Source organism: Saccopteryx leptura, chromosome X (assembly GCF_036850995.1).
Source record: "Saccopteryx leptura isolate mSacLep1 chromosome X, mSacLep1_pri_phased_curated, whole genome shotgun sequence".
In the NCBI taxonomy this organism is placed as follows: domain Eukaryota; kingdom Metazoa; phylum Chordata; class Mammalia; order Chiroptera; family Emballonuridae; genus Saccopteryx; species Saccopteryx leptura.
Genome location: NC_089516.1, coordinates 96,665,491 through 96,737,579, shown reverse-complemented (window position 1 = coordinate 96,737,579; position 72,089 = coordinate 96,665,491). Strand labels below are relative to the sequence as shown.

Here is a 72,089-nt window from a genome sequence, read left to right as displayed (position 1 = left end):
TAATAAAGAATTGTGTTTATAGGAACCTCTGTCACTATATAACTCTTTGCTGGGGCTTGTTCACAATAGCCCTGAATGCTAAAATCTGGGTTACACCTTAACACAGAGGCCCATTTATGTCTCAGTTGACATTCAGACAATTATTCCCAATAGAAATTTGTTTTCTGAAACATTGAGATTTGAGTAACACATTTCTCTCTGTGCAGCTCAGCTTCTGGGAATTCAACCTACAGTGGTGCCAGCAAGTAGGCTGAATCAGAAAAGTCACACATGTTACCATAGCAGCAATGAAATATAATATACAGAGGATAATGTGGCCTTGCTGCTGGGCTGGTTATAAGCAGCTTTGAGCCAAAAAAGAATAAAAACTTATTTGTACATAACACCTTATAGTTTAGTATTTAGTGATATGAGGGTCTAAAAAAAGCCCCAGGAGGAAGAAACACACTCAAACACATGCTCACACATTCAGTTATACTTACATATTAAATCTATAACATACACAAGCATTCTCACACATTTACTCAACACTCATATGTTGACACATTCACTTACGAACATACTTGTACATGCTCTTTCATTTTCATATTAACATGTCCACACATATGTACATAATGTTACATTGACATACAGACTCATACATTCACATTTACTCACACATGAACATGCCTGTACACATGGATATACCTGTATATTCACTAAAACAAATCTGCCAACAAACATATACACTCACAAATTACACGTGAAAAAGTTCACACATGAAAATGTTTACATATTCATAAAAATAAACATGCTTACATGTACATGCATATTAACTCAGTCATACACAAGAACATGCTCACAGAGACACAATGACATACACTTACAAACTTAGTCACTTGCACACAAGCATGCTCATGTACACTCATACTCAAGCATTCATTTACAAACATGAATATACTGATACATACCTTCTTTCACACACAAATACACTCATTAAATCACACATTCATTCACACTTACAGGTATAGACTCAATCACTCCCACATGAAAACAACCATGCATTCAATCATACATAAAAGTATATTCTCACATTCACTCACACATGAGCATTCTCATATTAACATGCTAATATACAGCGGCATGCTCAGATAGGAACTCATGCATTTAGAAACATGTACAATCACAGGACATTATCACACATTTATTTAAACTAAGACATTAACCTTTTACCCACTTGAACATGCTCATACACACAAACCTACTCCTAAATTCATTCATACACAAACATGTTCATATATTAATTCACACATAAATGTAACCACATATTCAGCCACATATATGAACATGTTTTAACATGCACATTAGTACATTTAATATGGTCAGACATGTCCATGTACACATGTAGCCATATTCACACATTTACTTAATGAACACATTCACTTTTAGCATGCTCATACATACAAAAGACTCATGAAATTACACAAAAGAAAATATTCACACAAATACATACATTCATTCATACAAAGACATGCTTGGACACTCATAAACACACTAAGACATTAACATTCTCATACAAACATATTAATATTAACTCACATGAAATTGCTCACAAATTAATTTACACATTAGGCACACATACATTTAAAACTTCACTTTAAATTGTACATTATCATGCTCACATACATGAACTTTTTTACATATTAAATTTCCCACAGGAAAAATACTCATACTTTGAAACCTTCATACATACAGACTTGCTCACATGTTAATTTATGTACATCAACATACTCACTTGCTCACACACTCAAATGTGAATGAACACATTCAAATTTATTTATACACAAATGTAGATTTTTACTCATTCTTGAATATTAACATGCTCAAAACAAACATGCTCACACTTTCACTCATATATGTTCAGGCTCACACATGATCATGCTCAAACATTTACTCCTATGTGAACATACTTAAACATTAACATTTCCAGACAAAAAAACTTTCTAACACATTATTTTACTCAAATGCATACACTCTCAGTTACATGTCAATGTATATATTCTCAAGCATTTACCCACATGTAGATATGATTACATACTCACAGACTCTTAAATCCTTGCATTTACTCATATTCACACATGGGCATGCTTTCATATTTATGAAAAAACAAGAAAATGCTCGCATACACTCATGAATCACTCATGCATGAAAAAGTTCATTCACATAAACAAGTTTATATATTTATACAGCCTACAAGCTCATTAACATACATGCATGTATATTAATACATTCACACACTCCCAAAATATTCAGAAACATGAACGTTTATACATTCATACACAGACAGTATCATATTCACTCCTACAATTTCTTTAACAAATTTATATACACATCACATTAACTCACACTAGCATATAAATACACATGGATGTGTTTACACTATCACACACAAAAGAACACATATTTAGTCACACAGAGACATGCTGACATTCTCTCACACAAATGAACATACACATTATCATGCCCACACACCTAAATATATTTGCATATTTCTTAACACACATATTTCTATATTCACTCAAACTTGTATTTTGATCATATGCACTTATATAGATAGACTTATGCATTTACTGGCAAACATTTTTTCACTTTAATTCAAAAATATTACTTAAAAACATATAGAGCTTTGGCCAGGTAGCTCAGTTGGTTAGAGCATTGTTCTTATATGCCAAGGTTGCAGTTTTGATCCCCAGTTAGGGTGTGTACAGGAAGCAACCAATAAATGTATAAATAAGTGGAGCTATATATTGATGTTTCTCTCTCTGTCTCTCTTAAATCAGTCAATAAATAATTTAAAAAGGACAAATAGCACAATTAACTCACACTTACATCTGAACACACATGAATTTGCTTATACATTTATTCAAACACATTAATATGACCACATGTATATATTCACATAATCACTATTGCACAAACATGAGCATAATGAACCTGCTCTCATATGTACTTATTACCACAGTCATGTACACAATCAACATTCACACATGGACATTGCCACATACACACATACTCATGCATTCACTCAAAGAAAGCAGTGCAGACATTAATGAGCTCACACAAATGAACATAGTTACACATTAACTCACACATGAATATGCTCACATCATGTACATTCTCACAGATTCACTGATACACATGAACATACAAATATACAAACTCACCTTAACTCAATCTTATTCAATTCATGCTCACATATATCTATATCCACATAGTTACACATTCACTCATATGAACATGACCAATGACTTACTCTAATCATAGACACACATTCATTCAAACTTACAAATATATTCAAATTAACATGCTTATGCATTGACCCACACACCCATATATGCCTCATTTACTTTGTTACTCACATATTTACTCTTGTGCATGAGCATTTTCATCCTTAAGATGTTCACACACTCACATACACATTTAATCACACACACAAACATGGTTAAAAATTTGTTTACATATTATTTATACACACTAACATATGAACATGCTAACATATACAAACATGATCACTACATGTATTTACTTACATCTGCAGTATATTGTTCACATGAACACATTAGCAAATTCACTGAGAAACAAGATATGCTTCATTTACATGAACACAAAAATTTATTGAATAACATTAAAATATATTAACTTAAACCAACATGCTCATAACTTTAATCTTACACATTTGCAATCACATGCTCATATATTTACATACACAAATATGCTTTCACATTTATTCACTCACACAAACCTACTCAGATATTCATTCACTAAAATGGAGATACCCACACATTCATACACATATTAAAGTATGCTCACATGTAAAATACTCACATAGTCACTCATATGCACACATTAACACACTCACAGACATGCTTACATATTCACTTACTGATAAATATGCTCACTTTCACCATAAAGCTTACAACTTTACTGACACATATGGATATACTCAATTACCTTCATACACACAATTCACTTATATAATATAATAACACATTAACAAAGTGCAAACAATTAAACATGCATACAAAGTCATATGAGCATGCTTATAAACTCACTTCCACAGGGACAGATGCTTCTATACACCTCCTCATTTACACATACATATTAACCTAATCAAAATAAGTAGTCTTCTCACATATATATTCACACAGACACATGCTCACACCCACCACAAGTCCAAAAGTTTACTCACATGTAAATAAACTCAAATGCACTCCCATTTATATGGTTATGGTACACACACACAAAAATTCTCATAAGTTAAGCCCATACAGATGAACGCAGTACATATTCACTGCCTCAAATGAACATACTATCATTCATGCATACACTCACAAATTTTTGACATAAATTTGAACACACAAACATTTATTTCAACATTGGAATATTGTTACACTAGTAAACTCTCACATGTTCAAGTTCACATGTTCATTTTCATTAATTGACATGTTCACAAATATGAACATATTCACTCACATTACAATTTAGTCAAAATACAGACTGACCAAATCACTTCCACACATAGCTATACTTACATTCCCAGTACACATTCACTCAGTGAAGCAAACTTGCTCACATTCCAGTCACATGAGCATTATCATGCATGCACTTATGCTTATGAACAGGATCACAGAATCACTCACAAAACAGACACACTAATAATGTTTACACACAATCACAAATTCAATAACCATGAAAATTATCACTGTCACAAATAGAAATATGATTATATATTAAATTGCACTGAAGACACACTCTTCAAGAATATCACAGATTTACTCAATGATAAAAAAACTTACTCACAAATTACCTTACTGAAATATATTCGCACACTAACAAGATCACACAATCACACATTACACATGAATATGATAACATGCATGCATGGTCTACAAAAGCCCTCATACAGATGGCCAAACACAGATACTCATTTTTTTTCTTCTTTTTCCAAGTGAGAGGAGAGGAGATAGAGAGACCAACTCCCGCATGTGCCCCAACTGGGATCCACCTGGTAACACTCATATAAGGTCAATGCTCTGCCTGTCTAGAACCATGCTCGCAACCGAACTCTTTTTTTTTTTTTTTGCACTTTTCCGAAGCTGGAAACGGGGAGGCAGTCAGACAGACTCCTGCATGCGCCCTACTGGGATCTACCCGGCATGTCCACCAGGGGGCGATGCTCTGCCCATCTGGGGGCATCGCTCTGTTGCGACCAGAGCCATTCTAGCACCTGAGGCAGAGGCCACAGAGCCATCCTCAGCGCCCAGGCCAACTTTGCTCCAATGGACCCTCGGCTGCAGGAGGGGAAGAGAGAGACAGAGCGGAAGGAGAGGGGGTGGGGTGGAGAAGCAGATGGGTGCTTCTCCTGTGTGCCCTGGCTGGGAATCGAACCTGGGACTCCCGCATGCCAGGCCGACGCTCTACCACTGAGCCAACCGGCCAGGGCCCGAACTAGTCTTAATACCTGAGGTGGAGGCTCCACAGAGCCATTTTCAGGGTCCAGGGCCAACACACTCAAATCAATTGACCCATGGTTGTAGGATGGGTAGAGAGAGGAAGAGAGAGAGAGAGAGAGAAGCAAGAGGGTGAAGTGTGGAAAAGCAGATGGTCACTTCTCCTGTGTGCCCTGATGAGAAATCAAGCCTGGGACATTTACACGCTGGAAAGATGCTCTACCACTGATTCAACTGGCCAGAGCTCACAAATGCCCATGTTAAACACAGATATTTACTCAATAAGACATTAGCGGCCACTCACAGGCTCACATATACAATGTCACACACAGAGATGCTCACCCATATACATACAATCATATTTATTCACTAATACAACATATTATCCTCACTTAAATGTGCTCACAAACTTACTCACACACAGATATATTGACATGCCCACATTGACACACTTATTCTTTCACCAAAACGTGCTCAAATATTCAATCATAATATGAAGATGCTCAAAAATTTGTTAACGTAGGGACACACATAGTGGAACAAAAGTAGATCTACAGTTGTGAGTACATAAAAAATTATTCTTGCATTATTATTTATTCATTGTTGTATTACTTTTTACATGAACAGCTGAAAACCTACTTTTGTGCCTTCCTGTATATACACTCAGATGTTCCCACTTATTCATTTACTTTCACCAACACATTAACAAAATCTCAAGATCATGCTTACATAGACACTTAAATATAGAGATGCTCACACTTATTAAGAAATTAAAACATTCATTAATGCTTAGATTGATTCAAGTACACACCCATGCAATATTTACCAATCACTAAATAATATACTTGCACATTAACAAGATCAAACAAATGAACATCATACACATTTTGTCACATGAATGTTATCATCCATGCATATATTCACATATATGCACTCATGTTCACTCATAGAAACAATTCATTCACTAAAAAACATAAATATTGACAAATTTAGTAATTAACATTGACATACAGACATTTTCACCTTTATGCACATACATTCACTCACATACAAAAACATGTGCACACCTCATTTACTCACATGAACGTTATTACCCATTTATACACACATGATCCAAGTGACAAACTAATTCCCACACAAGACACATTTATTAATGTTATTGATACATACTCACACATTCACTTACCCATGCAAATTATCAATATCATTAGTAGTAACACATTCACATAGTCACTGGCACATGAATGTGTTCTTACTCACGAGAAAGCTCGCACATTACATTCCACAGATAAAATAAGTACATCCACTCATGTACACGCACACATACTCACACACTAGCTTATTTAGGTTCACTCACACATTAACAAGTTGGCATAAAAACACATTCACTACATATGAACCTACTAAGATACATGCAAGTGCTCAAGCTCACTTATATAGACGAACACACAAATTATCTACTTTAAACATAAATTTACTACAATATAACACTATTCCCCATAAACCAACTCACACATAAGTTGTCACACAGTTTCACATGTGTACACATGCTGAAACATTCACACACTCACTAAACACATTCAAACAATCACTAAAACATGTTAACATATGTAGATGCACTCAGATATACTCATCATACACATCGTGAATCACATTCACTCAATGACATCAGCATGCTCACAGAGTCACTGACACAGGACCACAAATATATATATACCAAGATGCTTGATTCATCCCATCACTTACATGTGCACATAACATGGTCACAAACAGAAAGAAGATTCACTCAGACACCAATATACCCACACTAACCATAAAAGTTAAACTTCCCTTCACATATATATATATATATGTACACTCACATGTATTCACATTCAAATGTTCACATTCCCTTCATACAATATACTCACATATTAATGAGCTGACACAAGCATGATACATATTCACATACTTAAAGCATGGTATCACACAAACACATGCTCACAAATTCATGTGCACATATGAATACATAAATATTTACTTCAATATGCAAATATTACATTCACACACTCATACACAAATGTACATTTTCATACATATGCATATCTTCATGCATGCACTCACATTAGCACACTTATAATTCACTCACTGAAATGAGAAATTTATTTTCACATGTGGACATACTCATACGTTCACTCACTCAAACATGCACTCACACATCACTTATATAATGATATTCAGTCACATAAATGAACATGACCACAAATTCATTCACATGTGACATACTTATTACATTTATATGTGCACAATCATATCTACTTTTATCCATATCATTGTTCCTACCAGGAATTTACTTGCATTTGCATATGAAAGCAAACATATTTAGGCTTACCAAGTAGCTCTCAAATATAAAACTAAAAAATATAGCATTCACACATATTCTGCACTTTCCCTTATGCAAATTTACTCACATTCAATTATCACACAAAAATTACGTATACAATCATTACAATGAATATGCTAACATGCATGTAAATGCTCATAAATTCACTTATACAGATTTATTTACAATAAAACACTCTTAGCCTAGGACAATTAGCTCAATTTGGTGAAAATGTCATCCTGAATCACCGAGGTTGCTGGTTCAATCCCCTGTCAGGGCACATACAGGAAGCGACCAATGAGTGCACAGCTAAGTGAAACAACAAATGAATGCTTCTCTCTCTTACTCTGCCTCTTTAAAATCAATCAATAAAAAATAATAAAAAACCCCATCCTCAACCTTGAAAAAGGCTCACATTCTCAGTTACTGATAGACATGATCACATACACATTTATTTAGTAGCAAAACACTTTAATAAATTAACTCACAAGAACATGTTCATGAATTCACTCTCATACATAAACACAGACACAAGCATTTAATCATTCACTCTTTCCCCAATATAAGCTGACACATCCACTCAATCACATGACAGATTACAAATTCTGTCATGGGGAACACAAATATAGGCACTTCAATGCTCCCATTTACACATATTAACAGTCTCACATGTACCCTTGCACCCAAATATACTTATGCTCACCACAAAGCTCAAAGATCCATTAATACATAAATGAACTTGCATGCATTCAGTCACATGTTCACATTTCACTCACACAGTACATACTAACAGCAATATGCTCACAAAATGAACATAATACATTCATACAGTTACATAAACATGCTATCATCCATGCACATGATTACAAATTAATGCATACACACGAACACAAGCAAACATTTACTTTACCACTGAAATATTATTCCAGTAGCACACTCTAAGACATGTACAGATGCACATATTTACTTTCAAAATTGTATGTACTCACATATATGCACAGGCTCACAATCAACTGACTCATATTAATATGGTTATTATTTACTCACTTTAGTGAACATCGACAGATTACTCACATATATAGTCATACTCACATACATTAACACTCACCTACACATATTTCTTCACTCACACAAACATGTCCACATCTCAGTGACTTACAGGAGCATTATCAATTATATGTTCATACATCATATACATTGGTTTTATATATCCACAGTCATGCATTCCCTCATACATAATTGTCTCAAATGGAAACACGCATATATATGCACCTGTACACAAACATGCTTACAGTCACCAAGAAGCTCACAAATTTTACAACACATAGAAACACTTGTATTTGGCCCTGGCTGTTTAGCTCAGTTGGTTAGAATGTTGTCCTGGAATGACAAGGTTGGGGGTTTGATCCCCAGTCAAAGCACACATGAGAGGCAACTAATGAGTGCATGGCTGAGTAAAAAAACAAATGAATGCTTTCCTTTCCCCTCCCCTCTCTTTCCCTCTCTCTGTCTCTCTAAAAACTCAGTCAATAAATAAAATATTAAACCCTAGCCAGATAGCTCGGTTGGTTGGATTGTCATCTGGAAGTGCAGAGGTTGCCAGTTTGATACCTGGTCAGGACATATACAAGAACAGCTCAATGTTCCTATCTCTCTCTCTCTTCCTGCTCCTCTCTTAAAAGAAAGGAAACAAAAAAATGGGAATTCCCATAGACACACACACACACACACATACACACACACACTCACACATTACCTTACTCAAATATACACACACATAAACAAGATAACAAAAGAAACCTATTATACACTCACTATACATAAACACACTAAAGGGTCTGTGCATGCTCACAATTCACCCATACAATGAACACACAAAAACATTCACCAAAACACAAAATTTTGCTCACAAGTGAAAACCATAAACAAGCTTCCATATACACTGTTACACAGAGCCATACATAGACACATACACACAGTCATCACTCGAAAAACAAGTTTAAGCATTCCTGTATTGAAATATGCCCACAAAGTCACTCATATTCATGACACATATACATTCAAACACACATACTGACACATTCACATCTTCACACAAACATGATGACATTCATCCAATCATATGACCACGACCCAAATTCATTTACACAGAGACAACAAATGTATTGATTCAGATTTCAGATGCTCCCACTCACACATTCACTTACACATGCACATTTAATATTGTAAAAATCAGGAACATGCTTACATTGACACACATAGGTACTCACATCATTTATGAAGCTGAAATAATCACAGAAGAAAATACACTCACATATACTTGTACATATGTTCATATTTCACTCACAGGAATACACTCAAACCATTAACTAACTCTCAATAATAAACTGATACACATTTACTAACTCACGTGGCTATGCTGTAACGTTCATACAAATGGGCACAAATTTAGACATAGACTTGAGCACACAAACATGTCAACATATTCACAGATGTACAAATTCAAATATTCACTCTAAGGAAGATACATGCTTCCATATATGCACATGCTTACATATTCACTCACATTAGCATGCTTACAATTCACTTTGCTGATACATATACTAACAAATTTAAGTACATATGTACATGTTAACATACATTCACAGCCAAGTTATCACACGTTTCCACAATCACAAATAATTTTCCATACCTCAGAGAATTTTAAAAGCAAAAAGTAGAAACAACTCCTTACATACAAATTGTCCTCAAAAATATTTATGTCAGTTTCACAACAGAAACCATGGAGAGCAAGAGGTTGGAATGGCATATGGAAAGTGCAGAAAAAACAGACAAAACCTGTCAACTGAGACCATATACAAGGGTGGGCAAAAGTAGGTTTATAGTTAATAAGTAAGCGATAATACAAGAATAAACTTGGTGTTTGTGTACCCACAAATATAAACTTATTTTTGCCCATCTCTGTATTGAAGAAAATGGAGGGGAAGATAAAGATATTCTAAGATAAACAAAAAACTGAGAGAATACATTGCCAGTAAGCTTATCCTATGAAAAGTACTAAACAGGTTCTTTCACACTGAAATACAAGAACACTGGACACATCTTAACCAATATGAAGAAATAAACCACAACAGCAAAGGTAACTACACAGGTAAATACAAAAACCAGTATTACTATATTTTTGGTTTGTAGCTCCTGTTTGTGTTCTCATACAGGATTTAAAATAAAAAAGTATGCAGTAATAATTATAAAGTATTCTTAATGGACACAGAATATTAAGCATGCAATATTTAACAATAACTAAATAAAGAAATGTAACAAAAAAAAAGAAAAAAAAGAAATGTAGCAATGTTGTAAAGGAGACAAATTTTTAACACTATTTAACTATCTTGTTACTAAAGTGAATTTGATCATTATAAAGTTGTTAATTAAAATTCCCATGGTAATCACCAAATAAACCTAAATAAAAAATAAAAAAAACAAAAGTTATAAAGGAGTCATAATAGTATAATATAAAAATTATTTTAATCACAGAAAAAGGTAGCAATTGAGGAATTAAGTAGCAAAAAATGGATGACATGAAAAACAAATAGTAAAATGACAGAACAAAATCCTTCCTTTTACAATAACTACTACATTACCAAAGGGCATTACCAAAAGGCAGAGATTAGAAAAACAGGGATGACATCAGAGTAATGGCAGCAAGGAAGACACCCTTCATCTTTCCCCTTGAAATTTCAACAAATTGAACTCTGTTTACAATGCAGTAAAAGACTTCCAGCTGGACTAACAGGCCTGCTGAAAGATCTGTGAGTGAAATCAACTAAAGTTGGGAAGGGTTGAGAAGGGGGGCAGAAGATAAGACACACTTGCAATCGGCTTCCAAGAGGAAAGAAACCTGGATTTTCTGGGATTTTATCTGCTGGGTTTTTTTAAATAACTTTTTTCAAGACTTTATTTATTCTTTTTTTTTTTAGAGAGAGGAGAGAGAGAGAGAGAGAATGGAGAGGAGCAGGAGTCATCAACTCCTATATGTGCCTTGACTAGGCAAGCCCAGGATTTTGAACCAGTGACCTCAGCATTCCAGGTCAATGCTTTATTCACTGCGCCACCACAGGTTTTGGAGAAGAGAGAAACACAGGGTGACTGGGTCTTCTTCTGTCAGGAGGAGCAGTGATATGGAGGACCAGTGGGGGAGATACTAAACCAAAGTGATGGCAAAACAAGGGGTCATGGCCAGTGCTCCTGAGGTCTGCCAGCAGTGTACACTCTGCTCAGAGACAGAGAAAAACAAAGTACAGACGCCCCACTTCTACCCCCAGCCTCCCAGACCCTGCTTCCTTCCCCTTGGGGTATGGAGAGTGGCAGAGACTTACCACAAAGCCAGTACTCCAGAGCCACTTTCTCCCATGAAGAATAGAGATGCTCTATGTCTGGTTCCCTTGTCTGTTGAGATGAGGGGAAGAGCACCTGGAAGCCTGAAATCACCATTGCTGAAGCTGTTAACCCTCAAAACAAGCCCCACGCATCACTGCAGCTCTGCCTCCATTATTGTGACACTAACTTCTCAGCAGAGGCCAGCCTGGGAATTTCACATGGCTAAAACTTGTAATAGAGTGCCACTTACTAGAAGAAAATTATAAAATCTCTCAAAATGACCCCTTTTATTTTGAAATTCATCTTCTTTAATTTTTACATTTATATATTTATTTTCTGTGAGTGCTTTGCTTATTTTGATTATTTAAAAAATTTTGCTCTTTGTTTTTTGTTTTTATTCTTTTATTTTTCATTATTTTTATTATATTTAAATTTTTTTAGTCTTTCACTTTTTAGTTGGTTTTTTGCCAGATTTCTAAATAATACTACACTCAAATGATATCAAGAAAGATGAAAATGAATACCATGGCTTCAAAGAAAGATACATACATCATAAAGAAAATTTAAAATCTCCTGAAAGCAATCTTAATCATATGGAAACCTAGGAGTTAAATGAAAGAGAATTTAAAATTAAAGTTCTGAAAATACTCAATGAGATGTGAGACAATATTGATAAGCAATTTCATGAATCAAAACACAAATTAATGAACACAATGAGTACTTCACCAATGAGATTGAAACTTTAGAAACAGTTAGATTTTTGAGTCCAAGAAACAAATAGAATGCCAAGCTACCTCAACTCAAATAGACCTTCTCCAAGGCACATTGTAATAAAATTGTCAAAAATCAATGACAAGAAAATAATCCACAAGACAACTAAGGAAAAGAAGAACATTGGATAAAAAGGAAAGCCCATTTGGTTGTCATCAAACTTCTCAGCAGAAACTCTATAACTTAGAGACATTGTATACAAATGTTCAAATTACTAAAAGAGATGAATTACTGGGCAAGAATACTATATCCATAAAATTTATCCTTCAAATATGAGGAAAAAATTAAACTTTTCCAGACATAGAGAAGCTGAGGAAATTTATCACCAGAAAACCCCCACTATAGAAAAATATGCAAGGGGATTTTCTACCAGTTACAAAGAACAAAACAAAACAAAACTATAAGTGAAAGCTCCAACAAGGTTACAATAAAAACAAGGATAATCTGTAACAACAATAACATAAAAGAGGAGGATGGCATGCAGAAGCATGTGAAAGACAAAGGACACTTGTATATATAAAACTTTTTTCTCAATAACCAAATGTTAACAACCCATGGAAAAAGCAATACTTAAATTAAACACATGGTTTAAGAAAGAAAAAAAATGGGAATAAAGTATGGAATACCACCAAACAAAAACAATAGACTGAAAGACGAAATGGAAGAACCAAAGGAGACACAGAGCTACCAGAAAACAAAACATAAAATGTCTATAGGAAAGCCTAAGAAATCAATAATTACTCTAAATATAAATGTACTGAACTCACTAATATAGAGGACCAGAGTAGCAGATTGGATCAAAAAGCAAAACCCAACTATTTTCTGACTTCAAGAGACACATCTAAGCTGCAAGGACAAAAGTACTGAAAGTGAAAGCTTGGAAATGATTTTCCCAGCAAATAATATTCAAAAAAATCAGGTGCAGCCTGACCAGGCTACAGTGCAGTGGATAGGACAACAGACTGGGATGCAGAGGACTCAGCTTTGAAACCCCGAATTTGCTGGTTTGAGCATGGGCTCATCCAGTTCAAACAAAGGCTTACCAGCTTGAGCACAGGATTGCTAGCTTGAGAGCGGGATTATAGACATGACCCTAGTGTCTCTGGCTTGATCCCAAGGTCCCTGGCTTGAGCAAGGGGTCACTTAGTCTGCTGTTAGCCCCCGGGTCAAGGCACATATGAAAGAGCAATCAATAAACAACTAAGGTGCCACAATGAAGAACTGATGCTTCTCATCTGTCTCCCTTCCTATCTGTTCATCTCTCTCTCTCTCTCTCTCTCTCTTGCTCTCTCTCTCTCTTTCTCTGTTACACACACACAAAAAAAGAAAAGCAGCGGTAGCCATACTCATATTTGACAATGCTGACTTAAAGACAACAAAGTTAATAAGACAAAAGATGGATATTCCATAATGATAAAGGAGACACTATATCAAGAAGACATTACACTTCTTAACATATATGCACTGAATCAGGGAGCATCAAAATATATAAGACCTCTACTAATGGATCTAAAAACAGAAACAGACAAAAACATAATCATATGTGGAGATTTCAACACAACATTGACATTTTAAAATACATCATCCAAACAGAAAATCGGTAAAGGAATAGCAGCCTTAAATGATACAATGGACCAAATGGACCTATAGATACTTGCAGAACATTTTACCCCAAAACATCAGATTATACATTCATTTACAATGTACATGGAACAGTCTCAAGAAGCAAAATATAAAATGGAAAAAATATATGTTGGGCCACAAAACTAACCTCAATAAATTTAAAATGATTCAAATTATAATAAGCATATTGTATGACAATAAGGCTTTGAAATTAGAATTCATCTGCAAAAAGAAAGTAAAGAAACCAACAAAAATGTAAAAATTAAACAACATACTTCTAAAAAATGACTGTGTCAAAGAGGAAATGAAAGCAGAGAACAAAAGATTTATATAGACAAATGAGAATGACAACATCACATATCAAAACTTCTGGGGTGCAGCTAAAGCAGTAATAAGAAGGAAATTTATATCAATACAGGCTTATATCAAGAAACAGAGAGATCCCAAGAAAACAATTTAACATTACATCGTAAGAAACTAGAAAAAGAACAAAAGAACCAAGTCAGCAAAAGAAAGAAAATAATAAAATTAGAGCAGAACAAAATGAAATAAAGAAAAAAAAAAGTATACAGATATCAATCCAACAAAGACCTGGTTCTATAAAGAGATCAATAAAATTGACAACACCCTGGGTAGACTCACTAAGGAAAAAAGAGAAAGGACTCATAAAAAAATCCAAAATGAAAGAGAAGAAATGGCCACACACATCATAGATATACAATGGCTTATACTAGAATGCTATGAAAGATTATATGTCATCAAATTCAACAACCTGGAAGAAATGGTTAAGTTATTAGAACTAGACATTCTTCTTAGCCTGAGTAATGAAGAATTGGAAAACCTAAACAGACCCATAAGCAGGGAGGAAATAGAAACAACTATCAAAAACTTACCAAAAAACAAAAGTCCAGGACCAGATACTTACACTAGTTAATTCTACCAAACATTCAAAGAAGTTTTGGTACCTATCTTTCTCAAGGTCTTCCAAAAAATAGAAGAAGCAATACTCCCTAACACATTTTATGAGGCTAACAAAACCTTTATATCAAAACCTTCAAGGATAGCCCCCCAAGAAAGGAAACTATAGACCAATATCTCTAATGAATACAGATGCAAAAATCCTCAACAAAATATTAGCAAATTGAATACAGCTACAAATCAAAGAAAGAATACATCTGGTCAAGTGGGATTCATTAAAGGAACACAGGGATGGTTCAACAGGTGTAAATTGATCAACATAATACATCACATCAACAAAACAAAGGAAAAAAAATCATATGATTCTGTGAATAGATGCAGAGAAGATGTTTGATAAGATAGAACATCCATTTATCTTTAAAACATTCAATAAAATAGGTATAGAAGGAAAGTACCTCAACATAATAAAGACCTTATATGACAAACCATAAGCCAATATCATACTAAATGTTAAAAAACTGAGGGCTTTTCCTTTAAAGTCACGAACAAGACAAGAATGCCCCCTCTTTCCACTCTTATTAACATAATACTGGAAGTCTTAGCCAGAGCAATCAGGCATGAGTAAGAAATAGAGGTATCCATACCTAGAAAGAGGAAGTAATGATATCACATTTTGATGATGACATGATCCTGTATATAGAAAACCACAAAAACCTCATCAAAAAAGTTATTAGAAACAATAACCAATACAGTAAAATCGCAGGATAAAAAATCAATACATAGAAGTCTACAGTCTTCCTACATGCTAACAATGAAACTTCTGAAAATGAACAAAAAAATTCGTTTTACCATTGCAACAACAAAATACCTAGGAATAAACTTAACAAAGGATGTGAAGGACCTATATACTGAAAATTACAAAGCATTATTGTGAGAAATTGAAAAAGACACAATGAAATAGAAAAATATTCCATGTTAATGAATCAAAAGAATCAACTTGCTTAAAATGGTCATATTATCTAAAGTAATATACAAGTTTAATGCAAACTCCTTCCAAATCTGATGCCATTTTTTAAATAAATAGAACAAAAAGTCACCAGATTTGTATGGAACCATAAAAAACCATAAACAGCCAAAGTAATTCTGAGGAAAAAGAGCAAAGCCAAACATATCACAGTACCTGACTTCAAATTACTATAAAGCCACAATAATCAAAATAGTGTGGTATTGGCAGAATAACACATACAGACCAATGGAACAGTATCGAGAACCCAGAAATAAAATGACACATACATGGACAAATAATCTTCAACAAGGAAGACAAAAACACACAATGACAAAAAGAAAGTCTCTTCAATAAATGTTGCTGGGTCTGAACAGGTGATGGCACAGTGGATAGAGCATTGGACTGGGACGCAAAGGACCCAGGTTTGAAACCCTGAGGTCACTGTCTTGAGCGTGGGCTCATCTAGCTTGAGCACAGGCTTGCCAGCTTGAGTTCTGGGTCACTGGCTTGAGCGTGGGGTCATAGACATGACCGCATGGCCACTGGCTTGAGCCCAAGCTTGCTGGCTTGAGCAAGGGGTCACTCACTCTGCTGTAATCCCCTGGTCAAGGTACATATGAGAAAGCAATCATTGAACAAGTAAGGTGCCACAATGAAGAATTGATCATTCTCATCTCTCCCCCTTCCTGTCTGTCTGCTGTCTGTCCCTATCTGCCCTTCTCTCTGACTCTCTATCTCTGTCTAAATAAATAAATAAATAAATAAATAAATAAATAAATAAATATTGCTGGGAAAATTGGAAAGTTACATGTAATAGAATAAAACTTGGCTATATTTTGTCCCCCTATAAAAAATTATTCCAAAATGAATCAAAGACCTAAATACAAGATCTGAAATAATAAATTACATAGAAGAAAACATAGTTACTAAACTTATGGACCTTGGCCATGAGAAGATTTTATAAATTTGACCCTAAAGACAAAGGAAGTAAAGGCAAAAAAAAAAAAAAAAATGAATGGGACTAAATTAAGTTAAAAAGCTTTTGCACAGCTAAAGGAACCAACAACAAAACAGAAAGGCAGCCAATCAAATGCTAGATGATACTTACAAAGAACAGCTCTGAAAAGGGGTAAATCCAAAATATATAAAGATCTCACAAAGCTCAGAAACAAACAAAAATCCAATTAAAAAATGAGGAGAGGACCTGAACAGACATTTCTCCCAAAGAGGACATAGACATGACCAACAGATAAATGAAAAGATGCTCATCTTCACTAGCTATTAGAGAATTTGTAAACAAAACTACAATGAGATACCACCTCACACCTGTTAGCTTAGCTATTATCAACAAGACAAGTAACAAGTGTTAGAGGCTGTAGAGAAAAAGGAACCCTCATTTACTGTTGGTAGGAATGTAACTGGTACAGCCATTAAGGAAGAAAGTATGGTTGTTCCTCAAAACAAAAAAAAAAAAATGAAGAATATAACTACCATATTGTTGCAGCGACAATGAACTACTCAGAGGTCAGATGACATGCTCTGAGGGGTTGAGAGGAGCAGCAGCCCAGATTAGCAGACTGAAGAACTGAAGTGCCACTGCCAGTCTTACTCACATATTTATTAGTCAGTTACAAATAATTCAAGGAAGCAGACAGAAAAAGTTTTCAGGGGGCGAAGTAAAGGACAAGGAACAAGCTGACTCCTAATCTCTGTTCTGAGAACCTAAATATTTGTGTATTGCTGAAATTTATTCTATTGTTTTGCTGTTTCCAGTATGGATTAGAGAGTACCCTGGACTTCTGTCCACTCAGGGTTTTGACCCTAGGGCGTCTTGCTGTCTCTAGTTGTTTTTCTAATGCTGCATATCTTCATAGCATATTCCTACATATCCCACTTTTTTGTTTTAGTAAAGGTTAACGGAGAGATGATGGTTGAATGGTTGCAGTGGAAGGTGAAGGGCAAGCATAGATAGAAACGAGTTTTTAGGAGTTACAGGCATGCTTGTATTTTGCAGAACTTTTTCAGTACAACTGGTTAGACATTTTAAACTAAATGTCAGGTGCTCCATGAGTCCTTGGGACCATTAGATGTCCTTCTCTTTTGGGGGGTTTACTTCTGGAGGTGGATTCACTATCAACTTCTGGGTCTCTGGAACTGAGTTGCTTTCTAGGGGTGATACCACTCATGATAAAGTTTCATGTTTCAAAGAGGTCCTGTTGATGACAAAATTGCAACATACCCTCACCCCCAGGTTAGTAATTTGACTGGACTCAGGGCCAGCTAATATATCCTGATATTACATGAAAAGCTTAGGTCATTGCCCGGCTGGTATAAAATGCCTCTCAGCTGCAGTATGTCTAAATGAGGAAATGTTTAAAAATTAAAAGTAAAACGGGCCTTATAAAATTGTTCTTGTGGGGTGAGTCTCTCTCCTGTCTCCCTCTTTTTTGTGTGGTTGGAGATTAAGAAGGCTATTGGCTCTTTATTTAATGCCTGTAAGTTTGGGTGAATTTCTCAAGCTCTGAAGCCCCTAAGAATGTTCTAATGTTCCTCTTTATTTTCCTTTCACGACAATCCTTTTTCTAATGCCATTCCTTTCTTCTCCTCTTCTCACTTTTGTCGATTATCTCATTTCCTTCTCTTTTATTTTCTCTCTGTACAAACCTTCTACAACCTGCACAAACCTTCTGCAATTTACACAAACTTTCTTCACTACTCAGAAATAACCAGCTTTCAGAACAATTTGCTTTCTTCCTTTTCCTTTCAAAAGCACCTCCATACCTTATACCTTTTTACCATTAAAGCCATACAATTTCTAATTAATCAGAATTCTCAACTTCTAAAAACCTTAATGATCAGTGACAACTAAGTTAGTAATTAGAAATTATAGATTGATACTTTTATGAACACATTTCATGATCTTTAGAAAGAGGTTCTTTCATTGGCCACGAACATATTTTTAGAAGACATAACAGGAAACTTTTGTAAACCTAGGGACAACAAACATTTTTTTTGTTAAGAATTTCAAAAGATATTAATTAAATTTAAACTAGTAGTAATATAAAATGCTTTTCTAGACCACCTGGTTAAAAAATTGGCATAACTTTATATTTTATTGTATTATTAATAATTGCAGAGAAGGCAAGACTATTTATTTGTCCTTGGAAACTTTCCAGGATGACTGAAAAGAAGGGAGGGTATGGGTTACTGAGCTGATTGTATATTCAAAGTGTCCTCTTTTTTCTTTACATTGAGGTTCTGGCATGACCCCTACAATTTTTAAAGCCTACCTTGAGTTTAAAGGCACCCTGTACCCAAATATAACACACCAGCTTTTTGTTTATCAAAGAAAAGGGGTGAAGGTCTCTTCTTCTGTAGCTACTTCCTGCTGGTTAGGGTCAGTGAAGTATCTAGGGGGTGGGGCTGGTCTGAAGTTTGGACTAGGTGGTGAGAACAGTTTTTATAAGCCCTTTCCAATCCTAAGGGGTCATTTCAGATACTGTCTTGATTGCTTCAATCATCCCCTTGGTAAAAAGTGCTTTCCCAATCTTCTAAGTTTAAACTTCCCTCTTTTGGATACCAAGGTCATTGTTGTTGGATCATGAGCAAGAGGCCAATTAAATTCCAATCCAACACCCTGCAGCTCGAAGAGTTTTTGTAACTATAACTTGAGATGCTGCTGCTCAGAGGAAAGGGAATTCCTTATGATGGAGAGATGAAGGGAAAGGGAAATCCCCTGGCCTGATCCCTAAAAGTGACCTGGCAGCAAGCATTCAAGGGCTATTCCCCTACTGCTTGTGTCCTTTACCAAATGGGATGTGTAGACGTCCTTTCCTTTGCCAGGCTTTGGGTGGTCATTTCTTCTGGTTCCTCATGTGGGGAATCACTTGTCACTGAGTCAATGAACTACTCAAAGTAGTAAATCTTACATTTGGTTCTTGATCCTCACATGCGCACCACTTGTCGAGGTGACAATGAACTACTCAGAGGCCAAGTGACATGCTCTGAGGGTTTGAAGGGAGGCAACAGCCCTAGTCAGCAGATCAAAGGACTGAAGCCTCATCCCCTGCCTTACTCAGATATTTATTAGCAAGTAAAAATAAGACAAGGATGCAGATAGAAGAAGTTTTTGGGAGTAAAGTAAAGGGCAAGGAACATGCTGACTTCTAATCTGTGTTCTGAGAGTCTAAACATTTTTGTGTTGCCAAATCTTATCCTAAAGTTTTGTTTTTTCCACTATGGGTCAAAGAGGCCCCTGGACTCTCATCTGCTCAGGGCTTTTGCCTTAGGGCATCTTGCTGTCTCGAATACCTTCATAGCATATCCCTCCACCATATGACCCAGCCATGTTTCTTTCTGGGTATCTTCCCAAAAAACTAGAAAACATTGGTGCACAATGACACATGTACCTCCAAGTCCATCACAGAATTATTCACAGTGGGCAAGACATGGAAACAATCAAAGTGTCCTTCAATAGAGGACTCGATAAAGAAAATTTGGTACATATACACAATGGAATACTTCTCAGTCATAAGAAATGATGATGTATTGCCATTTACAAAAACCTGGATAGATCTTGAGAACAGTATACTGAGCGAAATAAATAAATCAGAAAATCTAAGAACTATGTGATTTCACACATAAGCGTGATCAAACATTAAGATTCATGGACATAGATAAAAGTGAAGTGGAGGAGAGAAGGTTGGGGAATAGTAAGGAGGGATGAATATACGGTGACCAAAAATGATTTGACTTTTGGTGATGGGCATACAACACAATCAACAGTTCAAATGCTATGGAGATGTTTACCTGAAACCAATGTATTCGTACTGATCAATGTCATGGTATTAAATTTAATTTTCTAAAGAAAGTTAAAAAAGAAAGAAAAGGCAAAGGCTGGCAATGGGATAATAAAAATATTACCTAACTGTATGTTTTCTACATGAGTCTTGTTTTAGATCCAAAAGCTCATAGATTGAAAGGAAAAGGATGGAAAATGGTATTCCATGGAAATATTATATCAGATACAGTGGAGTTAAGACAAATATTGTTTCATATTTCAACAAGGGCTTTATATATTTTAAAAAATGTCAGTTCATCAAGAAAATATAACAATAAAAAAATCTATGTAGACCGAACACATCTTCTCGAAATATATGAAGCAAAAACGGACAGAACTGAATGGAAAAGTAACTAAGTTCTAAATAATAGTTGTAGACTGCAGTACCTCATTTTCAATGAGGTATAAATATGTAGACAGAAGATCAATAATGAAACTGAATAACTGAACAATACCATAAACAACTAGACCTAACTGACATAAATAGAACACACAAGGAAACAAAATCACATGTTAGGAAAGCAGCATAAATGGAGACAGGAAAGGTTGCTACTGTTACTTTGGGCAGAAAAAGACACTCTTGAAAAACAACTGGTGAGTGATAATTCTTAATTCTTCCTTTGTGGATGGTCTGAAGCTATGCTTTATTTCAAGACTTTAAATGGTCAACATGGACCTGTCCCAGGCTGACTCCTTTCTGGATAATGGTCATATGATCCATTTCTAGTCACCAGGCTAGTTATCTAGCCAATTACCCAGAAAATGCAGATCAAGTGTGGAGCAGTTCAGATGTTGTGTCATTATCACTCCCAGTCAATATATTGGGAGAACAACCCCTTGTCATTTTCTCTATGGGTTTGTAAGAAATCCCCAGCTTCAGACTAGGTGTTGGAAATTTCAGAGACCACTTGCCACATATCAGTGGCAACCTACTGTACCTCATGCTAGGATATAATGTATTAATAATAGTTCTCTCCTCAGAAGAAAAAACAACAATTTAGGGCAGGAAGAGAGAGCAGAGCCCAGAGAGACAACAGAACACAGCATATGGAAAAGTACAATCCAAGCAGTGTTGGCAGTTCTATTTCAGGCAATCTACACCTTAAACTAACAGATCATTTAGATAACAAAAGAGGAATTAGTTAAAGCTGTCCAGGGATTCAGGGTTGTGCTTTGACCATTCTGTTTCTGATGTGAAATGTTCTGTTTACCTTCTTTGCCTTGCGATGGTGAAAGAGGGATCATCACCTTAAATAGTGTGAGATGAACAAGCACGTGGCACCTGCACTGGACAAATGAGGTCTACATCTCTTTTTTAGTTACATATGCTCATAGTCTAAGGGGTGAACAAGGCATGCCATGAAGGACAACATAGGAGTTGTGCTTGGAAAGTTAACCAGTAAGATCTATAGGAGGGGCCCTGGCCGGTTGGCTCAGCGGTAGAGCGTCGGCCGGGCGTGCAGGGGACCCTGGTTCGATTCCTGGCCAGGGCACACAGGAGAAGCACTCTGGCCGGGAATTTGCTTCTCCATCCCCCCCTCCTTCCTCTCTGTCTCTCTCTTCCCCTCCCGCAGCCAAGGCTCCATTGGAGCAAAGATGGCCCGGGCGCTGGGGATGGCTCCTTGGCCTCTGCCCCAGGCGCTAGAGTGGCTCTGGTCGGGCAGAGCGACACCCCGGAGGGGCAGAGCATCGCCCCCTGGTGGGCAGAGCGTCGCCCCTGGTGGGCGTGCCGGGTGGATCCCGGTCGGGCGCATGTGGGAGTCTGTCTGACTGTCTCTCCCCGTTTCCAGCTTCAGAAAAATACAAAAAAAAAAAAAGATCTATAGGAGGTAGATTTTGTAGAAACAAGATGAGACACTCCTCCTTGACAATAGAGGATATGATTTTCATATCTGAATAATTTTATAGGCTGACAAAAAGGTAAAATCTGTTGGATGGAGGAATAGGTGGGGTGCAGCTAGCTTGGTTTATAACATCTAGGTGGGGAGCTTCTCTTGCTGAAAAGGGGGCTTTCAGAGGGATAGCATGGGAAATCACAGTGAGGCATATGGGATATTATGAGACTGAAGGGTGTCAAGGTAACACTGGAAATTTTAGGTCTTATAATATAAATCAAGGTCACATGTGTCTCTAAATATACTGAAGTTAGAATACTCAGAAAGCATCTTGCAAAAAGAGAATGAACCATTATTCCACATATAAGGCAAGGTCATGCCACCTTGAAATTATTTGTAAAACCAAGGGTCACTCTATTTCACTCCATTGCTGACACTGTCAAGAAACAACTACTGAACCTCCTGGCACCTATAATGTTAAAACAAACTCAACTTTCTCGGTATAATGGATAATATCTTATTCACAAATGTTACATAAGCCCATTGACACAGATATTTGAGAATTGGCCATAATGAATGGAATCCCTTCTCAAAAACAAAACAAAACACAAAACAACAACAACAAAACAAACAAAAGAAAACAAAACAAAAAGGTTCTAAAATTCATCTAAATTGCAAAAGAGAAGACAGTTCCATTCCATTTGGCCTGCCAGAGAACCTTCACTGTATTTTCATCTTAGTAGGTACTCTATAAATGTCTGTTAAAACCAAGTTAACCTAATGTATATCTACAGCCTTTTTTTTTTCTTTTTGTCATCAGTGTTAACATTTTAAAATGCATTCTCATGTTGTAACGTGGTATTCTTTATGGAATGGCCCAAGGTGTTTTGTCACCATTATTTAAAATGAAAGTGCAGTCTGAGTCAGAATTTATCCTCATAGTGCCATTTGAAGAGCCTCAAGTTGGTTCTAATAAGTTTGTGTTGTGCTGCCAAGTCTTTCTACTGAAACGCCTTTCTGTAAAGGCCTTTCTAGGAATCTTACTGGCATTCACTTCATTAGACAAAATGCTCATAATCCAAGCTCTTCTGAGCCTTGGTCTTCTGCTGACACTACTTAGGGACAATGCGCTTCAAACTCTTAGAAGGCTTATTATTATTATTAATATTATTATTATCATTATTATCATTATTATTATTTAATTTAAGCCTCTCTGAGGCACTGACCCAGGTTTTTCTGAGGCCTCAGCATGGAAGTGTATAGTCACTCCCTTACCTTTGTCTTTATATCATAATTCCCGAGAAAATTTCTGGATTTCGCTTTTGCCTGGAAGCCTTTTCTTACTGTTAGAATCATTTGCCATCTATTTGAGACTAGGGATTTTCAAAGCAACAAGTTGTGCCTTCTTTTTGTTTATGCTAGAGTCCGTTCTTTAATTTAATTTTCTCATCTTGCATGTTGCTATAAACAGCATGAAAGAGCCAGGCATTACCTTTAGCACTCTGCTTGGAAAAGTCTCCATATCACAGCACTACATAGCAAGGGATTCTTTCCTGCAGTGTCCAATAACGTTTTCCTCACTTTCCTTTGAGTTCTCACATAAGCCTCCATTGGTCTTCTGATAGTAGTCCCTTCAAAACATCTTTGTCTTTCACTAAGACTCTTTTCAAAGTCTTTTCAACTTCTTCTGCTCCCTGAACATTTCAAAACCATTCCCACATTTTAGGTTTTGTTACCACAACATCCTACTCTCAGTGTCACCATCTTTAGTTTTCTGTTGCTGCATGACAAATGGTCACATAGGTCAGCTTGATTAAGAAGTAGGACACTAAACCAGGATACAAACATCAAGAGGCAGAGATCATTGGAGCACTCTTGTAGGCTGGCTATGCTGGACCAGTTGTGGATCATAAGACTATTCTAAACTCAGTCTAGAGAATAGTTTGGCATGGGGCCCAAACATTAGAGATTTCACTCCTACCCTACTCCCACCTTACTCTGCAAACAACCAAGAGTCCAGTGTGTGAGATCAAAAGTATTGTATATGCACATTCAGAACCTACACCACCTTCCCCTAGCCTTGTATCATTTGGTGCCCTGAATTTGGTGCCCAATTAACCCCAAACACCAGGCACCAAGAGGTCTGCATGTCTGGATCTGTGTTTCTGGGGGTTTAGTGAAAGTACCATTGTTATACTCTCAGGACTCTGAAAAGACCAATATGTGGTGGCTATATTTGGGGAACAAGTGGGCTTCAATATCCACTATATACATGTGAGATTGCTTGAGGTGAGGAGTGGTAATCAGAGTGAGTAGAAAAGAGGAGGAGGTTGGAGCCTGAGATCTAGGATGAGGATAAGTGGTTTGGGGGTGGCAGCCCTCTTCTTCCCACATAACTGGTACAGAGCTCTGAGGAACTCATCTATTGCCAGTCATTGGTGATCCAGATATTCCAGCATACATGATAAGAGGTTGCTGAAACCTTTGCAGTGAAGGACTCTCTGGTAGGTCAAATGGGACTGTCTTCTGTTTGCAATTTGGACATATTCTACACACTTTTTTTTTCTTGGAAGGGATGCAATTCTATGTAGCTAACTTTCAAATATCAGCATCAGTGGGCTTATGTAACTTTTGCAATGAGGAATTTCTCACTTTATCCATAAATGTCTAAAAAAATATGGGCTGTGTTTTAACATCTTGAGTGCAAAGAGAGTCAAGTCAAGATCATATCCTTTACAGTGTCAGCAATGAAACAACCTTTGGTATACCAAATTATTTTTTGGAATTTAACCACAATTTCACTGCTTGCCCTATGTCTGGGAGAATGGCCCATTCCCTTTTGTAAGCTCCATTGTGAGTATTTACATGTTCTGAATGGTTCAAATGTATGTTCTCATAGTAAAATGTCATTTATGTAATATTATGCCTGTGATCCTGTACAAATTTGGATGTACTTAAAATTTTGTCTGTGAAAACTGTATAATGGCAGGGCTGTTGAAGTACCCTATGTGTACCCAGGTCAATCTATTGTATCCCTTTAGAAGTGAAGGCACACTATAACTGAGAAACTGTTGAAACAGTCACTGAATGGAACATTTTAGTGAAATATATGACAGAAAAATATTTTCCAGTTACTGATTGGAAGGAGTCAGTCATTTCAATGACATTGGATAAAGGGCTTTTATGTTATTGGGTGAGAACAAGAATCGAGGTGCTAAAGCTATGGTAATCCATCCTGAGGCAACATTCATTCTTTACTATACTGCTGATAAAAATTCTGGGATATTTCAAAATGAATATGAAGTAATAAAAACAAGGATTTGATTTTTTTTGATTAAACAAGAATATCAGAAAAGCAAACAATAAGTCAAAGAAAGTTGTCCAATTACACAAATTAGATGCAAAACCAATTTTTATTTCATTGGTAAAAATGAACTATACAAAAGGCTGAAAGTACTGGAGAATCTGCACATTCCCTGATCACCTAATTTTTTCTGAGCAGTGTAGTTTAAAAATAGGCCAAATGGGAGAAAGTTAAATGGAAAAGCAGTGGTGATAATAACCCTTTCTCTGCATGGGACTTACATAATGGATTTCATTCTTTATAAGCCCTGTTTTATTTTACCATGGTCTATAATAACTGTTTTCAGTGAAGACAGTCTATCAGGACCCATTTTATCAAGCCAGTTTGTAAGTGGCAAAGACTTCATTTATTACCCAAGAAAAAAAGGGATGACATTAGAGTAATGGTGGTGGGAAAGATACTGCTCTCTCCTCTTGAAATTTCAATAAATTAAACAACTATAATGAGCCCTGACTGCTTGGCTCAGTGGTAGAGTGTTGGCCCAGCATGTGGAAGTCTCAGGTTCGATTCCCATTCAGAGAACACAGGAGAAGCAACCATCTGCTTCTCCCCCTCTCACTACCCTCTATCTCTCTTTCTTTCTTTCCCACAGCAGAAGCTCAAATGGTTCAAGCAAAGTTGGCTCTGGGTGCTGAGGATGGCTCCATGGCCATGGCCTCAGGTGCTAAAATAGTTCAGTTGCTAAGCAATGGAGCTATGGCCCAGCTGGGCCTAGTATCGCCTGGTAGGGACTAGGTGGGGACCTAGATTAGCCAGGTGGATCCCAAACAGAACAAAACAATAATGTAGTGAAGGAATGCCAGCTGGGCTTGCAGATATGCCTGAAATATTTGCACACCAAATGAACAAAGGGAAGAAGAAATAAAATACCATAGCTATACAAAATAGACAAATAATTCAGAAAAAAAATGAAAAATCTCCAGAAAGCAATCTTAATCACATGAAAACCTGGAAGCTAAACGATAGATACTTCAAAATTGAAGTTCTGAAAACACTCAATGAAATGTTAGAAAACTCATAGGCAAATTTATGAGCTCAATAAACAAATGATTGAAGAAAATGAGTACTTCACCAAAATGATTGAAATTTTAAAAACAGAGATGAAGAAGTCAATAAAAGAATTGATGATTGAGGAGGCAAGTTTAGCTAATAGAACAGGCCAGATAGAGGAGAGGATCAGTGACATTGAAGACAAGCAAATAGAGATGCTGCAGAGAGAAAAACAGATTCACAAATTTAAAAAAATGAGAAAGCCCTACAAGAATTGTCTGACTCCATCAGAAAGAGCAATATAAAAATAATGGGTATATCAGAAGAAGAGAAGGAGAAGGAAATGGAAAACCTATTCAAACAAATAATTGATGAGAATTTCCAAACCTATGGAAAAAGTTAGATCATCAAGTTCAAGGAAGAAAATAATGCCAGGTTACCTCAACCAAAACAGAGCTTCTCCAAGGCACGTCATAATAAAAATGTTAAAAATCAATGACAAAGAAAAACTCCTCAAGGCAATTAGGAAAGATAAGAACATAACATATAAAAGAAGGCCCATTAGGTTATCATTAGACTTCTCTCAGCAGAAATTCTACAAGCCAGAACAGAATGGGTTCAAGCATTCAAAGTATCTCCTGAAGGCAACATATGGTTGTATTTTGCTTTTTGATTCAATCTATATTGGTGAGTTCAGAGTATTTATACTTAGAGCAATTATTGACACAGGAAGATTTCCTATAGCCTATGTTTTTATTTTTTTTATTATTTTGGTAATTCTGTGTATCCTTTGGTTCTTTTCTTTTGCAATTCTGTCAGTTGTTTTTGTTTGGTGGTGGTATTCCATGTTTCTTTCCTGTTTTTTTAGCTATGTATAAATGGAACCAGACATAGAGCACCTCCAGGAGAGAAAGTGACTCCGAAGAGTTAACTCTGGGGTCTGTCTCTGCCACTCTCTCTACCCTGCAAGGTGAGGGAGGTGGGATCTGGGAGGCTGTGGAAATGCAGTTTGGTGTTCTCTTTGTGCCAAGTGGGGGCTGTGGGAGGACCACAAGAACACTAGCCTGACCCCTCATTCTATTGCTACTTTAATTTTGTATCTCCACCTTTGCCCCTCAATCTCTCTGTTATTCACGGTAGGAGGAGATCAAGCCTCTCTGGATTCTCCCCTTTCTGGAGCCCCTACATAAAAAACTCAAGCAGTGAGAGCTTCACTCCTATCTGGAGCCCTGGGAGAAAAAAAACCCAGTCACTTGAGGCTTCACTCCTTTCTGCAGCCCTGGCAGAGAGAAACCCAGACAGCCCAGGCTTCTCCCCTCTTTGGAACACCAATGAAAAAAAAACACCCAGAAAGTCTGGGCTTCTCTCCTCTCCAGAGCTGACCAGGAGTGCTCTTATTTTCCATCTCTCTTCTTAACCCTTCCCACCTTTAGTCCATTAGGTGTGCAGAAATTTCAGGCAAGCCTGTGAGCCCAGCTGAGGTTTCTTTGCTACATTATAGCTGCTCAACTTGTGGAAAGTTCAAGGGGATAGTTTAGGAATATCTGTCATGCTGCTATTACTCTAATGGCATCTCATTGGTTGATTATCTTATGTGATTGGGGATCTAACATGCAATCTTGGTGTATCAAGAAGATGCTCTAACGAGCTGAGCTACAAAGTCAGGGCACTTTAGCAGCATTTAAAAAGTAATATTTGGTTGTGTATCTGAATCATGTAGGCATGTTCCTTGCAAAAATTTCAACAAATATCACAGAAATATTAAAGTCCTTTTTCACCACCTGTCAACATCTTTATTCTCCCTGACACCATATGCTATTCCATTATGAAACAATGAAATATAATTAAATACTTTTATTATGTGTATTTGCATATCCTTGTGTACTTTAATAAGAATAAAATTCTTTATATATATTTGTGAGTTTTAAACAAAGGGTGCAATTTAGTACTTATTGGTTTGTAATCCCATTTTCACTTAAATTGTTTTTACATTTGTTATATTTTTATCAACCTCATTCTTTCTAATTGATAAATAATATTTCATTTTCTGGGTAGATCATAGATTTTTTTTTTATTATTTCACAATTTGATAGACATCTTTATATGTGAAGTGATATTTCTCATTATCACAGAAAATAATGCAGTAAATAACATTGTATACATCTCCTTTAGAGAACAGGATACCATGTGTGCTGAACTCCAATAAAGACTCAATAGGTGAAGAGAAAATTACACACCTGCTTCACTTAACTGGAAGCCATAATGAAGGTTTACTTTTAAAATGATAAAATGATTTTTGCCTTTTAATCTAAAACATCATTCAGTAATTAATTACAGTAATAATTACGTGGAAATTCTTGCCCATATCAGAATTAATAATAATAAGATATGGGAAATTCACAAAAAATAAATAACACCATCCTAGGCATCAAATAATCTAAGCATCAAAGAAGAAATCACATTAAAATTAGAAAATAGGAACCTGAAGATGGCAGCCCAATAGGTGGATGCACAGACTCCCAGCTCACACTGAACTGGATTACAAATTAATAAAGGAACAATCAGCATGAAAAACCAACTCAGAACCAGAAGAACAGCTCTCAAAAACCAAGGAGCAAAGAAGAAGCCACAACAAACCTGGTAGAGAGCGCCTGAATCTCCTCTTCTTACAGGAATAGAGCGGGGGTGAGATGGAGAGCCTAGAAGGGCTCTTACTCCAAGAAAAAGAGCAGAAAATACTGCTCACAGCCACTTGCCTGGCAACCAGGGAATGAGGTGTGTTGAAAGGGCTGGCTTGTCTTCCAAAAAGAAAAGGGAGAGACACAGACAGAAAGGGGCAGAGGAATGCATGGGATTACCTAAGAAGGTGACTCATCTAGTGCTGGAGGTGGGCATAGCTGCGGGAGGGGCTGATCCTTCCACAAAACAAAAGTCTAAAGTCCTTTCGGGTCACAGATCTCCAGACACCTCTCCAATCAGCGCAACAAGACATAGCTGAAAACAAGAAGTGAAAAGGAGGGGCAGTAACTCAGGTCTCCATGAAAATCTGAGATACACCTCCCCCTACTGAAGCTGAGAAAACACCCTGCCCCCAGAGAGAGTAAATGGCAGAAGAAGCCTTCAGAGTCTCAGGTTACACCCACCACATTCCTGAATACAGTTTAAAATAAGCCCCCTGCTGAAATCAGTAAACAATACTACCACCTGTTAAGAAAACAAACAAATCAAGACTTCAAAGTGGCCCAAATCTGAAAGTGGATTATAAATAATAGCTGATGCCAAACCAAGAAGACCTAGAAATAACACAATTGAAAACTGGAGGCAGACAACACCAAGCCTAGACTCAACCAGCTCTACAAACAATACATTCAAACACACAGACATAATGAGAAGACAGAGAAGTGCAATCCAAATGAAACCACAAGGGAAACCTCCAGGAACTGAACTGAGTAATATGGAAATAACCAAACTTCCGGATGTAGAGTTCAAAATAATGATTGTAAGGATGCTTAGGGATCTTAGAACAAAAAAATGGATGGTCATTACAAACACCTAAACAAAGAAATAGCAAGTATAAAAGAGGATAGGATATTGAAATATTAAAAAAGAATCATTCAGAGATGACAAATACAATATCAGAAATGAAGACCACAATGGAAGGAATTAAAAACAGCATGGATGGAGCTGAGGATTGAGTCAGTGAGTTGAAGGACAAGTAAAATGAAGACATGAAAGCAGAGAAGAAAAAAAGGAAACAGACTCAAAAAGTCTAAGGAAACACTAAGAGAGCTCTGTGACAACATGAAGAGAAATAACATTCGCATCATAGGTGCTCCTGAAGAAGAAGAGAAAGAACAAGGGTTACAGACCTTGTTAAATCATATCATAGCTGAAAACTTTCCTAAATTAATGCAGGAGAAACTCTCACAAGTTTAAGAAGCACAGAAAACTCCATTAAAGAGAAACCTACACCAAGACACATCATAATTGAAATACAAAAGCTAAGTGATAAAGAGAAAATATTAAAAGCTCCTAGAAAAAAAAAGGCTATCACCTACAAAGGAGCCCCCATAAGAATGATATCAGATTTCTCAACAGAAACACTTGAGGTCAGAAGAGAATGGCAAGAAATAGTCAAAGTAATGCAGAACAAGAACCTAAAACCAAGACTACTTTATCCAGCAAGGCTATCATTTAAAATTGAAGGGGAAATAAAAAGCTTCCCAGACAAAAAAAAAACAAAAAAACAAAAAAACAACAACAAAAACAAACAAACAAACTCAAGGAATTCATTACAACCAAACCAATGCTGCAGGAAATGTTAAGGGGCCTGTAGTAAACAGATCAAAGTGGGTAAAAAATATAACAAAAGATTAATACAGCTTTAAAGAATAAAATGACAATAAACAACTACATATCAATAATAAACTTAAAGGTAAATGTATTAAATGATCCAATCAAAAGACATAGGGTAGCTGCATGGATAAGAAAACAGGAACCATACATATGCTGTCTACAAGAGACACACCATAAAACAAAAGATGCACATAGACTGAAGGTTAAAAGATGGAAAAAAATATTTCATGCAAATAAAAATGAAAAAAAAAAAAGCTGGGGTAGGTACCAATACTTATATCACACAAAATGGACTTTGGTTAAAACAAAGACTATAGTAAGAGATAAAGAAGGCCACTACATAATGATAAAGGAAGCAATCCAACAGAGAGATATAACTATTATAAATACCTGCGCACCTAATATAGGAGCACCTAAATATATAAAGCAGACTTTAATGGATATAAAGGGTGAGATCAACAGCAATACTATAATAGTAGGGGATTTCAATACCCCACTAACATCACTGGATAGATCCTCAAGAAAGAAAATTAACAAAGAAACAGCAGATTTAAAGGACACACTAGATCAACTGGAATTAATAGATATCTGTAGAGCCTTTCACCCTAAAGCAGCAGAATATACATTCTTTTCAAGTGCTCATGGTACATTCTTTAGAATAGACCACATGTTAGGGCACAAAAGTGGTCTCAACAAATTCAAGAAGATTGAAATCATATCAAGCACTTTCTCAGATCATAATGGCATGATACTAGAAATCAACCACAACAGAAAAGCTCAAAAATTCTCAAACACATGGAAACTAAATAACAGGTTGTTAAATAACAAATGGATTAAGAATGAGATCAAAGAAGAAATAAAAAAAAAATCCTAGAAACAAATGATAACGAGCATACAACTACTCAAAATTTATGGGACACAGTGAAAGCAGTACTGAAAGGGAAGTACATAGCACTTCGGGCACATTTTAAGAAACTAGAAAAAGTTCAAATAAACAACATAACCATGCATCTAAAAGAACTATAAAAAGAACAGCAAGTAAAGCCCAAATATAGTAGAAGGAAGAAAACAATAAAGATCAAAGCAGAAATAAATGACATAGGGGCTAAAGAAACAATACAGAGGATCAACGAAACTAGGAGCTGGTTCTTTGAAAAGGTAAACAAGATCAATGAACCTTTAACCAGACTCACCAAAAAAAAAAAAAAAAAAAAGAGAGGACTCAAATAAATAAAATTAGAAATGAGAGTGGAGAAATAACAAGTAACACAACAGAAATACAAAATATTGTAAGAAAATACCATGAAGAACTGTATGCCAAAAAACTAGAAAACCTAGATGAAATGGAAAAATTCCTTGAAACATACAATCTTCTAAAAGTCAATCTGGAAGAATCAGAAAACCTAAACAGACCGATTACACCAAATGAGATCAAAACAGTTATCAAAAAAAAACTCCCAATAAAGAAAAGTCCTGGGCCTGATGGCTTCACAAGTGAATTCTACCAAATATTCAAAGAAGAACTAACTCCTATCCTACTCAAACTATTTCAAAAAATTCAAGAAGAAGAAAGACTTCCAAGCTCCTTTTAGAGGTGAGCATAATTCTGATTCCAAAACCAGGCAAAGACAACACAAAGAAAATAATTATAGGCCAATATCCCTGAAGAATTTAGATGTTAAAATCCTCAACAAAATATTAGCAAACCGGATCCAACAATATATGGAAAAAATCATATACCATGATCAAGTGAAATTTATTCTGGGAAGCAAGGCTGTTACAATATTTGCAAATCAATCAATGTGATTTACCACATAAACAAAAGAAAGGAGAAAAACCACTTGATAATTTCAATAGATGCAGAAAAAGCATTAGATAAAATCCAGTACCCATTCATGATCAAAACAATCAGCAAAGTGGCAATACAGGGAACATACCTCAATGATAAAAGCCATCTATGAGAAACCCATAGCTAACATCATACTCAATGGGCAAAAATTAAAAGCAACTCCCTTAAGATCAGGAACAAGGCAGTGGTGCCCCCTTTCACTACTTTTATTCAACATAGTCCTAGAAGTCCTAGCCAAACCAATCACCAAGAAGTAGAAATAAAAGGCATTCAAGTTGGAAAAGAAGAAGTAAAACTATCATTATTTGCAGATGATATGATATTGTATATAGAAAACCCTAAAGTCTCAATGAAAAAACTACTAGATCTAATGAATGAATTCAGCAAAGTGGCAGGCCGGATATAAAATTAATACTCAGAAATGAGAGGCATTTTTATACACTAACAATGAACTTTCAGAAAGAGAAATTAAGGAAACAATCCTCTTCATTATTACAACCAAAAAATAAAGTACCTAGGAGTAAATTTAACCATGGAGACTAAACACCTGTCCTCAGAAAATTATAAAACATTGATAAAAAAAAAGTCAAGAAAGATACAAACAAGTGGAAGCATCATGGTTAGGAAGAATAAATATCATTAAAATGCTTATATTACCCAAAGCAATTTATAAATTACATGCAATACCAATTAAAATACCAATGACATATTTTAAAGATATAGATCACATATTCCAAAAATTTATATGGAATCAATGAAGAACACGAATAGCCTCAGCAATCTTAAAAAAGAAGAATAAAGTGGGAGGTGTCACACTTCCTGATATCAAGTTATACTACAAGGCCATTGTACTCAAAACAGCCCAGTATTGGCATAAGAACAGGCATATAGATCAATGGAACAGAACAGAGAACCCAGAAATAAACCCACAGCTCTATGGAAACTGATATTTGACAAAGGCGGTAAGGGTATACAATGGAGTAAAGACAGTCTCTTTAACAAATGGTGTTGGGAAATTGGACAGCTACCTGCAAAAAATGAAACTAGACCACCAACTTACACCATTCACAAAAATAAACTTATACTGGATAAAAGACTTAAATGTAAGCCGTGAAACCATAAGAATCTTAGAAGAAAATATAGCCAGTAAGCTCTCCGAAGTCTCTCACAGTGATATATTTGCTGATTTATTTCCACAGGCAAGTGAAATAAAAGACAGGATAAACAAATGGGACTATATTAAACTAAAAAGCTTTTGCACAGGTAAAGATAATAAGGACATAATAAAAAGACAAATTATACAATGGGAGAACATATTTGACAATACGTCTGATAAGAGTTTAATAACCAAAATTCATTAAGAACTTGTAAATCTCAACACCAGGAAGACAAACAATCCGATTAAAGAATGGGAAAAAATAATGAATAGACACTTCTCCAAAGAGGACATACAGATGGCCAATAGACATATGAAAAAATGCTCAACATCACTAATCATCACAGAAATGCAAATTAAAACCACAATGAGATATCATCTCACACTAGTCAGAATGGTGTTCTTTAACAAAACAACACAGAATAAGTGCTGGAGAGGATGTGGAAAAAAGGGATCCCTCCCACACTGCTGGTGGGAATGCAGACTGGTGCAGCCTCTGCGGGAAACAGTATGGGGATTCCTCAAAAAATTGAAAATCGAACTGCCCTTTGACCCAGCTAACCCACTTTTAGGAATATACCCTAAGAACATCATAGAACTTTTCCAAAAGGAGAAATGTACCCCCATGTTTATGGCAGCATTATTCACAATAGCGAAGATCTGGAAACATCCCAAGTGTCCGTCAGTGGACAAGTGGATTAAAAAGTTTTGGTACATATATACTATGGAATACTACACAGCCATAAAAAATGATGAAATCGGATCATTTATAATAACATGGATGGACCTTGATAACATTATACGGAGTGAAATAAGTAAATCAGAAAAAACTAAGAGCTGTATGAATCCATACTTAGATGGGATATAAAAATGAGATTCAGAGACATGGACAAGAATGTGATGGTAACGAGGGAGGGGGCAAGGAAGGAGAGAGAGGTGGTGGGGGAGGGGAGGGGCACAAAGAAAACCAGATGGAAGATGATGGAAGACAGTTTGAATTTAGGTGAGGGGTATGCAACGTAATCAAATGTCAAAATAATCTTGAGATGTTTTCTCTGAACATATGTACCCTGATTTATCAATGTCACTGCATAAAAATTAATTTTAAAAATCCTTAAAAAAATTAGAAAATAGCTCTCTGAAGATGGTGATGGAGTAGGTGGACATACCAACTTCCACCTCCCAGAACCAAAGTGGATTTCAACTTAATTTTAAGAACCATTATCTAGAAAATCCAACTTTGGACTAAACTAAGAGAACTCTTTAACCAAGGAACACCGAAGAAGCCACACTAACTGGTAGGAAAAGCAGAAACGCGAAGAGGGCTGCCCAGCTACTGGGAGCAAACAGCAGCTTGGAGAGACTCGCGTGGCGGGAAGTGAGTTTAGTGGAGAGGGGAGGGTCCTGGGTCACAGGAACAAAGCCCCAGCCTGCAACCCCAGAGCCTAGAAGAAGCATATCAACAGTACTTAGCTGCGAAACAAATCAGGATACTGTTTGTAAGAAAGAGAGAGATTTCTTAGACCCAGAATTCTTCTTAAAGTGACTGCACAGAAAACCTTTTCCACAACCACTAATCCATGGCTCTGGGGGACAGGGAGAGAGGAGAGGACTGGAGTATCAGGAAGAGAGTATAATCTAGGAGGCACAGGGAGAAACACTTTGAGGGACAGCCACCCTAACCCCTGGACTGGTCACTCCCCAAATCTAAAGTGAATATTTCCCCTGGAACCAGCAATACCAACAAAGGGAAGCCAGACACCAGCCAAACAAGCTCTTCTGTGGCACTCAGAGCAGTGTCGCTTAGAAGGAGGGAGCCTTAAGGAATACAGTATTGAGTGCTAGGATCTGAGCTGAAGCGCCCCCACCCACATTGCTGAGAGCTCATGGTAAGGGAAACAGTGGCAGGATGTAGAAGTGTGGTCCTGTCGGCAGGGGCAGAAGCTGGGCCAGCCACAACTGAGGCCCAGCATAAGCTCAGTCTCACCTAGCAGGGGTGGAAGTGGTGCACAAAAGTGGCCTGGCTGGCTGCGGTCTCTCCTGCAATCCCACCCTTAGGGGAAAAGCAAAAGCCTGGGAACTGTAGAGACCAGTGGCTAAGCATAGGCATGCAGCCCAACCAGGCCCACAGAACTGGGGCTTGTGGCCGGACTCATAGTCACAGCTCCGCCCACCTGCAGGAGAAGGGCAAAAGCCGGAAATAGGCAGAGATCTGCAGCTGAGCAAAGATGCTCACACCTGGCCCTGGTGCCGAGCTTGTGGCCCTAGGCTCAGTGCCCAGACCCACCAGTGGAGACAGGGTGAAGGCCAAGCCTTATAGACTAGGGCATGTGAACACAGCCCCTCCCATGTGGAAACCACAGTGACTGCTATAGCCAGCTGGTGCTGGCAGCACCCATACCCAAACGCTTGAGGCAGCAACAGTGAGGGTAGGACCTGCAGACAGATCACACCTAGGGACACAGAAGCCACACCCATTGGACTCCAGTGGCCACACCATTCTTATACACAAGCAAAAAGAGGAGGCAGACAAATGCAACCCAAATTAATCAAGACAAATCCCCCAAAAAGGACTTGAATGAGTCAGATATAACCAAATTACTGCATGCAGAGTTTAAAATAATGATTGTTAGGATGCTCAAAGATCTTAGAACAACAACAGATGGTCATAACAAACAACTACATAAAGAGATAGCAAGAAAAAAAAGGACATTGAAATAATAAAAAAGAGTCAGAAATGACAAATACAATATCAGAAATAAAGACCACAATGGAAGGAACTAAAAGCAAGATGGGTGAAGCTGAGGATTGAATGAGTGAGTTAGAGGACAAGATAAACGAAGGCGTGGAAGCAGAGCAGCAAAAAGAAAAGAGACTCAAAAAGTCTAAGGAAACTCTAAGAGAGCTCTGTGACAACAAGAAGAGAAATAACATTCACATCATAGTAGTTCCTGAAGAAGAGAAAGAACAAGGGGTAGAGACTTTGTTCAATCAAATCATAGTTGAAAACTTCCCTAAATTAATGCAGGAAAAAGTCACACAGTTCAAGAAGCACAGAGAATTCCATAAAGACAAACACAAAGAAATCTATACCAAGATACATCATAATTAAAATACCAAAGCTAAGTGATAAAGAGAAAATATCAATATTAAAAGCTGCTAAAGAAAAAAAGGCTATCATCAACAAAGAAGCCCCCATAAGGATGATATCTGATGTCTCAACAGAAATGCTTGAGGCCAGAAGGGAATGGCAAGAAATATTCAAAGTAATGCAGAACAAGAGCCTACAACCAAGATTACCTTATCCAGAAAGGCTATCATTTAAAATTGAAAGAGAAATAAAATGCTTCCCAGACAAAAAAAAAACACACAAAAAAAAAAAACAAAACCTAAAGAAATGCATTACAACCAAATCAATGCTGTAAGAAATGTTAACGGGGCCCTGGCCGGTTGGCTCAGTGGTAGATTGTTGGCTTGGCATGCAGGAGTCCGGGGTTCAATTCCTGGCCATGGCACACAGGAGAGAGGCCCATCTGCTTCTCCAACCCTCCCCCTCTCCTTCCTCTTTGTCTCTCCCTTACCCTCCTGCAGCCAGGGCTCCACTGGAGCAAAGTTGGCCCAGGCACTGGGGATGGCTCTATGACCTCTGCCTCAGGCGCTAGAATGGCTCTGGTTGCAACAGAGCAACGCCCCAGATGGGCAGAGCATCGCCCCCTGGTAGGCATGCTGGGTGGATTCCAGTGAGGCGCATGCAGGAGTCTGTCTCCCCATTTCCAGCTTCAGAAAAAAAAAAAAGAAATTTTAATGGGCCTGCTGTAAACATATCAAAGGGGGGAAAATATAGCAAAAGAGAAATACAGCTTTAAAGAAAAAAATGGCAATAAACAACTACATATCAATAATAACCTTAAATGTAAATGGATTAAATGATCCAATCAAAAGATATAGGGTAGCTGCATGGATAAGAAAACAGAACCCGCACATATGCTGTCTATAAGAGAAATACCTCAAAACAAAAGATGTACATAGACTGAAGGTAAAAGGATGAAAAAAAAAATCATTCAAATGGAAATGAAAGAAAAAGCTGGGGTAGCAATAATTATATTAGACAAATTAGACTTTAAAACAAAGACTACAGTAAGAGATAAGGAAGGTCACTACATAATGATAAAGGGAGCAATCCAACAGGAAGATATAACCATTATAAATATCTACGCACCTAACATAGGAGCACCTAAATATATAAAGTAGACTTTGATGGATATAAAGGATGAGATCAAAGCAATACTATAATAGTAAGAGATTTCAATACTCCATAACATCACTAGATATTCAAAGTAATAGCACACTTAAAGGAGACACTAGATCAACTCTATTTAGTAGATACCTTCAGAACCTTAAACCTTAAAGCAGCAGAATATACATTCTTTTTTTTAAGTAAACAAAATTTTATTATGTAATTTTTTATAAATAAATGTGAGTGAAAAAAATTTTAATATACAATACTATTTTAATAAAAATATAATTACATACCATATAAATAGCCAAACTGTATCACAATCAATAGAAACAATATTTAATTAATAGAATGAGCTTGAAGGGGTTTTATCGCAAATAAAACAATTATTTTGTTTTACAAACAGCCTGGACACGTTTTCAGTTATCAACTGCAGCTATTGTCCATGCTACCATGCCACTTGTTTCGGCACATTTGACCACAAAAATAACAAATTGTTTGACCTTGAGTGCGCACTGGCAAAGTAAGCCTAAAAGAATGTCGGTTTCACATCGCCACTAAATGTCAAACAGTTCATAATGAGTACAGACGAGTACAAAAGTTGTAAATCTCCTTTTTTTAAATATATATATATATATATATATATATATATATATATTTATTATTATTATTAAATTTAATGCAGTGACATTTACAAGTCAGGGTACATATGTTGAGAAAAAACATCTCCAGATTATTTTGACATTTGATTATGCTGCATACCCTTCACCCAAAGTCAAATTGTCTTCCATCACCTTCTATCTGCTTTTCTTTGTTCCCCTCCCTACCCCCACTCACTCTCTCTCCTTCCTCGCCCCATCTCCCTCTCACACCCTCCCTCCCCCCGTTACCATCACACTCTTGTCCATGTCTCTGAGTCTCATACTTATGTCCCATTTATGTATGGATTCAGATAGTTTTTACTTTTTTCTGATTAACTTATTTCACTCCGTATAATGTTATCAAGTTCCATTCATGTTATTGTAAATGATCCGATGTCATCATTTCTTATGGCTGAGTAGTATTCCATAGTATGTATGTACCAAAGGTTTTTAATCCACTCGTGCTCTGATGGACACTTGGGTTGTTTCCAGATCTTTGCTATTGTGAATAATGCTGCCACAAACATGGGGGTTCATTTCTCCTTTTGGAACAGTTCTATGATGTTCTTAGGGTATATTCCTAAAAATGGGATAGCTGGGTCAAAAGGCAGTTCGATTTTCAATTTTTTGAGGAATCTCCATACTGTTTTCCACAGAGGCTGCACCAGTCTGCATTCCCACCAGCAGTATAGGAGGGTTCCCTTTTCTCCACATACTTGCCAGCACTTACTCTGTGTTGTTTTGTTGATGAGCACGATTCTGACTGGTGTGAGATGATATCTCATTGTGGTTTTAATTTGCATTTCTCTAATGATTAGTGATGTTGAGCATTTTTTTAATATGCCTATTGGCCATCTGTATGTCCTCTTTGGAGAAGTGTCTATTCATTTATTTTTCCCATTTTTTTGATTGGATTGTTTGTCTTCCTGGTGTTGAGATTTACAAGTTCTTTATAAATTTTGATTATTAACCCCTTATCAGATGTATTGTCAATATGTTCTCCCATTGTGTAGTTTGTCTTTTTATTCTATTCTTATTGTCTTTACCTGTGCAAAAGCTATTTAGTTTGATATAGAATATACATTCTTTTCAAGTGGTTATGGTACATACTCTAGGATAGACCACATGTTAGGGCACAAAAGCGGTCTCAACAAATTTCAGAAGATTGAAATCATAGCAAGCTTTTTATTTTATCACAATGGCATGAAAATAGAAATAAATCACAACAGAAAAACTGAAAAATACTCAAACTTTTGGAAACTAAATAGCATGTTATTAAATAACGACAGAGTTAACAATGAGATCAATGAAAAAATAAAAAAAATTCTTAGGAAGGAATGATAATGAGCACACAACAACTCAAAATTTATGGGACACAGCAAAAGCAGTCCTGAGAGGGAAGTTCATAGCATTACAGGCATACCTTAAGAAGCTAGAAAAAGCTCAAATAAACAACTTAACCCTGTATCTGTAAGAACTAGAAAAAGAACAGCAAGTAAAGCCCAGATGTAGTAGAAGGAAGGAAATAATAAAGATCAGAGCAGAAATAAGTGACATAGAGCAGTGGTCCCCAATTCCCGGGCCTCTGACCAGTACCAGTCCATGGGCCATTTGGTACTGGTCCACAGACAAAGAATAAATAACTTACATTATTTCTGTTTTATAGATATTTAAGCCTGAAGGATATTTTATTTTTAAAAAATGACCAGATTCCCTCTGTTAGATCCATCTAAGACTCTCTCTTGATGCTTGTCTCATAAGTTCTACAATTATATTTAAAAATATCACAGTTTTTACGCCGGTTGCATAATTTTATTTTTGTGCATTTATCTGTCCCACCCTAAAGGCAGCTTCATGAAAATATTTTCTGACATTAAACCAGTCCATGGCCCAAAAAGTTTGGGGACCACTGAAATAGAGGCTAAAGAAACAATACAGAGGATCAGTGAAAAAAGGATCAGGTTCTTTGAAAAGGTAAACAAGATCAATGAATTTTTAACCAGACTCACAAAGAAAAAAAGAGAGAGGACTCAAATAAATAAAATTAGAAATGAGAGTAAAGAAATAGCACATGACACAACAGAAATACAAAGGAAATAAGAAAATACTATGAAGAACTGTATGTCAAAAACTTAGATAACATAGATGAAATTAACAAATTCCTTGAAAGATATAATATTTTAAAAATCAATCTGGAAGAATCAGAAAACCTAAACAGACCGATTACACCAAATGAGATCAAAACAGTTATCAAAAGAACTCTCAACAAACAAAAGTCCAGGGCTCAATGGCTTCATAAGTGAATTCTACCAAATATTCAAAGAACTAACTCCTATCCTTCTCAAGCTATTTCAAAAAATCCAAGAGGAAGGAAGACTTCCAAGCTCCTTTTATGAGGCGAGCATAATTCTGATTCCCAAACCAGGCAAAGACAATACAAAAAAAAAAATTATAGGCCAATATTCCTGAATAATCTAAATGCTGAAATCCTTAACAAAATATTCTCCAACTGGATCCAGCAATATATGGAAAAAGTCAAACACCATCATCAAGTGGGATTTATTCTGAGGAGGCAAGGCTGGTACAATATTCACAAATCAATCAATGCGATTCATCACATAAACAAAAGGAAGGAGAAAAACCACTTGATAATTTCAATAGATTCAGAAAAAGCATTTGATAAAATCCAGCACCCATTCATGATCAAAACTCTCAGCAAAGTGGGAATACAGGGAACATACCTCAACATGATAAAGGCCAACTATAACAAACCCACAGCCAACATTATACTCAATGGGAAAAAATGAAAATTAATTCCCTTAAGATCAGGAACAAGGCAGGGGTGTCTCCTTTCACCATTCTATTCAATATAGTCCTGGAAGTCCTAGCCACAGCAATCAGACAAGAAGAAATAAAAAGTATTCAAATTGGAAAAGAAGTAGTAAAACTATCATTATCTGCAGATGATATGATATCGTATATAGAAAACACTAGTTTCAGTCAAAAAACTACTGGATCTGATAAATGAATTCAGCAATGTGGCAGGATATAAAATTAATACTCAGAAATCAGAGGTATTTTTATACACCAATAATGAACTATCAGAAAGAGAAATTAAGGAATCAATCCCCTTCAATATTACAACTAAAAAAATAAAGTATCTAGGAGTAAATTTAACCAAGGAGATTACAGACTTATACTCGGAAAATTATAAAACATTAATAAAAGAAATCAAGGAAGATAAAAACATGTGGAAGCATATACTGTGCTCATGGTTAGGAAGAATAAACATCATTAAAATGTCTATATTAGCCCTGGCCAGTTGGCTCAGTGGTAGAGCATTGGCCTGTTGTGCAGGATTCCCAGGTTCGATTCCTGGCCAGGGCACACAGGAGGAGTGCCCATCTGCTTCTCCATCCCTTCCCCTCTCCTTCCTCTCTGTCTCTCTCTTCCCCTCCCACAGCCGAGGCTCCATTGGAGCAAAAGTTGGCCCGGGCGCTGAGGATGGCTCTATGGCCTCTGCCTCAGGCGCTAGAATGGCTCTGATTGTGGCAGAGCAACGCCCCAGATTGGCAAAGCATCACCCCCTGGTGGGCATGCTGGGTGGATTCCAGTCGGGCGAATGTGGGAGTCTGTCTGAATGCCTCCCCATTTCCAACTTCAGAAAAATACAAAAAAAAGTTTATATTATCGAAAACAATTTATAAATTCAATGTAATACCAATTAAGATACCAATGACATACTTCAAAGATATAGAACAAAAATTCCAATAATTTATATAGAATCAAAAAAGAACACAAATGGCCTCAGCAATCTTGAAAAGGAAGAATAAAGTGGGAGGTATCACACTTCCTGATATCAAGTCATACTACAAAGCAATTGTACTCAAAACAGCTTGGTACTGGCATTAGAACTGGCATATAGATCAATGAACAGAGAACCCAGATATAAACCCACACAACATTTTTATGTAAAACTGATATTTGACAAAGGAGGTAGAAGCATAAAATGGAGTAAAGACAGCCTCTTCAACAAATGGTGTTGGGAATAATGAACAACTACCTGCAAAAAATGAAACTAGACCACCAACTTACACAATTAACAAAAATAAACTCAAAATGGATAAAACACTTAAATTTAAGCCGTGAAACCATAAGCATCTTAGAAGAAAACAGGCAGTAAGCTCTTCGACATCTCTCGCAGCAATATATTTGCTGATTTATCTCTACAGGCAAGGGAAATAAAAGACAGTATATACAAATGGAACTATATCAAACTAAAAAGCTTTGCACAGCTAAAGATAATAAGAACAGAATAAAAAGACAAACTACACAATGGGAGAACATATTTGACAATACGTCTGATAAGGAGTTAATAACCAAAATTTATAAAGATCTTGTAAAACTCAACATTAGGAAGATAAACAATCCAATCAAAAAATGGGGAAAAGAAATGAATAGACACTTCTCCAAAGAGGACATACAGATGGCCAATAGGCATATGAAAAAATGCTCAACCTCACTAATTATTAGAGAAATGCAAATTAAAACCACAATGAGATATCACCTCACACCAGTCAGAATGGCACTCATCAACAAAACAACACAGAATAAGTGCTGGCGAGGATGTGGAGAAAAGGGAACCCTCCTGCACTGCTGGTGGGAATGCAGACTGGTGCAGCCACTGTGGAAAACAGTATGGAGATTTCTCATGAAATTAAAAATCGAACTGCCTTTTGACCCAGCTATTCCACTTTTAGGAATATATCCCAAGAACACCATAGCACTGTTTCAAAAGGACAAATGCACCTCCATGTTTATGGCAGCATTGTTTACAACAGCGAAGATCTGGATACATCCCAAGTGTCCGTCAGTGGACGAGTGGATTAAGAAGAGTGGTACATATATTCAATGGAATACTATGGGGCCACGAAAAGAAGGAAATCTTACCTTTTGCGACAGCATAGATGGACATGGAAATTATTATGTTAAGTGAAATAAGCCAGCAGAAAAAGAAAAATATCATATGATCTCACTCATTTGAGGAATCCAATGAACAATGTGAACTGAGAAATGGAATTGAGACAGAGGAGGGATCAAAGGGACCAGCGGAAAAGAGGACAGAGGGAAAGGGATGATAGGATGGAATAAAGCTGAAGGGAAGTGGGGAGGGCGCTATTGGGAGTGGGGCAAGGGAGATGTTGAGGGGAACACAGGGGAGGGGGGATGCATTCGGGGCAACACTAGAATCTATGTAAACACAATAAATTAAAATCAATTAAAAATTATAAAATCCTTTGATACCAAATGAAAATGTGTGGTATGTAAATAAAGGCAAAAGTATTAAATAATGTTTGGAACTGTGAACATTTCCTCCTGGGTGGGTGAACAAGATCCTGGTGCAGTCCTGGCGCAATCCTAGTTATCCCTGGGAGGTTGGTGGCAGGCAGAGAGCACCATGAGGCCTCTGCTCTGTTCTTTGGCCTGGCTCAACCTTCTCCAAACTCCAGAGACTCACACCACTGCTGAACCATTCATCGATTCCCAAGACCTAGATTAGAGCATAGGGTTTAACATACACATGATTCTCCTTGGCTCTTTAGACATCATAGGGGAGAAGTTGTATGAGTTGGTGGAACACCTGGAAGCAGAAGTGAGAAGCCTTCTGAGCTAGCTGGAGGAGCTGGCCTAGAACCTGTCCCTTGTGCCCTTCAGCCCAACTCCAGATCTCCTGGGAGATGATCATTTTTGAGCTCTGGCGATGGAGTTGCCCAGAAGCTGGAAGTGATGCAACTGTCAAGTCAAACAGTTCTCCTCTGAGAAGAGCCTTGCATCCTGGCCTTCCTTCGTGTGCTTTGTGCAAAATAAAAGCTACTTCTTTGATCCCTTGTATTTGCTGATAGAGTGACCCTTATACCTATAAACCTTACTCCATCTACTCCCATGTCCTAAGGCTCACACTTCCCTGAAAGTTCAGACCTGGGAGCCCCCAGCCTCTTTGTGCTTTAGATCTCCTTCTTTATAGGGACAAACAAGGCAAGGTTGGTTCAGAGGTGAGGAACCTGAAGCCCAGAATCATAATATGACACGGTGGAAAGGCCTTTGATTAACCAACTCAAAGTATGGTCACAGATAAGCAGCAGCAACCTCACCTGTATGTTTGTTAGAAAGACAGAATTTGGGGCCCTAACCAAACTTCCTGTATTAGAATTTCCATTTTAATGATACCCCCAGGGAATCTGTGTGCCCATTAAAGTTTAAATTATTTTTATGTTGAGGTAAAATTCACATAACACAAAATTCAAATTTTTAACCATTAAAAAATTTTTAATTCATTCATTTTTTTAGAGAGGGGGAGAGAGAAGGGTGGGAGGAGCAGGAAGCATCAAATTCCATATGTGCCTTGACCAGGCAAGCCCAGGGTCTCGAACCTGTGACTTCAGCATTCCATGTCAATGTTTTATCCACTGCACCACCACAAGTCAGGCTTTTAACCATTTTAAACTGTACAAATTCAGTGGCTTCACAATGTTGTGCAGTCATTACCACTCTCTAATTCCAGAACACTTTGATTAACACCCCCCCTCCAAAAGAAAACTCTGCACCTATTAAGCATCACTTCTCATTTCCACTCCTACCAACCCTTGGAAACCACTAATATCTCTGTCTCTATGGACTTTCCCATTCTGGAAATTTCATAATGGAAGAACACAAGAGAAAAATAATGTAGTAAGTAACATAGAGAATAGAAAAATAATAACTAAAATTTTTTCTTTAAAAATTAAAAAAAAAACTGTTATACAAGACAACAGGTCCAAAATAAAGTCAGTTATGCTAAGCCACAAATCACCCATCTGAGGCTTATTTACCGTTTCAGTTCTCCCAGAAAATGAATCATGTTAGTCAATTAGAAATCACTTAATCAATAATAGTTACATAATCTGCCTGTAGATTCCTGTCATGTCTTAAAGCCGTGATGGCAAACCTTTTTATAAACCCACCCACTTTTGCAGTGCTGGTCAACCTGGTCCCTCCTGCCCACTAATGTGCCTTCCAACTTTTTCATGGTGGGCGGTAACAGAGCAACCAAACGGTGCTGTGATTGGCCCACCATGAAAGCTGGAATGGCTACTAGTGGGCAGGAGGGACCAGGTTGACCAGCACTACAAAAGTAGGTGGTTTTTATAAAAAGGTTCGCCATCATGGCCCTAAAGGAAAGTGACCTTGCCGTAACATATTTGCTTTTTGCTAATGTAACTTTCTTGTTCCTGTTACCGTTTGACTAGAAATGTTTTTTTATTATATACTGTTCCTCAGAGCTCTTTTCTATCCACTAAATTTGGATGCTGCCCAATTCATGTATCACTGAATATAGCCTATAATATCTTTAAAATTTGCTCAGTTGATTTTGTTTTTTAACCCTACCAATGCCACAAATTAAGAGGAATTATAAGAGGACTGTAAAAAAAGTGTATGCCAACAAATTATATTATCTGTGCAAAATGTGCAAATTACTGTCAAAATACAGAAAAACAGAGTTGACTCAAAACGGAATAGAAAATCTGAATAGACTAATATATAGTAAAAAATTGATTTACTAAGCAAAAATCTTTCCCCAAGGAAAATCCCAGGAACAGATGGCTGTACAGGTCTTCTATTTAAAAAGACTTAACATCAATCTTTTAAAAACACTTTCCAAAACAGATGAGGAAGAAATATTTCCCAACTCAAACTGTAAGGCCAGTATAACTCTGACGCTACAGCTAAAGTTAAAACAAGGAAAACTGCAGATCAAAATCTCCAACCAATATAGACCACCCAAAATTATTTTTAAAATATTGGCAATACAAATTCAGCAATTTATAATAATTATTATTTAACATTTCCCTGTGGAATTTAACCCAGGAAAAACCATCAATTAAAATATGAAAATCAGTTACTGTAATTGTTGGGAGAGGCAGTGGTGTATAGCCTGCAAACCCTATTCTGATACATAAGAGTGGGCCTTGGGCCTGGAACATTTCCTTGCTTATAGATAAAGGGCGTTGACAGCCTGTGCTAAGCTTATCATCTTTTGAGGAAATATCTTTCCTTGTTCTGAGCTTGCACTGCATGAATGGCTTTCAGTCACAGCTCCAGCTTTATATATTTCAGAAACTACAATAAAGAGGTTTCTGCCACTACAGCACGAAGTGAAACACATGCAGTTATCCTGTTTATGTGGTTGCAGAATGAATCCACTGGCCAAGGGAGGCTGCTTTATTACAAAGGCTGGATCTTATGCATACACTGTCTTACTTATTGCTGCAAGTAAGCACCATATAGCTTGCGCTCGGTGTGAATGTTATCTATTTTCAGTGACCTTGAGTCATATACTGGTTTCTTCTTTAGATGACACTTATTTGCCTTTTACTTCTAAGCCACACTCATGTTATAGTCTGCCTTGCATCATAGTCTGACCACCCAGGGAACATTAAAATATCAATACACCATATTCAGAAAGTAATAAATAAAAATCACATAATGATCACAACAGATACAGAAAAAAATATTTGGCAAAAGTCTAACAGCTTTTAACAATAAACATATTGTACAAAGTAGGATTAGAAAGGAAATTCCTTACCTGTTAAAGAGCATCTATGGAAACACCATAGTTATTATCAATAGTTATTATCATAATGGTTAAACATTGAAAGCTTTCCTCCGAAATTCAGGAATATGCAATGTTGTGCGCTCTCTATTTAACATTGTACTGGATGTTCTAGCCATGACAATTTGACAAGAAAAGGGATAAAAAAGACATGCAAATTAGAAAAGAAGAAAAATTATTTATATTTGAAGAAGGAATAATCTTATGCATAACATTTCCTAAAAAACCTACACAAAAAAATTATTAGAGCCAGTAAATTAGTTAAGCAAGTTTACAGGATAAAAGATCAATCTCTCTCCCTCTCTCTCTCTCTCTCTCTCTCTCTCTCTCTCTCTCTCTCTCACACACACACACACACACACACACAAACACACACAGTTCCTTCACATTAACAATGAATATTGCAGTGATGACATTGAGATGAACTATATGTATAACAATATAAGACCAAAATACTTAAGAATATAGTTAACAAACAAATGTCCATCAACTGATGGTTAGATTAAGAAAATGTGTTATATTTGTGTAGTGAAATATTTTTGAGCCATAAAAAAAGGAAGCACTGATAAATGCTACTGATAAATGTGTGAACTGTGGAAACATTAAGCTAAACTAAGTATTAAACACTAGTCACAAAAGACACTGTATTGTGTGTTCCAATTTATACAAAATATCTCAAGAAAGCAAATCTATCCCATGGGTCTGGGTCTGGCACTGGAATCAGGAATTGCCTGCAAATGGGTACATTGGATCTATTTGAGTTATCAGAAATGTTCAAAAATTAAATAGAATGTATATATTGTGGTGATGGTTGCATAGTTGTGTGAATTTAGTACAAAGTCATTGAATTAAACACTAAAAACAGGTTAATGTTATACCTCAATAAATATGTTAAAATGATCTCTTTAATAATGGTGTTTTTTTCATATTCTTTTTAGATAAAGCAGTCTGTACGAGTCAATTGAAGCCTGATCAGGTAGTAGGGCAGTCGACAGAGTGTCAACCTGGGATGCAGAAGACCCAGGTTTGAGACCCCGAGGTCACCTGCTTGAACAAGGGCTCATCTGGTTTGAGTGTGAGTTTACCAGCTTGAGTGCGGGGTCGCTGGCTTGGCTATAGCCCCCTGACCGAGGTGCATATAGGAAAGCAATCAATGAACAACTAAGGTGCTGCAATGAAGAATTGATGCTTCTCATCTCTCTCCCTTCTTAGGTGTCCCTATCTGTCCTTCTCCCTCTCTCTCACTAAAAAAAAAAAAAAAAAAAAAAAAAAAAAAAGGCAATTGAAGATCTTAGAAGGAAAATTTGACTTTTCTATATTAATCAGACTCTACTTCCTCATTAGAGTCATTTCAATGTTTTGATGCTAACATACTCTGTTCTTCATTTATTCATTCAGTTTTAGAATTGTGAGTCAAGTGTGACCCACTTAGCTATCTTGCAAGACCATGATATTGATGTTAAATTTAAGGTGCCATGGAAACATTGTTTTAATCTTGTATCACATTTCAGATCATCTGGAGCTATTAAGCATTTGCATTGGATTGGGGATGTATGGAATTTGGGATCCTTTCCAGTACAAGCACCTGTTATTTCATGTTTTAAGGCAGGGGTAGTCAATCTTTTTATACCTACCGCCCACTTTTGTATCTCTGTTAGTAATAAAATTTTCTAACCACCCACCAGTTCCACAGTAATGGTGATTTATAAAGTAGGGAAGTAACTTTACTTTATAAAATTTATAAAGCAGAGTTGCAGCAAGTTAAAGCATATAATAATAAGTACTTACCAAGTACTTTAAGTCAGATTTTCGCTAAATTTGGCAGAATAAATCTTTATAAAACAAATTGCTATAGTTAAATCTATTGTTTTTTTAAAATAAATTTTTATTAATTTTAATGGGGTAACATTAATAAATCAGGGTACATATGTTCAAAGAAAACATCTCCAGGGTATCTTGTCATTCAATTATGTTGCATACTCGTCACTCAAAGTCAAATTGTCCTCTGTCACCTTCTATCTGGTTTTCTTTGTACTCCTCCCCTCCCCCTCTCCCTCCCGCTCCTCCCTCCCCCTGCCCCATAACCACCACACTCTTGTCCATGTCTCTTAGTCTAGTTTTTATGTCCCACCTATGTATGGAATCATGCAGCTCTTAGTTTTTTCTGATTTACTTTTCCACTCTGTATAATGTTACCAAGATATATCCATTTTGTTGTAAATGATCCAATGTCATCATTTCTTATGGCTGAGTAGTATTCCATAGTATATATGTACCACTTCTTTTTTTTTTTTTTTGTATTTTTCTGAAGCTGGAAACGGGGAGGCAGTCAGACAGACTCCCACGTGCGCCCAACCGGGATCCACCCAGCACGCCCACCAGGGGGCATTGCTCTGCCCATCGAGGCATCGCTTCTGTTGTGACCAGAGCCACTCTAGCGCCTGAGGCAGAGGCCATGGAGCCTTCCCCAACACTTGGGCCATCCTTGCTCCAATGGAGCCTTGGCTGCAGAAGGGGAAGAGAGAGACAGAGAGGAAGGAGAGGGGGAGGGGTGGAGAAGCAGATGGGCGCTTCTCCTGTGTGCCCTGGCCGGGACTCAAACCCGGGACTTCTGCACACCAGGCCGACACTCTACCACTGAGCCAACCGGCCAGGGTCTGTACCACTTCTTCTTTATCCATTCATCTATTGAAGGGCTTTTTGGTTGTTTCCATGCCTTGACCACTGTGAACAATGCTGCGATGAACATGGGGCTACATGTCTTTACATACCAATGTTTTTGAGTTTTGGGGTATATACCCAGTAGAGGGATTACTGGGTCATATGGTAGTTCTATTTTTAGTTTTTTGAGGAACAACCATACTTTCTTCCATAATGGTTGTATTACTTTGCATTCCCACCAACAGTGGATGAGGTTCCTTTTTCTCCACAGCCTCTCCAACACTTGCTACCTGTTTTGTTGATAATAGCTAATCCAACAGGTGTGAGGTGGTATCTCATTGTAGTTTTGATTTGCATTTCTCTAATAACTAATGAAGATGAGCATCTTTTCATATATCTGTAGGCCATTTGTATTTCTTCCTGGGAGAAGTGTCTGTTCATGTCCTCTTCCCATTTTTTTATTGGATTGTTTGTTTATTGTTGAGTTATATGATTTCTTTGTATAGTTTGGATATTAGGCCCTTATCTGAGCTGTTGTTTGAAAATATTATCTCCTATTTAGTTGGTTTTCTGATTATTTTGTTGTCAGTATCTCTTGCTGATCAAAAACTTCTTAGTCTAATGTGGTCCCATTCATTTATCTTTGCCTTCACTTCTCTTGCCTTTGGAGTCAAATACATAGAATTCTCTTTAAAACCAAGGTCCTTGAGTTTAGTACCTATGTTTTCTTCTATGTACTTTATTGTTTCAGGTCTTATATTTAGGTCTTTGATCCATTTTGAATTTATTTTAGTACAAGGGGACAAACTGTAGTCAAATTTCATTCTTTTGCATGTGGCTTTCCAGTTTTCCCAGCACCATTTGTTAAAGAGGCTTTCTTTACTCAATTGTATGTTGTTGGCCCCTTTATCAAAAATTATTTGACCATATATATGTGGTTTTATATCTGGACTTTCTATTCTGTTCCATTGGTCTGAGTGTCTATTTTTATGCAAATACCATGCTGTTTTGATTGTCGTGGCTCTATAATATAATTTAAAGTCAGGTATTGTAATGCCCCCAACTTCGTTCGTTTTTCCTTAGGATTGCTTTGGCTATTCGGGGTTTTTTATAATACCATATATATCTGATGATTTTTTTTGTTCCATTTCTTTAAAAAATGTCATTGAACTTTTGATGGGAATTGCATTAAATTTGTACATTACTTTGGGTAATATAGTCACTTTGATTATATTTATTCTTCCTATCCAAGAACAGGGAATATTTTTCCATTTCATTGTATCTTTTTCGATTTCCCTTAACAATGCTTTGTAGTTTTCGTTATATAGGTCCTTTACATTCTTTGTTATGTTTATTCCTAGGTATTTTTTGTTGTTGTTGCAACCGTGAAGAGGATTATTTTTTTGAGTTCATTTTCTAATGTTTCGATGGTGGCATATAGAAAGGCTATGTACTTTTGTATATTAATTTTGTATCCTGCGACCTTACTATATTGGTTTATTGTTTCTAGTAATCTTTTTGTGGAATCTTTGGGGTTTTTGATGTATAGGATCATATCATCTGCAAAAAGTGAAACCTATACTTCTTCTTTTCCAATATGGATGCCTTTTATTTCTTTCTCTTGTCTGATTGCTTGTGCTAGAACTTTTAGCACCATGTTAAATAAGAGTGGAGAGAGTGGACAACCCTGTCTTGTTCCTGATTTAAGGGGGAAAGTCTTCAGTTTTATGCCATTTAATATGATGTTAGCTGATGGTTTATCATAAAATGCCTGTATCATGTTGAGATATTTTCCTTCTATATCCATTTTGTTGAGTGTTTTAAACATAAAATTGTATTGTATTATATTGAATGCCTTTTCTGCATCTATTGATAGGATCATGTGGTTTTTGTTCTTTGTTTTGTTGATATGGTGTATTACGTTAACCATTTTATGTACATGGAACCATGCTTGAGATTCTGAGATGAATCCCACTTGATCATGATGTATTTTTTTTTAACAAGAAATAAAAAATAAGTAGTTCATATGTAAAATATGCCTGCATTTGAAGCAGTGGTTATAACTATTATCTACACACCCCAGCAGAGGTCAAAATTTTTCAAAAGTAATATGTAAAGATGCTCTGAGATTCTCCTCAATACGTACACCTAATGTTTCCCACATTGGACTATTCTTTAGAAGAAAGTGCAGCATCTTAAATGTCTTTTAGCAAAAAAACCCAAAAAACAAATTTTAGAATTTTTCTTATATAGCATGCCATGAAATGCCTTGTTTCCAACTGAAAAATATCCTCGGGACTTGTAGTTAAATATAAGCTTGGCTTCAGTGAAAAGACCATTTCCAGAACTTTATTTCTGTCAAAAGTGGATATTTTCTATGAAAGACCTTAGTTCATATCCTAAAGTATAGAGGTTTATTTATTTTTTTATAATACCACCTTTGAAGGATATATTGGTATAATGAAAATGTCAGTACACATAGGTCATACATGAGGTATGTTTGCATTCATTATGTGTTCTAGTAACCTGAAATCTAAAAGAAGGGTTTTTTTAATAAGAAGGTTATAAGACTACAGAAATCTTTGTATCACATAAAATACATGGGGAGGTGTGTTATAATGTGAATAAGACTAATTGATCATCTTATTGGAGAAACACTTATCTCAAGATGAAAAATGACCACATTGTTATTTGACATTTGGTTTGCCAATGGCTTGACCAGAAGAAACCTTAGTCAAACACTCCAGAGACATAAGTAGTTCAAGAAAGCAGTTGCTTGCCAAAGGTCACTGATAGAATAATAGGGTTTTTTTCTTCACAATCTTAAGAAAGTCATCTAATGTTGTTTATACCCTAGTGAGAGGGAAATAAAATGATGGTCAAAAGTTATGCTTTTATTAAAAATAATACCATTCATGTAACAACCAATATGATAGGACAAACTCCAAAATATTTCCATTATAGAATCCCTAAATAGCATACTGAAGCATATAACCTATACTTGGCTCATCTGTTGTACATCAAAAGTAAAATATTTTCATTCTTTTTGAGAAAACATAAGCTAAGAAAATATCCAAGTTGAATCACTAGTTATCTAGCTTGAAAATCAATCAAATGAATAGAATTCTCAAGATAGTTTAGACATCATATTTGTTTTTAAATTTCCATAATAAAAAAGAGACTTTAGGTAGGCTTAAAAAATATTTTCAAAAAGAAACAAAGAAAGATCCAATGGGTCTGTCTTTTATACTATGGAGTTAAGGGTTTCAGAAAAAAGGTTGGTGGATGTTCTTTGCCAGTCTGTGCACCTTTGCTAATTTTAGCATTTCCTATCCACTTACTGCTCATATTAAGGACTTTGATTTTTAAAAATTGTTTGGGATTTTTTTTTTAATAATTTTATTTTTTTAATGGGGTGACATCAATAAATCAGGATACATATATTCAAAGATAACAAGTCCAGGTTATCTTGTCGTTCAATTATGTTGCATACCCACCACCCAAAGTCAGATTGTCCTCTGTCACCTTCTATCTTGTTTTCTTTGTGCCCCTCCCCACCCCCTATACCTCTCCCACTCCCCCCTCCCCCCCGTAACCACCACACTCTTATCAATGTCTCTTAGTTTCACTATTATGTCCCACCTACGTATGGAATAATACAGTTCCTGTTTTTTTCTGATTTACTTATTTCGCTTCGTATCATGTTATCAAGATCCCACCATTTTGCTGTAAATTTTCCGATGTCATCATTTCTTATGGCTGAGTAGTATTCCATAGTGTATATGTGCCACATCTTCTTTATCCAGTCATCTATTGATGGGCATTTTGGTTGTTTCCATGTCCTGGCCACTGTGAACAATGCTGCAATAAACATGGGGCTGCATGTGTCTTTACATATCAATGTTTCTGAGTTTTTGGGATATATACCCAGTAGAGGGATTGCTGGGTCATAAGGTAGTTCTATTTTCAGTTTTTTGAGGAACCACCATACTTTCTTCCATAATGGTTGTACTACTTTACATTCCCACCAACAGTGTATGAGGATTCCTTTTTCTCCACAGCCTCTCCAACATTTGCTATTACCTGTCTTGCTAATAACAGCTAATCGAACAGGTGTGAGGTGGTATCTCATTGCCGTTTTGATTTGCATTTCTCTAATAGCTAAAGAAGATGAGCATCTTTTCATATATCTGTTGGCCATATGTATTTCTTCCTGGGAGAAGTGTCTATTCATATCCTCTTCCCATTTTTTTATTGGATGTTTGTTTGTTTGTTGTTGAGTTTTATGAGTTCTTTGTATATTTTGGATATTAGGCCCTTATCTGAGCTGTTGTTTGAAAAAATCATTTCCCATTTAGTTGGCTTTCTGTTTATTTTGTTATCAGTTTCCCTTGCTGAGCAAAAACTTCTTAGTCTGATGTAGTCCCATTCATTAATTTTTGCCTTCACTTCTCTTGCCATTGGAGTCAAAATCATAAAATGCTCTTTAAAACCCAGGTCCATGAGTTGAGTACCTATGTCTTCTATGTACTTAATTGTTTCAGGTCTTATGTTTAGATCTTTGATCCATTTTGAGTTAATTTTTGTACAGGGGGAGAGACTGTAGTCCAGTTTCATTTTTTGCATGTGGCTTTCCAGTTTTCCCAGCACCATTTATTGAAGAGGCTTTCTTTTCTCCATTGTGTGTTGTTGGCCCCTTTGTCAAAAATTATTTGACTATATATATGTGGTTTTATTTCTGGACTTTCTATTCTGTTCCATTGGTCTGAGTGTCTATTTTTCTGCCAATACCATGCTGTTTTGATTGTCGTGGCCCTATAATAGAGTTTGAAGTCAGGTATTGAAATGCCCCCAGCTTCATTCTTTTTCTTTAGGATTGCTTTGGCTATTCGGGGTTTTTTATAGTTCCATAAAAATCTGATGATTTTTTGCTCTATTTCTTTAAAAAATGTCATTGGAAGTTTGATGGGAATTGCATTAAATTTGTATATTGCTTTGGGTAATATAGCCATCTTGATTATATTTATTCTTCTTAGCCAAGAACAAGGTATATTCTCCCATCTCATTATATCTTTTTCGATTTCCCTTAACAATGGTTTATAGTTTTCATTATATAAGTCCTTTACATTCTTTGTTATGTTTATTCCTAAGTATTTTATTTTTTTTGTTGCAATCGTGAAGGGGATTATTCTTTTGAGTTCCTTCTCAGTTGTTTCATTGTTGGCATATAGAAAGGCTATTGACTTCTGTATGTTAATTTTGTATCCTGCGACCTTACTGTATTGGCTTATTGTTTCTAGTAGTCTTTTTGTGGATTCTTTGGGGTTTTCGATGTATAGTATCATATCATCTGCAAAAAGTGATACCTTTACTTCTCCTTTTCCGATATGGATGCCTTTTATTTCTTTGTCTTGTCTGATTGCTCTGGCTAGAACCTCTAGTACCACATTAAATAAGAGTGGAGAGAGTGGACAACCCTGTCTTGTTCCTGATTTAAGGGGGAAAGCCTTCAGTTTACTGCCATTTAATATGATGTTAGCTGATGGTTTATCATATATGGCCTTTATCATGTTGAGATATTTTCCTTCTATACCCATTTTGTTGAGAGTCTTAAACATAAAATTGTGTTGTATTTTCTCGAAAGCCTTTTCTGCGTCTATTGATAATATCATGTGGTTTTTGTTCTTTGTTTTGTTGATATGGTGTATTACGTTAACCGTTTTACGTATGTTGAACCATCCTTGAGATTCTGGGATGAATCCCACTTGATCATGATGTATTATTTTTTTAATATGTTGTTGTATTCGATTTGCTAGTATTTTGTTTAGTATTTTAGTATCTGTATTCATTAGAGATATTGGTCTGTAGTTTTCTTTTTTTGTGCCATCCTTGCCTGGTTTTGGTATGAGGGTTATGTTGGCCTCATAAAATGTGTTGGGAAGTATTGCTTCTTCTTCAATTTTTTGGAAGACTTTGAGTAGAATAGGAACCAAGTCTTCTTTGAATGTTTGATAAAATTCGCTGGTATAGCCGTCAGGGCCTGGACTTTTATTTTTGGGGAGGTTTTTAATGGTTTTTTCTATTTCTTCTCTACTGATAGGTCTGTTTAGGCTTTCTGCTTCTTCTTGACTCAGTCTAGGAAGGTTGTATTTTTCTAGGAATTTATCCATTTCTTCTAGGTTGTTGAATTTAGTGGCATAAAGTTTTTCATAGTATTCTACAATAATTCTTTGTATATCTATGGTGTCCGTGGTGATTTCTCCTCTTTCATTTTGGATTTTGTTTATATGAGTTCTTTCTCTTTTTTCCTTGGTAAGTCTTGCCAAGGGTTTGTCAATTTTGTTAATCTTTTCAAAGAACCAGCTCCTTGTTCTATTAATTTTTTCTATAGTTTTTCTGTTCTCTAATTCATTTATTTCTGCTCTGATTTTTATTATCTCCTTTCTTCAGCTGGTTTTGGGTTCTCTTTGTTCTTCTTTTTCTAGTTCCTTAAGGTGGGAAGTTAAGTGGTTCACTTGGGCTCTCTCTTGTTTGTTCATATATGCCTGAAGTGATATGAACTTCCCTCTTATCACTGCTTTTGCTGCATCCCATAGATTCTGATATGTCATATTGTCATTTTCATTAGTCTGTATATATCTTTTGATCTCTGCACTTATTTCTTCTTTGACCCATTCATTTTTTTAAAGTATGTTGTTTAGTTTCCACATTTTTGTGGGATTTTTTTCCTCTTTTTTGCAGTTGAATTCTAGTTTCAAGGCTTTATGATCAGAAAATATGCTTGGTACAACTTCAATTTTTCTGAATTTGCTGATGTTGTTTTTGTGGCCCAACATATGGTCAATTCTTGACAATGATCCATGTACACTGGATAAAAATATATACTCAGTCACTTTGGGATGAAATGTCCTGTAGATGTCTATCATATCCAGGTGCTCTAGTGTTTTGTTTAAGGCCACTATGTCTTTGTTGATTCTCTGTTTGGATGACCGATCTAGAGCCGTCAGCGGTGTATTGAGGTCTCCAAGTATGATTGTATTTTTGTCAGTTTTTGTTTTAAGATCAATAAGTAGCTGTCTTATATATTTTGGTGCTCCTTGGTTTGGTGCATATATATTAAGAATTGTTATGTCTTCTTGATTCAGTGTCCCCTTAGCCATTATGAAATGGCCATTTTTGTCTCTGAGTACTTTTCCTGTCTTGTAGTCAGCATTATCCGATATGAGTATTGCTACACCTGCTTCTTTTTGGATGTTATTTGCTTGGAGTATTGTTTTCCAGCCTTTCACTTTGAATTTGTTTTTATCCTTGTTACTTAGATGAGTTTCCTGTAGGCAGCATACAGTTGGATTTTCTTTTTTAATCCATTCTGCTACTCTGTGCCTTTTTATTGGTGAGTTTAATCCGTTTACATTTAGTGTAATTATTGACACTTGTGATTTCCCTATTGCCATTTTATATCTTGCTTTCTGTTAGTTTTGTGTCTTGTTTGATCCTTCTCTTTCGTTTTTCTTTCTTTTGTTTTTATTTGGTTGTATTCCATACATCTTTCCTCTGTTGCTGTCTCTTTTATCTCATGTGCTTCTGTGGTGGTTTTTTCAATGGTGGTTACCTCTGAGTAATGAAAAGGGTCCCTACCCTGTTCATTGTAGCGAACTATTTTGTGAGTACTTTTGCACTCCATCGTCCTTTGCTACTGTTAATCTCCATCTTCTCCCCCTCTTTCTTTTTTGTTGTTTTCACAGTTTAAATTTGGTTTTATTGTGTTCTTCTTGGAGCTTTTACTTGTGGCTCTGTTTTTTTTTTTTGTTCTTTGTATCTGATTGGAGAACCCCCTTTAGTAATTCCTGGAGTGGGGGTTTTCTGATGATAAATTCCCTCATCTTTTCTGTATCTGTGAATGTTTTTATTTCTCCTTCATATTTGAAGGTTAACTTTGATGGGTATAGTATTCGTGGCTGAAAGTTCCTCTCTTTCAGGACTTTAAATATTGGGGTCCACTCTCTTCTAGCTTGTAGAGTTTCTGCTGAGAAATCTGATGATAATCTAATGGGCCTTCCTTTATATGTTGTATTCTTCTTTTCCCTGGCTGCCTTGAGAATTTTTTCTTTGCTGTTGGTTTGTGTCAATTTCATTATGATATGCCTTGGAGTAGGTTTGTTGGGGTTAAGAAAACTCGGAGTTCTGTTTGCTTCTTGAACTTGAGGCTTTAGTTCTTTCCACAGGCTTGGGAAGTTCTCATCTATTATTTGTTTGAGTATGTTCTCCATTCCATTTTCTCTCTCTTCTCCCTCTGATATACCTATTATTCTTATGTTATTCTTTTTGATGGAGTCAGATAATTCTTGTAGGGCTATCTCTTTTTTTTTAATTTTTGAGTCTCTTTCTTCTTCTCTCTGTTGTGCCTCAAGTTGCTTGTCTTCAATTTCACTAATCCTCTCTTCTATCTGACCTGTTCTATTAGCTAAGCTTGTTACTTCGTTTTTCAGCTCGTGAATTGAGTTTTTCATCTCTTTTTGATTTGTTTTTATAGTTTCAATTTCCTTGGACATATATTCTTTGTGTTAATTGAGTTGTTTTCTGAGCTCCCTAAATTGCCTTTCTGTGTTTTCTTGTATATCTCGGAGGATTTTTCGGATTTCTATCTTGAGTTCTCTGTCATTTAGCTCCAAGGTTTCCAATATATTAAATTTTTTCTCCATAGATTTTTCCTCATCTAGCTGTGTTAACTCTTTCTTTTGTATCCATGATATTCGATTTTCTCTTCCTTAATGGCATCTGAGGGTGGTTTTGTTGATAGTATTAATGAGATTTAATAAAGAATAAAAAGTTTAAAAAAATAATAAAAATAATAAAAAATCGAAAAGTGTTGTTTTTTTTTTAAAAAATTAATAATGAAATAAAGAAAAATAAAATAAAATAAAAATTAAAAAAAAAGGAAATTATTCCCCCCCTCCTTTTTTCCTCTCCTCTCCTCTCCCCTCTTTCTTGAGAAGATCTTGTGGTGGACTGTGAATTATAACAAACAATGCCTGTGATGGAGGGCCTGAATAGGGGAAAAGTAATAAAGGGGCAAAAAAAAAAAAAAAGAAAAAAGAAAAAAAAAGAGCGTATGGACCCACAAAAAGCAAATAAGGAAAAAATTTGGGTCAAGAATAAAATGATTTGTTTTTAGGTGTTGGTTGTCTAAGAGTTATGATGAGAGGATTAAGAGGAAAATGGAAAAATGGGGGGACAAATTAAAAAATTACTATTGTATTTAGTGGAACAAGAACTAGATAATATGGAGAGCCAGGGATGGGAGCACTGCTAGTGAGTTAAAAAGGTGAAGTAAAAACCCCCCAAAATGCCACAAACATAAGGTTGAGTCCCAGATAAGATAATTTGTTTGTTATTGAGGTTTGAATGAGAGGACATGTAAAGGAGAAAGGAAGAAACTAATATAGAGGGAGAAAAGAAAGAGAGAGAGAGAAAAAAAGAGGGAACCACTAAAAGAAGAAAAAAGAAAGGAGAGAGAGAGAGAGAGAGTTAAGGGTTTTGGAGTGCAACCCTCATAGAGAGAAAGGAAGAGAAGAGAAAAGATAATGGGAGATGTAACACTTATGGGTAGTGTAGTTCAAGGAGAGGAGAGAGTAAGACCGGTAGAGAGTTAATCGGCCAAATTGGAGGAGGAAAAAAAAAGTATCAAGAATGAAGATAAGAGAAACAAATGAACACATATAATAAAATGGGATAGGTTATAAAGTCTGCAGATTATTCTTGATTTTGAGAGGTTATCTTCTTGCTTTTTCTTTTCTCTCCCTCTTCCTGGTCGGGGACTCTGTACCCCGGGTTTTGCCCCTTTGGCATGCTCAGGTGGAGGTTTGCAGTTGATAAGTCTCTATGGCAATGTCATGTATTGTGCTTTAGTCTCGTTGGCAGTCGAAGCTCATTAGCATTTATAGGCTCCGACAGTGAGAGCGTCCATGTTCCTGGAGCCTTTCTCCTAGTCTTTCCTTCCTCAATTAGTAGCCTGATAATCCAGCTATGGGGTTGCTGCTGCCTCTTCCTGGGTAGTAAGAGGCTCAAAGAGCTGGCAACTCCCCACTCTATTTCCACTCAGCACAGGGCTCTGGGTAAGGCTCAGTCAGTCAGAGCTGCTAGCATAATCAGGCGGGCTTTCCGCCCACTCAAAGACCTCTGGCTCTGCCACTCTGTCCGGTAACACAAGCGGGCGCCCACTTCCTGGGCGCTTGGAGGAAACTCTCACTCACTGGCTGCGCGCGCAGACCAGGATATCCGGTCAGCAGTCTCACGCTCTGAGTGAAACCCCCAACCGCAGGGAAAAGTTGCAGCGTTGGAATTGAGTCTCGCTCTGTCCCCGTGCGCGGCTTTTGCAAGGCGCTGGGGCGGCCCGAGATTCCGCTTTGGCCCACACAAAGGCCCCTGACTCTGCCCCTCTGTGTGATAACACGGGCGCGCACTGCCGAGGCACTCAGAGGAATTGCTCACTCCTTATCTGTGTGTGCAAACCAGGATATGAGGCCGGCTGCGTTTCCCTCTGAGTGAAACACCCTCCAGCACGGAAAATCTCCGTCGTTGGAATTAGTTCTCACTCCCTCCCGTGCGTGGCTTTCCCAGGGCACTGGGGCTGCCCAGAGACTCTGCCCTCGGCCCACAGAAAGGCCTCTGACCCTGCCTCTCCGTGGGGCAACACGGGCACCCACTCTCGGGGCCTAGGGAGAAATTCTCGCCCACTAACTGCGCACCGACCAGGAGACCGGGTAAAATGGCCGCGCTGCTTGTCTTTCTTTGTTTGGGTTTGGCTTGAGTGTTAGCTTGTATTGCCCGGGTTGCCACAGGATCAGATTTTCCTCGGCTTGGATCTCCGTGCCACAGCCTGGTTCGGCCGTTTGTGTCGCGGCCTGGATGTATTCACCCCCTTTGCCCGCCTCAGTTTCTATATTCACAGTTACCAGAGAAAGCCGCCCTGTTTAGGTTAGTGAGGACAGCGGAGCATTTCTTACTCCCTATTTCCTTCGGGGTTTGGTTATATGTTTAGCCAATTTTTCACTCAATCATACCTTTGGGTGTATTGCGAAGCATCTGGAAGCTCCAAGTATAGGTTTTTCTGTTTCTGGTTGAAGATCTTGTTGAGTTTTGGGGGAGATTTATCGGTATCGCTTCCTACCCCGCCATTACTCTGACGTCATCCCGATGTATTCTTTTTTTAATATGTTGTATTCGATTTGCTAGTATTTTGTTTAGTGTTTTAGCATCTGTATTCATTAAAGATATTGGTCGGTAGTTTTCTTTTTTTGTGCCATCCTTGCCAGGTTTCGGTATGAGGGTTATGTTGGCCTCATAAAATGTGTTTGGAAGTATTGCTTCTTCTTCAATTTTTTTGGGAGACTTTGAGTAGAATAGGAACCAAGTCTTTTTTGAATATTTGATAGAATTCACTAGTATAGCTGTCTGGCCTGGACTTTTGTTTGGGGGAGGTTTTTAAATAGATTTTTTTTATTTCCTCCCTGCTTATCAGTCGGTTTAGGCTTTCTGCTTCTTTATGACTCAGTCTAGGAAGGTTATATTGTTCTAGGAATTTATCCATTTCTTCTAGATTGTTGAATTTGGTGGCATATAGTTTTTCATAGTATTCTACAATTCTTTGTATATCTTTGATATCTGTGGTGATTTCTCCTCTTTCATTTTGGATTTTATTTATATGAGTCCTTTCTCTATTTTCCTTGTAGAATCTTGCTAACGGTTTCTCAATTTTGTTGATCTTTTCAAAGAACCAGCTCCTTGTTTTATTAATTTTTTCTATAGTTTTTCTGCTCTCTATTTCATTTATTTCTGCTCTGATTTTTATTTCCTTTCTTCTGCTGGTTTTGGGTTGTCTTTGTTCTTCTTTTTCTAGTTCCTTAAGGTGTGAAGTTAAGTGGTTTACTTGGGTTCTCTCTTGTTTGTATATATAGGACTGAAGTGATATGAACTTCACTCTTATTACTGCTTTTCCTGCATCCCAGAGATTCTGATACATCATATTGTCATTTTCATTTGTTTGTATATATCTTTTGATCTCTGCGCTTATTTCTTCTTTGACCTACTCATTTTTTAAAAGTATGTTGTTTAGTTTCCACATTTTTGTGGGTTTTTTTTTTACCTCTTTTTTGCAGCTGAATTCTAGTTTTGAGGCTCTATGATCAGAAAATATGCTCGGTACAATGCCAATCTTTTTGAATTTGCTGATGTTATTTTTGTGGCCCAACATATGGTCAATTCTTGAGAATGTTCCATGTACACTAGAGAAAAATTTGTACTCTGTCACTTTGGGATGATATGTCCTGTGGATATCTATCATATCCAGTTGCTCTAGTGTTTCTTTTAAGGCCAATATTTCCTTATTGATTTTCTGTTTGAATGAATGATCCAGAGCCTTCAGTGGCGTATTGAGGTCTCCAAGTATGATCGTATTTTTGTCAGTTTGTTTTTTTTTAGATCAGTAGCTGTCTTGTATATTTTTAGTGCTCTTTGGTTTGGTGCTTATATATTAAGAAGTGTTATATGTCTTCTTGATTCATTGTCCCCTAAATCATTATGAAATGACCATTTTTGTCTCTGATTACTTTTGCTGTCTTGTAGTCAGTATTGTTAGAAATGAGTATTGCTATACCTGCTTTTATATGGGATCTTATTTGCTTGGAGTATTGTTTTCCAGCCTTTCACTTTAAGTTTGTTTTTATCCTTGTTGCTTAGATGAGTTTCTTGTAGGCAACATACAGTTGAATTTTCTTTTTTAATCGATTCTACTACTCTGTATCTTTTTATTGGTGAGTTTAATTCATTTACATTTAGTGTAACTATTGACACTTGAGGGTTCCCTATTGCCATTTTATATATTGCTTTCTGTAAGTTTTTTATTTTGTTTTATTCTTCACTTTTGTTTTTCTATCATTTGTTTTTGTTTGGTTGTAATCCATACATCTTTCCTCTGTTACTATCTTTTTCAAGTCATGTGCTTCTGTGGTGGTTTTTTCAGGGGTGGTTACCATTAAGTAATGAAAAGGCTATCTATGGTGTTCATTGTAGTATACTCTCTTATGAGTGCTTCTGCATTCTATTGTCCTTTGCCACTGTTAATCTTCGTTCTCTCCCCTTTTTTTGTTTTTGTTGTCACAGTTTATATTTGTTTTTTTTTGTGTTCTTGGTGGAGCTTTTACTTGTGGTTTTGTTTTGTTTTGTTCTTTGTATCTGGTTGAAAAACCCCCTTTAGTATTTCCTGAAGTGGGGGTTTTCTAATGATAATTTCCCTCATGTTTTTTTGTATATGTGAATGTTTTTATTTCTCCTTCATATACAAAGGATAGCTTTGATGGGTATAGTATTCTTGGCTGGAAGTTCCTCTCTTTCAGAACTTTAAATATATGGGGGGGGCACTCTCTTCTAGCTTGTAGAGTTTCTGCTGAGAAATCCGATAATTTAATAGGCCTTCCTTTATATGTTGTATTCTTCTTTTCCCTGGCTGCCTTGAGATTTATTTTCTTGTCGTTGCTTTGTGCCAATTTCATTATGATGTGCCTTGAAGTAGGTTTGTTGGGGTTAAGATAACTCGGTGTTCTGTTTGCTTTGTGAATTCAAGGCTTCAGTTCTTTCCATAGGCTTGGGTAGTTCTCGTCTATTATTTGTTTGAATATGTTCTCCATTCCATTTTTTCTCTCTTCTCATTCTGATATACCTACTATTCTTATGTTACTCTTTTTGATGGTGTCAGACAATTCCTGTAGGGCTTTCTCATTTTTAAAAATTCTTGAGTCTCTCTCTTTTTCTCTCTGTTGTGCCTCAAGTTGCCTGTCTTCTATGTCACTAATCCTCTCTTTTATCTGGCCTGTTCTATTAGCTAAGCTTGTTACCTCATTTTTCAGTTCATGAATTTTTTCATCTCTGTTTGATTTGTTTTCATGGTTTCAATTTCCTTGGTAATATATTCTTTGTGTTCATTGAGTTGTTTTTTGAGCTCCCTTAATTGCCTTTCTGTGTTTTCTTGTATATCTCTAAGTGTTTTTAGGATTTCTATTTTAAATTCTGTCATTTAACTCTAATGTTTCCAATCTATTAAATTTTTTCTATAGATATTTCTTCATCTATCTGTGCTACATCACTCTTTTCTATCCATGATATTAATTTTCCTTTTTCTTAATGGCATTTGAAGGTGCTTTTGTTAATAGCACTAATAAGAATTAATAAAGAATAAAAAGTAACAAAAAGACAATAAAAAGAATTTTAAAAGTTATTTCTTTTTTCCCTTTTTCCTTCCTTCTTTGAGAAAATACCATGAAAAACTGAGAATTATATTGTACTAAATGGAACAAAAACTACCTATAACAATGGTCCTGAGTTGGGGAGATTTGATAAAGGGGTAAAAAGAAGGTAGGGACCCACAAAATGTAAAAAATGGAAAAAAATAGATCAAGAATAAAATAATTTGCTTGTAAATGATGGTCAACTGAGAGATATAGTGAAAGGAATAAGAAGGAAACAAGAAAAAGAAAAGAAAAATACTATTGTATTAAGTGGAACAAAAACTACATAGAATGAAGAGCCAACATTGGGGGGAATGCTAATGTGTTAAAAAGCGAAGTAAAAAGCACCCAAAATGCCACAAAGAAAAAATTTGAATCCAAAATAAAATAATTTGTTCGTGAGTGAGGATCAAATGAGAATAAAAGTAAAGGAGAAAAGAAACAAACTAAGAGGGAGGGAGAAAAAAAGGGGAAAAAATAAAGAAAAAAAGAGTTAAGGGTTTTGGAGTGTAATCCTCATAGAGAGAAAGAGAAAAGAAAAAAATGGGAAATGTAACACTTATGAGTAATGTAGTTCAAGATCTAGAGAAAAGAATAAGATGAGCAGAGAATGAAAGGACCAAGGTGGAAGAAGAAAAAAAAAAGAAAGAAGCTGAAACAAAAAAAAGTGGAAAAAGTTATAAAGACTGTCAAAGACTGTGGATTTTTCTTGATTTTGAGAGGTTCTCTTCTTCCTTTTTCTTTCCTCTCCCTCTTCCTTGTCGGTTGCTCTGTACCCCATGCTCTGCCCCTGTGGCACGCTTAGGTAGAGATTTGCAGTTGATGTGTCTCTGTGGCGATGTCATATACTAGGCCTCAGTCTTGTTGGTAGTTGGGGTTTGTTAGCATTTGCAGGCTCCAACAATGGGAGAGTCCATTTTCCTGGAGCCTCTCTCCTAGTCTCTCCTTCCTGAATTAGCAGCCTGATGATCCAGCTATAAGGTTGCCTCTGCCACTGCCTGGAGATTAAGCAGCTCAAAGAGCTGGAATATTCCCACTCTATACCCACTCAGTGCATGGTTCTGGGTAAGGTTCTGTCAGTCAGAGCTGCCAGCGTAATCAGGTGGGGCTGGGAGCCAATTGCTCTCAAGGTGCCCTTCTATGAGCCTCCAGGCATGTCCAGTATGCTTCAGCACTCTGTGGGACCACTCTCCACAGGCTTTTTGCACTAGATAACCTGTATTGGCTGGGATGAAGATGCCCTAGTCACTGCCTGCAGAACAGGAGGTCTTAAAAGCTGCCAAGTCCCTCTTTTTAGTGCAGAGCCTTGAGTATGAAAGCGCTGCCAATCAGAGCCAACAGGTTAAGCAGGTAGGGGGGCGAGTTGACTTCTGTTCAGTTTCCCAGGTATATCTAGTTAAATTTGCCTTAGTGTTCTATGGGATTGCTTTCTGCAGGTTTCTTCCTTGTTAAAAAGTCTACAGCCTAGCCTGTCTAACTTCTGCAATGTTCTCTGAGGTTTGTTCTGTAGGAATGTGTTTTTCACCCTGTATTGGCTAACAGGAAGTTGCCCTCATCCCTACGTGCAGAGCAAGAGGCACTAAAAATATCACATACCTTATCTTAGATCGCTGATCTGAGAGAGACCTTGTCAACTAGAGCCGTGTAAGCCAGTTGGGGGGTAAGCAGACTGTGGGTTAAGCTAATTTCTGTGATTGGATCTGCAGAACTGCTCCAGAGACAGTCTGCAAGCTGCCTGCATGCCCCTCCCCCTAGTGCTTTCGTATTTTTTCTTCCCTGGGATGTTAGCCTGACTGGCTGGGTGAGGTGCACCACCCACCTGAAGAAGTCCGGGCATAGGGAAGTTTCCTTTCGCACACTCCCTGCTTGCTGTTGCTGGGGGAGCAGGGACCACACTGAGACTCTGGTCACAGCCCACGCAGAAGCTTCTAACTCTGCCCCTCTGTCTGGAAACACAGGTGCCCACGACCGGGCCGCTAGTAGGAACCTTTTGCACACTGTTCGTGCTCACCGACCAGGATATCAGGGGTAATGGCAGCTGCTGCTTGCCTGCCTTTGCTGGGGTCTGGTGCAGGCATTAGCTTGCTTGGGCTGAGTCACTGCGGGCACACTCTTTCCTCAGCTTGAACGTCTGTGCCCCAGCCCTTCTCCCTCCATGCCCCCAGCCTCCACTTTCTCTTGGTTCCAAGTGAAAGCAGCCCTTGCTCAGTTTAGTGAGGAAGGTGGAGTGTTCTGTTCTCCATCTTATTTCCTTCAGGGTTGATTATATTAGATCTACCAGAAAGTTCTGTCCGTTTCTATCACAACAAGTTTCGACACGTAAGCACATGTTTACTTGGTGCATGTGTACCTCTCTATTTTTATCACTTAATGTATACATACTGACATAGCAAATTAGCTAAAACAAAGTTGATTCACATTAGTCTTATGTGTGAAGCGATAGTGTACCCATGGCTACTGATAAAGTTCATTTATGCCACTGTAATTTTTACGAATTTCAACAAGGAAGAAATGCTACAGAAGCATGTCTGTCACATCCACCATATTCCTTGGACTTAGCACCCTCTGACTATCACTTGTTTTTGTCCTTACAAAACTTTTTGAAGGGCAAAAAATTCAAAAATGAAGAAGATATCAAAGAAGCACTGATTCAGTTTTTCGCATCAAAAGATAAAACATTTTTCAAAAATGGGATATACAAATTGCCCTCACGCTGGCAAGAAATCATTAATAATAATAGCAATTACATTATTTAATAAAGTTTATTAGTTTATTGACGGTAAGAAAAATTTGTATTTTGTTTTATTCCAAAAACGAACAGAACTTTCCAGTAGACCTTATATATTTAGCCAATTTTTTGCCCAATCATACCTTCTTGTTCAGTGTGTAGGACTTCCAGACGCTCCAAGGACAGATTTTCCTGTTGTAGAATTTGTTGAAATTTTGGGGAGAGATATCGGGAGCGCTCCTCACGGCGCCATTTCTCTGAAGTCACCCTAAATCTATCTTTTTATTTATATTTTTGTTGCTCTGTTACTGCCCACCATGAAAGCTGGAATGCCCACTAGTGGGCGGTAGGGATCAGGTTGACTCCCACTGTTTTAAGGTGTCCCTCAACAGAAATTGAAATGGGTTTGGTTTATCTGATGGGAAAGCTAGATTGATTATCATTTTTCCACTGTAACCCAGTGTCAAAATATTTTCCCATTCTAATTGTCTTAGAATTACTTTATAACCACTACCATATTATTTATTTATTCATATGTTGCATTGATTCTGAAGATGAATTTTATCTCTCAGTTTTTATAAAGAGCTAATGTCAAGCTGATTGTTATACTGATATTCTTGTATAATGATAACTGAAGAAGGTTATTTAATAGCCGGAGGTAGAAACAGTCTTTAGGGATATTTATATACAAGAAAAGTGGCATACCTACATCCATTAACAGCTTTATTGAAGAAAGTCTACAATCATTGTGATTGTGTAAGTGTTGGTGTGTGTATTTGTGTATGTTTGGGAAGGTGATACATTTTATTAAAAAAGTTATGACTAAGACTTTTTTATTTGGTATAAATTGTTAGCTTCTCATGAGTAAAGCTGGAAGTAACTGAGTTGCTAGTTACTCATTCACTTCCTTTGTTTCTGTGTCCTAAACTAAAAATAGTTTGTCAACCTTACAGGGAAAGCCTAACTAGCCTTTGATACATTCAAACAGATTTTGTTTATGACAATTGAATAAAATGTGGAAAAATGAGAAGGAAGGCTAATGTTTTTCATTTTTAATAAAACTAAGGTTAAGTTTACACATTTATAGAATTTTATAATATTAAAAATTTAACATTATGCATTAAAAATTTTCCTTTCAAAATAGGTATTACATATTAGAAACAATCTGAAACTTTAGTAAAGTCCTAAAATGTCTCTAAATTGCCCTATATATTGAATACCCAAACAATTAATTATCAAAATTTCCTTTTAGTTATACAAAGCAAAACAATTCTAACAGCCAAATAGTGTCAGTACAATGCCAGTGTAGCCAAAATACTTTTATTACACAAGGGTATTATGGACTTTCCTTTTACTGTGAGAAAAAACTTTCCTTTCCCTTTATTTTTCAGAAATTTTGAGTGCCTTTACATTCTTACAGGTTACCTCATACAAGTGGGAGCTCCGAGATAAATGCTTTAAATTTTAGTGAAGGATTTGAGATAAAAATGAGAAAAAATAATTTTCCCATGTGTCTTGGTGTTCATAGGAGTCATCGTATAAAACAGAGGTTGGAAACCTATGCCTTGTGAGCCAGATGTGGCTCTTTTGATGGCTGCATCTGGCTCACAGACAAATCTTTAATAAAAAAATAATGTTAAAAATATAAAACATTCTCATGTATTACAATACATTCATTTCCTACTGCTCATGTTCATGGTTGTGGGTGGCTGGAGCCAATCACAGCTGTCCTCCGGGACAACACCAAATTTTTATTGGATAATGCGTAATGTACATGGGTTGTTGTATGGCTCTCATGGAATTACATTTTAAAATATGTGGCGTTCATGGTTCTCTCAGCCAAAAAGTTTCCTGACCCTGCTATAAAACATGCTCTTATTTAAAAAAAAAATTCTATACTTAGGATTTCTTTTCCTTTAGATACATGTGTATGTTAACTAACCACCTGGGCAAAAATTATTAGAATTTAGCTTCCAAATTAATAATTTTGCAGGCCCTGACCGGTTGGCTCAGTGGTAGAGTGTTGGTCTGGCGTGCAGAAGTCCCGGGTTCAATTCCCGACCAGGGCACACAGGAGAAGCACCCATCTGCTTCTCCACCCCTCCCCCTCTCCTTCCTCTCTGTCTCTCTCTTCCCCTCCCGCAGCCGAGGCTCCACTGGAGCAAAGATGGCCTGGGCGCTGAGGATGGCTCCTCAGCCTCTGCCCCAGGTGCTAGAGTGGCTCTGGTTGCAACAGAGCGACCCCCCGGAGGGTCAGAGCATCGCTCCCTGGTGGGCAGAGCATCGCCCCCTGGTGGGCGTGCTGGGTGGATCCCGGTCGGGCGCATGCGGGAGTCTGTCTGACTGTCTCTCCCCATTTCCGGCTTCAGAAAAATACAGAAAAAAAGAAAAGTAACACAAATTAATAATTTTGCAAGGAATATCCATTTATTGCATGACAGAAAACTATTTTTTTGTTTTTGTTTAGTGATTTTGTTTTTGATCTAAACGAAATAGTGAAAAATTAATCATTTTTGTTAAAACCGTGGGGATTAAAGATTCCTCATTTGGACATTTTATTTCCTGATAATGCTTAGAAAACTTTTAAATTATTGTGCATGAATTTGGGAACATTAATATTTGTTATTTATGTTAATTTTATTTTGGACAGGAAAGGGTTAACTCAGCAAGCTGGAGTTGTTTAAACCATGTACTTTCCAAGAAAGTGGTTATCTTTTGGACTGGCCCTTGGCTGGGCCCTGATAGGTAACCTCTGTGCCCTTGGGATATTTTATCTGATAAGTTTGTTTTCCATGTCTGATTTTTGGCCTGCATTGTACCTACTTGGCCAGTTTAATTTACCCTCACAATGTGATTTATTGTGGAAGCTATTTGTGCTATGTGGGATGGACTGGAATCTGAGTAACTGTGATCAGTCACAAAAGTACTACATGCCTATGTGACTGACTTCCAGAAAATACCTCCAAGGCTCCAGTAAACTTTTTTGGGTTGCACACATCATTAGAAATTGAAGAGCAAGATTCAACTTACTTGAATGTAGTGGTGACACAAATGACTAAAAAAAGCTGGTTGATAAGTCTTGCAAAGATCCAAGGGTCTTTCCAAATGGTGAAATTTGTAGGACCATGTGGGAGTTGCACTGAGACATTCTATAGCTAAATAATTAACTAAAAATAAAATGCTGTCATTACTTACCCCTGGAAATAAAAAAGAAATGTAGCACTTAGTTGAATTTTTTTTTAATTTTGGAGGATGCATATTACACCTCTGGGAATATTTTTAGCTCCAACCCTTAAAGCTATATTTAAGAAGGCCATATTTAAATGGGGACCTGAGCAATATCAAGTTGAAAAACAAAAATCAGTGGCTCAGTCAGTGATACACACTCAAATATGATTTTCGAAGTACCTGCAACTTGCACTAATGCAAACTGAAGCTTATGGCAAAGCCCATGAGTGTTGCCCTGAAGTTACTACTGAAATTTTGGGCCAGGAAGTTTACAGAAGTACACTACACACTGTTTGAGAGAAAATTATTGATTTGCTATTGGACACTTATTGAAACTGTCTCTATGACTGGAAAACATAAAATAATCTTGAAACCATTGCCAAATATGCCTTAGGTGATATCTAATAATAAAAGCAATGTCCAAAAGGAACATGTTACTGAAAAAATAAAAGGATAGACTCATTGCACTCATGATTAAGAAGCTTCTTTTCTTTTAGGCCAACTTTGGAATCACTTGAGAAATTGTTAGACCTATTACCACATGGGTGGTGTTCTACGCACAGCTCTCAATTGATGAAAAGATACCTACTTGGTTTATGGATGTCATTTACATGGTGAATGAGAAACATCCTGTTTAGAAGGCTGTTGCTCTTTAATCACTGATGGTAAAACTATGAAGAAGATAAGAATAAATCTGCTCAAAGTGTTGAACTGTGTACTCTTTTC

At 36.8% G+C, this 72,089-nt stretch overlaps 1 non-coding gene across 1 annotated transcript; it reads left to right on the top strand.

Annotated features, from left to right (window-relative positions):
• Positions 1-43,125: 43,125 nt before the first annotated feature.
• Positions 43,126-43,201, top strand: TRNAN-GUU (transfer RNA asparagine (anticodon GUU)). Its single transcript has one exon. It is a non-coding gene; the product is annotated as a tRNA-Asn (tRNA).
• The last annotated feature ends 28,888 nt before the right edge of the window (positions 43,202-72,089 follow it).